Source organism: Trichosurus vulpecula, chromosome 4 (assembly GCF_011100635.1).
Source record: "Trichosurus vulpecula isolate mTriVul1 chromosome 4, mTriVul1.pri, whole genome shotgun sequence".
Lineage (NCBI taxonomy): Eukaryota > Metazoa > Chordata > Mammalia > Diprotodontia > Phalangeridae > Trichosurus > Trichosurus vulpecula.
Window position 1 is genome coordinate 410757112 of NC_050576.1, and position 72089 is coordinate 410829200.

Here is a 72089-nt window from a genome sequence, read left to right on the forward strand (position 1 = left end):
TTTGTAAATATTAAAGCTCCTTATAAATTCTATAATCATACTCATAATCATTATCATATCATCATCATCATCATCATCACTCTGCCATCTCCTTATCACTTGATTTCTCCCAGAATCTCCCTCTAACAATTACCACCAAAATTGGCATTCTGGAGCCTTTCCTATTCTGAGCTAGCTCCTGTCTTGATTCTCCACTAGTTCCTCTTGTAGACATTATACATTATTTGTTTATTAAGAATATATTAAATTCAATTCTCTCTTATAAAAACTCCCTCACTGTAAATGTATCTTCTCTTTGTTTACCTTGTTCTTTACCAAGGCAGCTTCTCTTATTTATGTGCTTGTTTCCTAGGGAATGAGTGATCATCTACGGTTGCCCAGCAATAGAATATGCACAGTCTGTAGTCTATATTTGAATTGCTATTCAAATAAGAATCTGGGGTTACCTTATCATAGGCTAACAGTGCCTATGAAGAAGTCTTGATTGCCTTGTGGTAATCTTTGTGTGTGTTTTCATTTTTATTTTTTCAAACAAAATGCACTGGGGAATGATCATAAGGAAAAAAAAAATCTGTCAGGATGATTCAGCAAGCTGTCGTCCTGGTTAGTTTAAGGGGCTCCCTAAAGTGAAATATAGCAGTTTAATTCCCAGTGGCCCAAATGTTTGGTAAAAAGCTGTAACAACACTAATTTCTAGGAAGATTTTGGCTTTTGAAGCACAATGTTTTCCTACTTTAATAATAATAGCAAGCATTTATATAATGTTCTAATGTGTATAGCATGCCTTATATACATTTCACTTTTAAGCACTTGTGGAAGAAATCATTATATTCCTATACAACTGAAGTGTTCCTGAGTAGAGATTAATTTCTCTGTCACACCTTTTTAAATTGAAAACTAGAAAAGACTTTTATTTTAAATGAAGAAAGCAAAACCCAGAGAAGTTAACTCACTTGCCCAAGGTTGTGCAGGTAAAAAGTATTTGACCTCAAAAGTTCTTTGACCCTCAAAGAACTACTTTGAGATTTTAAAAAACAAAGACATTTTTTCCTCATTCAAAATTAGAAGAGAGCTGTAAAAGTTGAAAAAATAATCAAGCCTTCTGGTATATCTATCTCAATATATATATATATATATATATATATATATATATATATATATATATATATATATATATATATATATATTACATAGAAATATAAATATACATATACATACATATATATTCACATATTCTTTTCATACATAAATAAGCACACACCTATATAGTTTTATATTCAAGAGTTTCATTATGAGTTTTATAAATATATATGTACACAGCAGTGAGTTTAACAATTCAATACCCTTATAGTCACATTCTTTTTCAAATAATTTTACTAATTTGTACGTAACTTCACATTCTAAACATTTCTCACTTATGATGAATTATACATTGTTATCAAAAAAGTAGCATAAAAAACTAGGATAGCACTCTAAGAAAAGCACATAAGCTCTAATACACTAATCAGCCATGGTACCCAGTGAACCTGGGGCATTATGGTAGCCATAAAACCATGCAACAGCAGCATAGGCAAAGTCTGGAATTAGAAAATGAGTCACTGCATCCTAGTTTACACTAATTCATTTACCCTCAGGACAGCCCAAATTTTACCACTATTTAAAGAAAAGAAGCTCTTATCAGCATCCAATAATCTCTATGACTGGGGCCACAAGGAAAAAGATATTTGTTTAGTTCCAGGAGGCTAAGGGTGTCTCGGGTGGTAGGAGTGGAAGTAGTGCACACAACAGCACTCTCTGATTGGAATGGCAGCCACTGCCTCTAGCTATCAATAGCAACCTTAGGTAGGCATAGTGATCATGAGTCTGAGCTTCACATGCTAGATAATAGCCTATCTTTTTATGTACAGAGGGAGATGTATTCCTGCTCCACCAAGCATTAAGCATAGGTTTAGAGGTGGAAAGGACCTTACAGGCCATTGAGGCCAGAATCCTTATTCTATAGATAATGAAACCATGGCTCAGAGAGGATAAGGATCTTAACATGGTCATAGAGCTCATGTCAGAGGCAGCATTGGAACTAAGATTTTCCTAATTCTGAGTCCAACACTCTTACCACTATATCAGTTTGCCTCTAAAAATCATAGAATCATAGAACTGGAGGTCCAAATCCTGCCTTTTTTAGAGATGAGCAAACTAAGCCTCAAAGAAGTTAAAAGGTTTGACCTTGGTTGTAGGGCTAACTGATATCAGATGTGGTATCTGGCTACAGGTCTTCCTAACTCCCAAATCCAGAACTCTCACCAACACATCAGGTTGCATCTAAAGGCACTGATAACCTGTTCAAGGTCACTGTCTATCAATGGCATTCAACCCCAAAGTTTAATTGCCATAGTTCATATATGTCATTTTATAATTGAGATTGTCAAACTAATCTTATCTTTCAACTACTAAGAAATCATTAAACCTGGAAATTCAGTAGTATCATGAAAATTAATTTCCAGGTTTGTTTATGCTTCAATGCTTATAATTTACTGAAACAAGATCTAAAAGCTCTTAGGCAATCAAAAGAAATTTTGAATGCCTATGTTCAAGTTTTTAAAAAGAGCTTTGAATATAACTGATTAAACTTATACTTTCCCTCCATAATTATCAGTTATCTTTAATGATTTTTAAAGGTCATGTGTCTGAGACAGATTTTTTTTCTTCTAAGATATAAAAATATGATAAGTATCCAGTGAAGCCTGCCTTCCCTGCCTGATTGTTTTATAGAGGATGTCCTGAGTTCACATGGACTACATCAGAGGAATACAACCTCTGGGATGTCCTATGAAATTGAAAAAAGCTTGAAGCATAGCCCAGTAAATAGACTATGTATCTGGGCTTAGAAACTGTCTGCTTAAAAACAGAGAGGTTCATAAGCAAAAGGTTGGCTATAACAACTCAAGAAGAATGTCTACTAAGAAATGAGAGTTTTTGCCTCAATAAAATCTTGGATTTTTTTTAAACAACCATCCATAAGACATATGATATCAAAATAAGGTATCATCTTTGAGAATTCCAAGTGTTTCACATCTTTTCTTTTCAAATTCTTCCATGTTCTTTATGTAAACAGTATTGATAATCTGACAAAATTATTTAATTTCATAGTGATACTCTGATGCAGGGGTGGGGAACCTGAGGCATCAAGGCCACATGTAGCCCTCTAGGTCCTCAAGTGAAGTTTGGATTCAGTCAAAAGGCTGCACTTGAGGACCGAGAAAGCCACATTTAGCCTCAAGGTTGCAGAGTCTCCACCCCTGTATGGATCTGCTATTTTATTAATGTGGGGATTCCCCTTTACTCATACAGATCACAATTCATATATGTCTGATCATCCTATAAGACTCCTCTTGTCTGTTGTTATTCATATAAATACCATTCATGTAAAACACTCATTCTTTTTGTAAAGTATCTTTGTTTGAGGGGGAATGACAGGAAATATGTGTGTCTATGTATACATGTACATATACATATACATATATGCATGTATATTAGCTGTTGATAGAATGTTAAATAGTATTTCAGTGCAGTGCAACAAGTCATTAATTAATGTCCATTATATACAAGGTGTGAATATCGGAGTGGGAGGGGGGGCAAAAATGAATAAAACAAGGTCCTTGCCATCAAAGAATAAGAAAGAATAGGGCATGAGTACACAGATTAGTATAATACAGAGTAACACATTAAGGTTCTTAAGACAGAAGAAACAAGCATCTACAGAGCACTTACTATGGGGTAGGTTCTGTGCTAAGCACCTTTTTAAAAATATTATCTCATTTGATCCTCACAACAACCCTCATTTTTCAGTTGTGGGAACTGAGGCAAACAGAGGTTAAATGACTTGCTCAGGACTACACAGCTAGGATGTGCCTGAGGCCAAACTTAGGACTTCCTGACTCAAGGTCCGTGTTCTATCCACTGGGCCACCAGCAACCTCCCTCAGAAGTAAACACAATGTGCTTAGGGTATACCAAAGAAATATGGCTCACTTGATTCTTGGTCAAAAATCAATTGGTTTCATTAAGCCCTTAAGAGAAGTCAACTTAACAGGTCCCTTCAGAAATAAGTAAAATATAGGGAGAGTTCTCTAAAATTTTGGTGGTTAGTTATATCACCAAGTGGGTGTGACAACTTTGAGAAGTCATATATTTACCTGAAATAATCAGGCATAACCATGGGGGCATATGGAATTAAAAGAAGAGCATTTTGATATATCTAGCCCTGGGCAGCAGATAAAATTAGATTCTTTCATCTAGGATTTTCTTTCACTTTCTGACTCTGCAGTCTTCTTTCAAACATGTAAAATCTTCCTACTATATTAAGGGTTAATTTTGGCAGTAGAAAGAGTACTGATGCTGGAGTCAAAGGTTTTTGTTGTTGTTCAGTTGTTTCAGTCATGTCTGACTCTTTGTGACCCCATTTGAGGTTTTCTTGGCAAAGGTACTCAAGTGGTTTGGCATTTTCTTCTTCAGCTCATTTTATAGATGAGGAAACTCAGCCAAACAGGCTTAAGTGACTTGTTCAGAGTCACATATGTAACAACTGTCTGAGACAGGATTTGAACTCATATATTCCTGACTCCAGGTCCAGTACTCTATCTACTGAGCCAGGTAGCTGTCCTGGGGTCAAAGGACTTGCATTAAAATTGCAACTTTAGACAAGTCACTAAATCTTCCTGCCTGCAAAAAGAGCAAGTCTAAGATTCATATGGAAAACTGTTTCCAGGACAGCTATATTGGACCTCTTTTTGAAGATAGTTATTACCCTTAGCAGTATGATTTTGGGATCTTTGCGGTATTTCTCTGTAAAAGATAGTGACCTTAATAGTGACCTTGCATCTGTATGGAAGTATTACCTTAATATTTGTTAATATTTCTATCAATAGCAAGTATTCTGTATAAATTCCAGGATTTATTTCATTATTTTCCATAAGAGCCATCATCATCATCATCATCATCATCCATCTTTATTTCCTTAAGCTACTGGTATTCTCCATGAAACTTCAATTGCGTTTATCTAGGAAATCTATCGTTTTAAGTAGATGACCACTGAGGTCCCTCTTTGAGCTACATCTATTTACTTATGAATGCAAAATTTATAACTATTACCACAAATCTTGAATATAGTTTTCTCTAACTTTTCTCATAGAAAGACATTTAACAAGAGAATAAATCATTAAATTTGAGTTAAAAAACCTTAAAGCTGCTGTATATTTGTCTCTTCTAGTAATATCTGCTATTCCTAAGTTGAAAAAAAAGTGAAGTCTAAAGACTTTATTTTCTTTCCTCATCAACCTTCCGTCTACTTCCCCCTGAACAAAGAAAACAAAACCCTTTAGCTTCTTCTTCTTTATTCTCAACAGATGACCACGTGACCTTCTACTTTACTAAGAAGAATAGGGTCATCTGATAGAAATTTCATCCAAAATCCTTTTTTCAATCTCCTAAACCTCTTAATATCTTCACTTGTTTTCTCTTTCTTTTCTCTAGTTTCAGAGAAGCAATGACATATAGTAACCATTTACTTGTATTCTCGATTCATCCCTTTCCTTATCATCTATTCACTAGTACATCCTTTGTAACCCCATCATTCTACTGAAATTTACCTGATCGGTGCTTCAATTGCCTCCAAATCAATGGTCTTTTCTCTATTTTCATATTTTTGACCTACCTGCAGCATTTGACAGTGTTGATCCTCTCCTTATTCTGGATACTATCTAATCCCTTGGATTCTGAGAGACTAGACTTTTACCATACTCATATTACAGCTTTTACAGTTCCTTTCATGCTTTGTCTTCAGCTAATATCTTAAAAATTAATGTCCCCAAAATTTTTGTCCCTTTGCTCTCTGGTTCTTTTTTCTACCTTTTCTCCCTGGGTGACCTTCCCCATACCTGTGGCTTGTCATTTCCTCTACATAACTGGTTCCCTGATGGATTTACCCCACTTTTCCTGAGAACTATATAACTCCATATATCTGTTATACATCTCCAAATTGATATGAATGAATAATCGTTCAAATTCAACATGTATTCCTTTTTTGCCACTTCCTTCCCCTAATTTCTACTAATGACACCACCAACCTTCTAGCAGCCCAAAGTCATCAGTTTAGAGTGGTTTTCATTTTCCCTCTTCCATCTCTTCAGTGACTAAGTTATCTTATTCTACCTTCAAAATATCTCTTGCATTCACTTTGTCCATACAGAAACTACTATAGTTCAGTTTCTTTCTTTTTTTTTTAACATTTTTTTTTGGAACGGGGAAGGCGGGGCAATTGGGGTAAGTGACTTGCCCAAAGTCACACAGCTAGTAAGTGTGTCAAGCGTCTGAGGTAGGATTTAGAACTCAGGTCCTCCTGACTCTAGGGCCAGTGCTCTACTCACTGTGCCACCTACCTGCCCCTATAGTTCAGTTTCTCTTCCCATCTAGAGTCTTGTGATAGTCTTCCAACTGATTTTATTTTCTTTAGTCTTTTCCCTTTCCTATGGAAGCTTTACACTTTTGCTTGTGAAATATGCCTATTATACAACTCAAATATGCCACATATTTACTCAAAAAATTGTCATTATCAACCCAATAAAATTTCTGGATATTGTAGGACTTTTGACTCAAACCACTATTCTAGTCTTGTTTTCATCATACTCATTTTTATATACCCCATATTCTAACCAAACTGGACTCCTCTTCCCCATAGCCCCAATCCTCTCTTGCCTTGTAACTTTACTTGTACTGTATCCTTCCCTGGAAAAGGGTTATACTGTCATTTCTCTTCCTTCATAGACTAACACAGGGACTACTTTTCATTAAGTCTTCCATTATTTCCCCAGTTGAAAGTGATTTTCCCATTAAAAATAATCCCATATTTCTTGCATTCCCACTTATGTCATAATAATTTTATATTTGCACCATCATACAATCTTTAAAAACCCTTGAAAACTGGATATCTAGCCTACAATATCCACAGAACTTAGTCCAGTGATGCATCTAAAATATTTTTGTGGAATTGAACTAAAGGTTTGCATTAGCTTAATCTATTCTTAAACAGAACCCAGAACACATTAAATATAAATATAGTCATTACACACTGCTTGAGATCAGAGAGCTCTTATATACCTCCCTGTATTAGCAGTACCTAATAGGGTCCCATGCACATAGTAGGCACTTGCAATATTTAATGTCCTTGTTAAATGACATATGACTTTTATTCCATAAAAATTTGCTCAAAAATTGATGATTTTATCTTTTAATTTAAATCACCAAAACTCTTCACAATCTTACTTTGTGAATTTCACAAACATGTTAAAACAGGGAAAGTAATAATATAAATTCACAGATAATAGTGCTATAAAATAAGTGGCCCCATGATAAAAACAAAATGACATAAAAGTTAAACAAACAAATTTGTTAATCTTTATGAAACTTGTGACTTATTTAGGTTATTTCAGGATATTTTAGCGGTTTCTGTAGATAGGATAGATTGAGCATAATAAAAATGATGTTACCTTTTTTTAAAGTATCACTTAGAGCAGGGCTGTCCAACCCTAGGTTATCTTAGGGCCGCATTAAAATAAAATAATTATTCGAGGGCTGCACCCGGAATAAAAAATACAATACACTAATAGAAAGTGGGGGAATGCGTGTCAACAGTATGACAGGTGAAGGTGTGAAGCATGAAAGCAAACACAAAACAAGAAAGTGACAACGTAACAGTATAAAGGTAGGTGCATACTGATTAGTCTGCATCTTACAGACTGAACACATCCCATAGATCGATTGAAAATTCCATGCGATATGTTCCATCTGTAATACTGCTTAAAAACACCAAAAAAAATTAACATCAACGAGATTGTTTATTAGTGATGGAATTAAAAAATCTAATACCCATTCCATGAAAATTATTATTTTATTTTTTCGCTCATGAAGATAAAAACCCACAGGCGGGCCTCATAAAATCACACTGTGGGCTGCATGTGGCCCATGGGCCTGACTTAGAACAGGGCTGTCCAACCTTAGGTTTTTATGGAAATAATAGACAATATATTTTGATTTGCCATTTTAGTGAGAGCTCTGAGGTAGCTCAGCTTCTTTTACTAAAGCACTTATGTAAATTTCTATGCTGGTAGGCGGGCCGCACGAATTGCACTATAGGCTACATGCAGCATTTTGGACAGCCCTGACTTAGACGATACAGCTATGATACTACTGAGAGGTAGCTTTTAGAGTGACATGTTATTTTGGAAAAATGCTATTTATGCAAATGTCTTTAACAAGTTTTGCATTTATTTTTCCCACAACAAATGTAATTTTGTTTCTGAAATATGTGAAATCATGGCAATCAGAAGAGCTAAGTCTGGTAATGAGTAAATTTTCTGAGATTCAGTTGCTATAAAAAAGGTATAAAAATAATATTCTTAAAATAAATAGGAATTTATAGTAGTTACTTTAGCGCTATAACTAATGTTCATATTGAACAAATTCAATTAAATTTATGGAGCACCTATAACTGTTCATCCCTGATACATGTAAAAAGCACTATGCTGGACATTAGGGATAAACAGGTAAAAAAGGAAACTTTGCCTTGCTCAAAGATCTCGCACAATCTACTTGAGGGAAAGGCCATGTACACAGATGAGTATGAACAACAATTGAAGTGTTGCAAGGCAAATAAAAATCTAAAGTTCTTGAGTAGAATTTGAGGATGAACATTTAGATCTTATTAAATATTTTAGGAATGCTTTCAGGAAAATGCCTTTAGAAGAGTAAGTTTGACTGAATGAATGGTACTTTTCCAGTTAGCAGTCCAATCGAGTTCATCCATGCAATTCAATGAAAGCTAAATTCAAGTAGCTGTTTTTTTACTTTCCAGGCTCATATAAAGGCACTGTTAAGAAAATTTAGTTAACTCAGCAATGTAGTTTGGAGGAAAAAGATTTACAAGAAAAAAATACAGAGACATATTAATAATTACATGCTTGAAGGATTGTTCTGCTCTGTTTAATGTAGTTGCCTATAAGTGATCATAGTTATGTAGACAAGTAGCACTTAATTATACATGTAGAACAAATGTGATTTAAAATAGCAACAAAAATCACTTTGGGCCTACTAGTATTTCAAAAGATCCATGGTTCGAAAGTAATAGTATACAGGAAACTATGCAATTATCACAGGGGATTTTTTTTCTCATAGTAGTAGAATGGTAGTCTACATTTTTTAAATGTCCAAAAATCAGCAGAAGTCCAAAATATCTACTGAGAGAAAAGGGTATCTAGTCACTTCAAAAAAACTGGTTCACATTCCTATAATTTGGTCCTTAGAAAATAGAAAGTAGAAAGATGAACTATAAGATAAAACTAATTCCTGAAATATTAAAGATAAGGAATGGTAAATTCTAAATCATCACCTTTAAAATTAAAAACTTTGGATATTCAATCAATCAAATAGCCAACACCTATTAGGTGTATACTAGGGGATTTGTTATTTGTTGAGCATACAAGGACCAAAATGAAACAAGCCATGCCAACTGGTAAAAAACGTAGTCAAATGATGCTTTCATAAAAACAAAACAAAACAAAACTTTTCTTCTTTACTTTCCCCAGAACTGCATGCAGCAAAACATCAAACTGAGGAATAAAACATGCAGGAGGTATTTCTTTAAAAACAAACAAAATGAAGTATTTTTCTTCCACAAGTTAATTTAAAAAGAAAGTTGGAAATAAGCAGCAAAAATCCCTTTCAACAGAAAGAACCCTGAAACCATATAAATTCAAATCTCCAAGATTTCACACATCATTTATCCCTATCATGGCAAATATTAATACATTAGAGAACCATAGTGATTTCTTTTCACAAATTCAACAAAATCTTGCAATTTTGTGGCATTCTGTTAGAATACTGTCTAAGCCATGTGGGTCACTATTTTAGAAGATCCATCTAATTGGATGAGACATAAGATAAGCCTTATTATATCTCTAAAGGAGTATAAAGCATTCTGTACTGTGGTAGGACAAGGTAGAGAAATGTGGTAGGATTGTAGATTTACAACGCATTTAAGAAACACCAACAGAAGTATGAGAAGTATCCATGCTTCAATAATAATAGTTAAGAGGTAATCTTACCAAGAAGTCAGGAAAACCTGTTTTCAAATCTCACCTCAAACATATACTGACTCTGTGACCTTAGAGAAGTCACATAACTTCTCATTGCTATAGGCAACTCTCTAAGACCATGTCACAGAACAATGCCAATTTGTATCAATGTGAAGAGTTTCCTCAACAGCAGTTCCCTATACAGATGCAAGCATAGATTCAGGCGAATAAAAAGAACAAAAAGTATTTGATTAATTACTACATGTCAAAGAGAAAATTTGTCCTTTTAGGTATCAGGCTTCCATAAGTTAGGAGGAAACTAAGAAGAAGAAAAGTGTCAAGGACCACTATCTTCAGACTTGTCTATATAATAATCTTATCAAGGACTTAGATGCTTGAGCTAGAGTTTAAGATAAGTAATGGAATCTTCTGAGGAAGTTGGGAGAAAGGGGTGACTGCTAACTGATTACAAGTTCCTGTTTCACAGTATGCTTTCTGGTTACAAAAAGCACTACCTGTAAGGAAAGGGTTTCTGGGTAGGATTAAGAAAGCCTGGGAGAAGCTAACCAGTCAGGTGACCTGACTTATCTAATTGAATTATATTCATAACAAGGTTGTCATTTCCACACACACCCCTTTTCTGTTATAAAAATCAGCTTTGTTCCAGTTGTAAATCTGAACTATCCGATCATCCTGATTCAGGCCTGGCTTACAACATTGTCTGTGATGGAGAATGTGATAGGACCAATATCCTCATGAATTTTCAACAATTTCTGTTTTGAGGAATGTGATGGGACTAATATCTTGGATCCTCCCCTTTATAACCACAGGAATTAGGAAAAAGTAAAAAAAACAAAACAAACAAACAAAAAAAAAAACTAGGACTTGATTGGCCTGAAGGTATTATAGGATGGGGCAAAGCCTAAACTGTGCCTCCCTTTATGCAACTTCCTGGCCTTCTAGGCCTATGGCTGTGTTGACGTAACTTCTTGATCACCTAGGAGCAAAAAAGGTCCAACTCTTGCAATACCAGGGCCCCTCCTAGCTTGGTGGATGTCAGAAGACCACCTGAGTCACCATACCCTCCCTTGTCAGTTATACTTGTTTCCATATAGAGATGCTGGCTTAGCAAACCTTTAACTGTTCAATGACCAGTGTTGCCTCCTTTTGTCCAAACCCTGAACCCACACTAATAGGATGCTAGAGTCAGGTTCACCCCTATCTTGGAATAATGTGAAATAAATCATATAAATCAAATTGATACAGTCATGGATGACTTTACAAACACAACTATTGAGAAACAAATGAAAGTACTTTCTAAGCAAAAATCACATACTGTATTCTTTACTTAGACATGAGTTTTAAATCAATGAGGTGTCCATGGGTTGTAGCAATTCCTCAGGTCCTATTGTAATTCTGCAATCCACTCTTCACTCAGTACTCATCAGGAATCAATATTGTAAAGTGTTTTTCCAACTATAGGGAACTTTGAAGAAGCAATTTATGAAAAATTGCTTTCATAATGTTATTATGGGAATTGCTCAACATTAAATCAGTGATAGGCATAAAGGAAGCTATTTCATCTATTGAACTGTGTCCCTAAAGTGATAAATGGTCTTACTAAAATTACTATTTTAATAAGACGAATTCACTCTGGAGATATAGTATTTGATTGTAAACTGACACTCTAAAACTTATGTCTATTGAAATCTTAGATCTGTTTTTATGTTTGGAAGTAAGACTTTATTGAGAATTTATGTCATCAAAAATATAAAATAGGACTTATTACTCAACAGGATAAGTTAATATTTAATAAGATAATATAGGGGGTAGAGCCAAGATGGCAGAGTAAAGTCAGGGACTTGCCTGAGCTCTCCCCCAAACCCCTCAAAACACCTTTAAGAATAAATCTAAACAAATTCTAGAGCAGCAGAACCCATAAAAAGACAGACAGAAACAAATTTGTAGCCCAAGACAACTTGGAAGAGAAGGCCAGAAGGAAAGGTCTATTGCACTAGCATGAGTGAAGAGCACAGTTCTGCACAGGCCATTCTATCACAGTCCCAGACCAAGCAAACCAGAAACAGACCTTTGGAACCATTGAATCAGCAGTGGCAGTGGCAGAGGCAGTGGCAGCAGCTGCTTCCACAGCTTTCAGCCCACAGACAGTAAAGGGGTGGTACAACTGGTCAGAAGAAGATTACAGGGGTCTTTTTGTTAGAATAAGATATTACTCTGTTGATTTGCCTATACACAGATCCGGGAGGCAGTCCTGAGTGACAGTCCCAGGGTGAGGAGGAGAACTAGCATAGCAGAGCTTACAGCAAAAGTGGAAGAGGGGATCCTCACAGTTCCAGATAAGACAAGCAGGCTTGTGGTTACTCACAGACCAGAACCAGGCCAGGACAGTAGTAGACACCTTTCTTTAGATTATACCACTTTGGAAGAACTGAAAACTTACAGGTCCCCAGAAGTATCTCTAAAAAGAACTGCAGAAAATCCCTGAAGCTTGAGATAGTACCCCTTCCACCCTGGAAGCAGAGCCCTACTTTAACAGAGAGTTAAGAGTCAAATAATTGCCTGGGAAAGTGAGCAAACAATAGAAAAACAACAAACAAACGAACAAACTTTGGACCATGGAAAGTTACTATAGTGACAAGGAAGATAAAAATATGAATTGGTCTCATGCCATGGAAGAGCTCAAAAAGGATTTTGAAATCCAAGTAAGAGAGGTAGAGGAGACATTGGGAAGAAAAATGAGTGTGATGCAAGAAAATAATGAAAAAATAGCAAACAGCTTGGAAAAGGAGGCACAAAAAATACTGAAGAAAATAACACCTTAAAAAACAGACTAGGCCAAAGATGAGCCAAGATGGCAGCTGGAAAGCAGGGACTAGCGTGAGCTCCCTGCCGAGTCCCTCCAAAAACCTATAAAAAATGGCTCTGAACCAATTCTAGAACTACAGAACCCACAAAACAGCAGAGGGAAGCAGGGCTCCAGCCCAGGACAGCCTGGATGGTCTCTGGGTGAGGTCTATCCCACATAGAGCTGGGAGTTGGGAGTGGACCCTACCAGACCAGGAGTGGGGCAGAGCGGGCCCTAGCACCCTGAATCAATGAGCTGCGGCAGTTACCAGACTTCTCAACCCACAAACACCAATGACAGCAGAGAAAGTTAGTGGGAAAAGCTGTGGGAGTGGAAGGAGTTTGAGGTTCAGCCACCACCCCTGGGGCAGCGGAGGTGGGACAGCTACAGCTGCAGTTGTTTTCAGCCCCAGGACCACCTGGTGGGAGGAATTAAGTGGTGGATCAGAGTGGGCATGCACAGCCTGCTGAAGATCTAAGCCCAGTCTGGGTTGGGTGTCCTTGGGGAAGGAGTGCTGGTGTGGCAGAGCTGGCACATCCCCCCCAAAGTTGGAACATAGAACTCTTTAGTCTACAAGCAGTCATACCTGGCTGAAAAACTGAAGGGTCAAGTTAGTTGGTTGGGAATATGGCAAGGCAGCGAAAATGCACCCAGATTCAGTCTCAGACTTTGGATTCTTTCTTTGGTGACAAAGAAGACCGAAACATACAGCCTAAAGAAGTCAACAAAGTGCAAGAGCCTACACCAAAAGCCTCCAAGAAAAACATGAACTGGTCCCAGGCCATGGAAGAGCTCAAAAAAGATTTGGAAAAGCAAGTTAGAGAAGTAGAGGAAAAATTGAGAAGAGAAATGAGAAGGATGCGAGAATACCATGAAAAATAAGTCAATGACTTGCTAAAGGAGACCCAAAAAATATGGAAAAATAAACTGAAGAAAACAACACCTTAAAAAATAGACTAACTCAAATGGCAAAAGAGCTCCAAAAAGCCAATGAGGAGAAGAATGCCTTGAAAGGCAGAATTAGCCAAATGGAAAAGGAGGTCCAATGGACCACTGAAGAAAATACTACCTTAAAAATTAGATTGGAGCAAGTGGAAGCTAGTGACTTTATGAGAAATCAAGATATTATAAAACAGAACCAAAGGAATGAAAAAATGGAAGACAATGTGAAATAACTCATTGGAAAAACCACTGACCTGGAAAATAGATCCAGAAGAGACCAGAGCTGAATAGAAAATTTGACTTTCAAACACAAGAATCAAGAGAAGCATGAAAAGTAATCAAGAAAAAGAACAAGAAAAAGAAATTGCAAAGGACTTACTAAAGTTGGACTGTTTTGTATACATTCCTCCATGGAAAGATGATGTGTATTGTTCATGAGACCTCAGTATTAGGGTAGCTGAAGGGAATATGCATATATATATATTTATGTATGTGTGTATATATATATGTGAATGTGTATGTATGTATATATGTATGTGTGTATATATATATATATATATATATATATATATATATATATATATAGAGAGAGAGAGAGAGAGAGAGAGAGAGAGAGAGAGCAGACACAGGGTGAGTTGAAGATGAAGGGAAGATATCTAAAAGAAATAAAATCAAATTAAGGGATGCGAGAGGAATATATTGAGAGAGGGAGATAGGGAGAGATTGAATGGGGTGGATTATCTCACATAAAGGTGGCAAGAGGAAGCAGTTCTGTGGGAGGAGAGGAGAGGGCAGGTGAGGTGGGAATGAGTGAATCTTGCTCTCGTCAAATTTGGACTGAGGAGGGAATACCATACATACTCAATTGGGTATCTTACCCCATAGGAAAGAAGAGGGAAGATGATAAAAAAGGGGGGGATGATGGAGGGGAGAGCAGATGGGGGTGGAGGTAATCAAAAACAAACACTTTCGAAAGGGGACAGGGTCAAGGGAGAAAATTCAATAAAGGGGGATGGGTTGGGAAGGAGCAAAACATAGTTAGTCTTTCACAACATGAGTATTGTGGAAGGGTTATACATAATGATACACATGTGGCCTATGTTGAATTGCTTGACTTCTTAGGGAGGGTGGGTGGGAAGGGAAGAGGGGAGAGAATTTGGAACTCAAAGGTTTCAAAGCAGATGTTCAAAAAAAAGTTTTTGCATGCAACTAGAAAATAAGATACACAGGCAATGGGGTATAGAAATTTATCTTGCCCTACAAGAAAGGAAGGGAAAAGGGGATGGGAGGAGAGTGGGGTGACAGAAGGGAGGGCTGACTGGGGAACAGGGCAATCAGAATATACGCCATCTTGGAGTGGGGAGGAGGGTAGAAATGGGGAGAAAATTTGTAATTCAAACTCTTGTGAAAATCAATGATGAAAACTAAATATGTTAAATAAATAAATTTAAAATAAAAAAAAAAAAACAGACTACCCCAACTCATAAAAGAGGCGCAAAAGCCAATGAGTAGAAGAACATCTTAAAAATCAGAATAGGTCAAATGGAAAAAGAGGTACAAAAGATCACAAAAAAAACAATTCCTTAGAAATTGGAATGGCACAAATCAAACCTAATGACTTTATGAGAAAGCAAGAAACAATCAAAGAAACCAAAAGAAGGGAAAAAAAGAAGACAATGTGAAATATCTCAGCGGAAAAAACAACTACCTGGAATTGGACTACCTGAAAGCTATGATCAATAAAAGAGCTTAGACATCATCTTTCAAGAAATTATAAAGGAAAACTGCCCTAATATTCTAGAACCAGAGGATAAAATAGAAATTTAAAGAATCCACTGTTTGTGTCCTGAAAGAGATCCCAAAGTGAAAATTCCTAGGAATATTGTAGCCAAATTCCAGAGTTTCCAAGTTAAGGAGAAAATATTGCAAGCAGCCAGAAAGAAACAATTCAAGTATTGTGGAAACATAATTAGGATAACATAAGATTTAGCAGCTTCTACATTAAAGGATCAGAGGCCTTGGAATACGATATTCCAGAGGGCAAAGAATCACCTACCCAGCAATACTGAGTATCATCCTTCAGGGAAAAAAAATGGATATTCAATGAGACAGAGGACTTTCAAGCATTCTTGATGAATAAAAGAGAGCTAAATAGAATATTTGATTTTCAAAGACTCAAGAGAAGCATAAAAAGATAAATAAGAAAGGGAAATCATAAGGTACTTAATAAGGTTAAACTGTTTACATTGCTACATGGGAAGATGATATTTGTAACTCATAAGACCTTTCTCATTATTAGGGTAGTTAGGAGTATAGACGGCACAAGTGTGAGTTGATTTAAAAACAATGTGGCTAGCAGCTGTTGTGGGTGTGAAAGACCAACACAAGGCCAACGACAAGAAGGCTGCTAGCACAAATTCTTTGATCTGCTTTTCTAAGGAAAGCAACTTTAAGGGGTTAACAATGTCATTTCAATTAAACATGCATATATCATTCACTTAGTTCAGTGGGAAAAGATCAGTCCCCTGATTTTCAGAGCAAATACAAACAGAAATTATGAACGTCAACAGACAGACCTTGTCTGATTCAAATCACAATTCATAGTTACCAGAGAAGCACTAACATCTATCTGTCTGGTTTACAAAGCCAGAGGGGCGGGTTCAACGGCTTGCCCAGAGCCTCATAACCCATATTCTTTCAGTGAGTGTACCCCCAAAGGTCAAATACGAACCTCAGATTCTATATACCTGCCTCAGGGCCCTGGGGCACTTGAGGCTCACCATTTAGAGTGTGAGAAATCAGTGTGAGAAAGCTCCAACCACTAGCACCACATCATACACAGTTCAATGACTCTTGATTGTCTTAGTGCTGAGAAACTTTCCAAGGCAAAAGATCCCACTTTACCTGCCCTATTCTAACAAAGGCCAGAATCATTAAAGGCACTTAAGAGAAGAACAGCAAAAAGCCCCGCCCTGATTAACATTACAGTTGAATATAAGGGGATGATATCTACAAAATAAAAGGGTAAGAGAGAGTGTACTGGGAGAAAGAGAAAGGAAGAGGTATAATAGGGTAAATTATCTCACATAAAAGAGATAAGAAAAAAGTTTTTGCAGTGGAGTGAAAGAGGGGGGAAGCAAGGGGAATGAGTAAACCTCACTCTTATCAGAATTGGCTCAAAGAGCGAATAGCATACACACTCACTTGGGTCTATCTTACCTTATAGGAAAGTAGGGGAAGAAGGGGATAAGAGAAGGGAGAGGGTGATAGAAGGGAGGGCAGATTGGGTGAGGTTGTAAACAGAAACAAAACACTTTTGAGGAGAGACAGGGTGAAAGGAGAGAGAGAATAGAAAAAATGGGGGATAGGATGGAGGGAAATACAGTTAGCAGTAGTAAATGTGAAAAAAAAAATTGAAACAAGTTTCTCTGATAATGGCCTCCTTTCTCAAACGTTTGGAGACTGAGACAAATTTATAAAAATAAAAGCCATTCCTCTATTGATAAATGATGAAAAGATATGATCATTTTTCAGATGAAGTAATCAAAGCTATCTATAGTCATATGAAAAAATACTCTAACTCATTTGATTGGAGAAATGTAAATTAAAACAATTCTGAGGTACTGCCTCATACCTATAGGATTGTCTAATAGGACAGCAAAGGTAAATGACAAATGTTGGAGGGGATTTGGGAAAAATGAGACATTAATGCATTGTTGATAGAGTTGTGAACTGATTCAACCATTCTGTAGAGCAATTTGGAACTCCAGGGCTATAAAACCTACTAAGTCTGTATCCTAGAAGAGATAAAATAAAAAGGAAAAGGATCTATATATACAAAATATTTATAAGCAGCTCATTTCTGGAGGCAAAGAATTAGAAATTGAGGGGATGTTCATCAATTGGGAAATGGCTGAACAAGTTGTGGTATGTGACTATAACTGAATACTATTGTACTATGAGAAAAGAGCAGCACTATGCTCTCAGAGAAACTTGAAAAGACTTGCATGGGCTGAGACAAAGTGAAATGTACTGTGTACAACATAACAGCAATATTGTAAGATGATCAGCTGTGAATGACTTCTCTGTTCTCAGCAATACAACAATCCAAGACAACTCTGAAGGACTTAGGAGAAAAGATGCTATCCATCCCCAGAGAAAGAACTGATGCTGTATGAATACAAATGGAAGCATACTTCTTTAAACTTTGTTTTTCTTGAGTTTTTTTTTCCTGTGTTTACCTTCACAACATGACTATTATGTATATATTTTGCGTGACTATACATGTATAACCTATATCAAACTACTTGCCTTTTTAATGGGAGGGGATGTAAGGGAAGAAAGGAGAGAATTCAATCTCAAAGTTTTAAAAACGAATGTTAAAAATTGTTTTTTACATTTAACTGGGGAAAAATAAAAATAAAATACAAAGAGATATAATAAAAATCTTTAATAATTACATAGAAGTAGATTTGCTTCTGGATTCAGAAATATTTGATAATTTGTCTAAAAAATTTTCAACAATATACTCTGAAATAAAATTTCATTAATATAGTTACTATTTTTTTCTTTCTTAGGTAAAATATTTTCAGCTGAAAGAAGTATTGACTTGTATATCAATGTATACAATTATTATTTTTTAATGAAAAGAGTATGGTGTGTTGCCAAACATATAGACTTGATGACAAAAAGATGAAGGGAGACAGTTGTTTTCTAAAACATTTAAAAGGTGCACCCACCAAAAATTGGCTTGTAGTTCATTATTGCTTTATATTTAGAAGTTGCATGGATCTATTTGAGTTATAAAAATAAATACACGTGCCTTAATAAAATAGTTTTGCCTTCTCACTAGTAATCTGAGTCAGAGCACTTCATTAGGAGGTTGTTACATTGACATTGGATAAGTTTCCTCCTATGGAACTCAAGTATAGGTTTTTTCCAATTGTAGGTGTGTCACCTTAAAGAAAAAGTAATGCATAGAAATCAAAACTTACAAAGCCAATAAATCAGAAAAATGATAATTTGCTTTATAGATTTTGCATGTTACAAATCAGTGTTGCGCAGGGTTCCTTGAGTTAATAAGATCCCTCAATTTATTAAATATGCATGAAATACTTGACAGAGGTACATTCCCAACCGAGACAAAATTTGGCATCACTGCCAGATGAAGATCAATCAGAAATGAAGATTATATAACTCTGTCACTGACAAAATGGTCTAATTTACAGAGAAATATCAATGTAAAGGTTTATAGAGGTGGAATAGATTAATGCATTTAGCACTGGCCTTATCATTAGGAAAAACTGGGTTCAAATCCTATCTTAGATATTTACTAGCTGGGTGAGCCTGGACAGGTTAGTTAATCACTCTCAACCTTAGTTTCCTCATGAAGGCTTTGGACTCAATGACTTCTAAGTTCTTTCCAACTTTAAATTTAAGATCTTATGATCTATTAGACATTAGGGACGTTGTTTATGCTCTATTTATCAAAAGACTCAGGTACTTATTTGAAGATTTTTTTCTTTTTTCTTTTAAATTGTGTGTGTGTTTGTGTGTGTGTGTGTGTTTGTGTGTATATGTGTGTGTTCAAATTGTTCAAAGCCTAGTAGATTCCCATCACTTTTTCTAATCACTTTTGTGTTTAGAAAAACACTGATAGAAAAAATGTGTGATAGGTAATGTTATATTCCTTTGAAATGTCAACTTGCAACCCTGAATGGAATTTCATAGTGTAAATGAAGTTAATTTTTAATGCAAATGAATATAGGACATTATTAATTAATTTATTAATACTTTAATTTTAATAACTAATTCCTTAAGGAAATATGTGTGGACATTATTTGTCTATCTTGATCGACTATAATATTTGTAGATGAAGGCTGAAGGTTTCCTGTGGCATTTTCATATTCATTTTAAATAAAATCTATCTATAATATATCCACATATATTGATAATGTTACAATGACATTTACTTAGTTGAACAGAACTTATAAGTATTATTTGGACAGTACACATAATTTCCATCCTTATTTCCTTTTAGACCCATTCCAATTTCTTTTAGCCTGTGAGAATTTTCTAGATTTATAGGGACTTCTAAAAACTACACTCCTAAAATAGAAAACATGTAGTAATTATTTCCAATGGTATATGACAGTCCTAGAACAGGCAACATGTACTAATTATTTTGATAACATATGATACCATATAATATACATTTTTGGTTATGTGTATGAAGATTTTACATCAAGAATACACAGATAAGTAAATTGCCATCAAACTTATACCTGATCATACTTAGCAAACCAGCAATGAATCTCTCTTACATTAGCTAATCAGGTTTTTAGGCAATAAAAATAGGTCTATGATTCTTCCCATAGTAGAACCCTTTCTAGAATGGTAAGACATGGTATCATCTACGCGTCAATAAAGCATTAGAACAGGAATTTACTAAAGTAGATAATCCTGGTTAAATTATATTTGAATCTAATCTGTGCATTTTACTCTCTTGTGAATATTCTTTTTGTTACTTTAATTAAAAAAAATCAGCCAAGAAGCTCTTTCAAGGTAACAAATTAGGGAGTGACATTCTCACCTTCTCGAAATACTATGTAATATTATCTGAAAACAAAAAGCTACACCTGGACCAAATCATGAAAATAATTTTGTTTAATAAAAAAAAGAAGTCATGGTTTAGGAAACAGGTAAAACATTGAATCCAGATGAAAAGAACCGATTTACAATTCACTATATATTTCTAAGGGCAGTGGAGAAAAGTGAGTTTGAGTGTATTGTAATACATTAGGGGAACCAGAGGAAGAATATCAGCAAAGACAAAAGAATGGGCTGTTTAAATGGCAAGAGTTAGGAATAACTAATAGACAGTCCATATGCTCCACTGGTATGCTTTTGCTGTCAGTAAGGAATATCCCCAGGATATTGGGTGGACCAATTATGGGGAACATATGAGACAATGTGAACAGGGATTAGTACAATTCCTGGTACATAATGGATGCTTAACGAATGTTTATTGAATAGAATTGAAATGAACAGGAGTCTTACCAGATGGACAAGCATGGAAGAGGCACAACCTGCTATGTTGGAAGGAAAATAGCAGTTTTGTTTCATAAGCAAGGTGAGACCAAGTGTTGATTGTGAATTCAATTCATATTAACCATGGAATACTTTGTTAGAGTATCCACTTTCTCTTTTGTTTCTTTTGGAAAGTGATACTTAAATGAATGAAGAGAAACCCACTAAGGTTTTATATCTTTCTTATCACATCATCAACCAATATAACATATTAGCCAAATCACTAATCAGTTTATCAAAGTAAAAGTAATAGCTAAAAATGCCTTCCTTTCAATAACTCCCTGAGGCATATAAAGTGTAGATTAATTTTTCTACAACTATTGGAACAAATAGAATTATCTTTTTTATTTCAGTGATTATGTATCTGTTTTGTGAGTAGTAGATTTATACCTCCCTAAAATCATCACTTTATAAAAACAAATATAGACCAGGGGGTTAGAAAATTTATCTAAAGTGCATAATAAAATGCTAGCTCTTTTCTAATGATTCTAATGATCACATTCTAATGATGTGGATATGAATAATACAATTTAAAGTTTTTCTTCACTCTTAGGCTGCTTTAGAAATACAAGATGTATCCTCTATAGATTAATATGCTGATTACATATTTAGTTGAAGAAATGCCCTAGTGCCACCTCTTTTACTACCTAGACCTATAAATTATCTTGCTTTCACTTCTGTACTTGCCAAGCCAATAGTATTAAAAGACTTAAAAGCTTCCCTCCATCTTTTATCCCTGCTCTAAAACTCTTCTTTCCAAGAGAAAGACAGTAAAATAATCTTTTATGTCTTTCACAAGTTGTATAGATTGTTGGATAAGATGTCAGAACTGCAGTTACTTAAGATCCCAGTTCAAATTCTGCCTCACACACTTAAAAATGTGTTAGTTGTAGTGATGAGACACTTTGGTATATTTATGTCTTTATCATTCTAAGATAAACTGATCAGTTATTTGGCTAATATATTATATTGGTTGATGATGTGATAAGAAAGATATCAAACCTTAGTGGGTTTCTCTTCATTCATTTAAGTATCACTTTCCAAAAGAAGCAAAAGAGAAAGTGGATACTCCAACAAAGTATTCAATGGTTAATGTGAATTAAATTCACAATCAACACTTGGCCTTACCTTGCTTATAATAAAACAAAACTGCTGTAAGGCACAGAATTCATGATTTCCATGAATTCCTAGTGGCTACTTCATAAAGTAGAAAAAGAAACAAAATAATCACAAAAGAATAGAGAAAATAGTTGTGGATTCACTTTAAAAGTTTAAACCATAAACATGGTTTATGGTATTTCTAAAGCATCCTAAGAGTGAAGAAAAACTTTAAATTGTATTACTCATATCAACATCATTAGAATATGATCATTAGAATCATTAGAAAAAAGCTAGCATTTTATTATGTACCTTAGAAGTATTTTCTGACCACCAAGTCTATATTTGTTTTTATAAAGTGATGATTTTATGGAGGCATAAATCTACTATTCACAAAACAGAAACAGAATCACTGAGATAAAAAAATGATAATTTGATTTGCTCAGATACTTGTAGAAAAAAATACAATGTTCCTTTTTCTTCTAGCAATTTTGGTCAAGAGGTGGGGATACTTTCTGGATGTAAAGACTTGAGGATTTTGAAACCTTCATGTTTCAGCATGGTAAGAGGACTACTGATGAGGGGCTGAAGTACATCTGTCTGAGAAGCTAATGATAAAGGTAAGATGTGGTTAAGGGAAGATGCTTAATAACCAGTAAGAACCCTGTATTTGGAATCAGAAGACATGAATTTGAATTCTGGCTTTGCTTCTTAATACCTATGTGATCTTAGGCAAGTTAATTAATCTCTTTCTTTATTGGTTTCTTTATATGAGTTAAAGCCTGACCTCATATACCTACTAGCTGTGTAACCCTGGGCAAGTCACTTAATGTTTGTCTCAGTTTCCTAATCAGTAAAATGAGAATAATAATTGCTTCTATCATTCTGGGTTGTTGGGCTGATGGAACAAGATAATATTTGTTGAGCAATCTGCATAACTTTAAGCTTTATATAAATGCTAGCTGTTGAATTGGTGGTGTCTGAATACAAATTGAAGCATAATTTTTAAAATTTTATTTTTCTTGAGGTTTTTTTTTGTCTATGTTTTCTTTCACAACATGAATACAACGGAAATGTGCATAATCTATATTGAATTGCTTGCCTTCTCAATAGGGGTGGGGAGGATATGGAGGGAGGAAGGGAGAAAATTTGGAACTCAGAGTTTTAAAAACAAATGTTTAAAACTGCTTTTGCATATAACTGGGGAAAATAAAATACTAAACAAAAAAGAATAAAAAAAATGCTAGCTATTAGTAATAACAACCATTATTTTTATCAATAAAATGGGGCAATAGGAGTGGATGATCTCTAAGCCCCCTTTCAGCTCTAAACCTCTGGTCCTATCATGCTAATCAATTTTGACTTTCCAGGCACTTGTAGAATATGTTTTAGGAAGTAATCTAATATAGTTTTAACCATGCTAATTTGCTACATAAAATTAAAAATGCTTAAGAGGACTCATTATAAAAAATTCTAATATACTAATAGTTAAACATAACCAAAATTATAATGCCACATATTAAAAGTAGTAAATAAAATGAATGTGTACAAATACCTAGGCTGAATTTTTAGAAAAGTAAGAATTTTCATTTTCATAGTATTTTTAATATTTGTAGTTCTTACAAACATTTCATGAATCTTTATATCTTTTAGTCTTATTATAATTTTGAGGAGGTACTCCCCTGTCCCCATTTTATATATGGTATTCAGTTTGAAGCTATGTAAACAATTGATGTGATAGTAGCACTAAAGTATAAGTTGGCTTACTAAGGATTATTTTTTCAGGAATAATTTAATTTCCTATTATCCTAGTTTTCATGTATTTTAATAATACCTAGTGTTTATTAAATATCAAATCTTTTTGATGGATTAAAATATGTCTTCATTTATTCCTATTATTAATATACATATAACAGAGATGCTATATGACAAATGTTATCGGGGTGGAGCCAAGATGGCGCCTGGAAAGCAGGGACTTGCATGAGCTCCCTGCCAGGTCCTCCCAGAAACTTATAAAAATGGCTCTGAACAAATTCTAGAACTTCAGAACCCACAAAATAGCAGAGGGAAGCAGGGATCTAGCCCAGGATAGACTGGATGGTCACTGGATGAGGTCTATCACATGGAGTGGAGGGGAGAGGAGCCCAGCACCGGCAGTGGCAGGACCAACCAGACCAGGAGCCGGGGGAGGAACAAGCCCTAGTGCCCTGAATCAGTGACCTGTGGCAGTTACCAGACTTCTCAACCCACAAACACCAAAGACAACAGAGAAGGTTAGTGGGAAAAGCTGGAGGGGACAGAGTGAAAAGAGTTTGCAGTTTGGCCACTGCCCTAGGGGCAGCGGGGGGAGGTGCAGCTACAAAACTAGAGCTGCAGTTGCTTCCAGCCCCAGGCCCACCTGGTGGGAGGAATTAAGTGGTGGATCAGAGTAGGAGTGAAGAGCCTGCTTAAGATTTTCATCAGGTCTGGCTTGGTGGTTCTTGAGGAAGGAGTAGTGCTGGTGTGGCAGAGCTGGCTGTATAGAAATAGCTCTGAAATCAATGGCACATCCCCTCAAACTTGGAACAAAGGACTCTTTACTCTACAAGCAGTCATACCCCACTGAAAAACTCAAGGGTCAAGTAAGTTCGCTGGGAATATGACCAGGCAGTGAAAACACACAGATTCAGTCTCAGACTGTGGAATCTTTCTTTGGCGACAAAGAAGACCAAAACACACAGCAAGAAGTCAACCAAGTCAAAGAGCCTACATCAAAAGCCTCTAGAAAAACATGAACTGGTCTTAGGCCATGGAAGAGCTCAAAAAGGATTTGGAAAAGTAAGTTAGAGAAGTAGAGGAAAAAATGGGAAGAGAAATGAGAAGGATGCAAGAAATCCATGAAAAACTAGTCAATGACTTGCTAAAGGAGACCGAAAAAAATACTGAAAAAAATATTGAAGAAAACAACACCTTAAAAAACGACTAACTCAAATGGCAAAAGAGCTCCAAAAAGCCAATGAGAAGAATGCCTTGGAAGGCAGAATTAGCCAAATGGAAAAGGAGGTCCAAAAGACCACTGAAGAAAATACTACCTTAAAAATTAGATTGGAGCAAGTGGAAGCTAGTGACTTTATGAGAAATCAAGATATTATAAAACAGAACCAAAGAAATGAAAAAATGGAAGACAATGTGAAATATCTCATTGGAAAAACCAGTGACCTGGAAAATAGATGCAGGAGAGAGAATTTAAAAATTATTGGACTACCTGAAATCCATGATAAAAAAAGAGCTTAGATATCATCTTTCAAGAAATGATCAAGGAGAACTGCCCTGATATTCTAGAGCCATAGGGCAAAATAGAAATTGAAAGAATCCACAGATCGCCTCCTCAAATAGATCCCAAAAAGAAAACTCCTAGGAATATTGTTGCCAAATTCCAGAGCTCCCAGGTCAAGGAGAAAATACTGCAAGCAGCCAAAAAAAGAAACAATTTGAGTATTGTGGAAAAACAATCAGGATAACACAGAATCTAGCAGCTTCCACATTAAGGGACCAAAGAGCTTGGAATATGATATTCCGGAGGTCAATGGAGCTAGGATTAAAACCAAGAATCACCTACCCAGCAAAACTGAGTATCATGCTCCAAGGCAAAATATGGATTTTCAACAAAATAGAGGACTTTCAAGCTTTCTCAGTGAAAAGACCGGAGCTGAATAGAAAATTTTACTTTCAAACACAAGAATCAAGAGAAGCATGAAAAGGTAAACAAGAAAGAGAAAACATAAGGGACTTACTAAAGTTGAACTGTTTTGTTTACATTCCTATATGGAAAGATGATGTGTATGATTCATGAGACCTCAGTATCATAGTAGCTGAAAGGAATATGCATATGTATATATGTGTATGTAAATATATACACATATGTGTGTGTCAATGTATATACACACACACACACACAGAGGGCACAGGGTGAGTTAAATATGAAGGGATGATGTCTAAAAAAATAAAATCAAATTAAGGGATAAGGGATAAAAGAGGAATATACTGAGAGAGGGAGAAAGGGAGAGATAGAATGGGGTAAATTATCTCACATAAAAGTGGTTCTGTAGGAAGGGAAGAGGGGGCAGATGAGGGGGAATGAGTAAATCTTGCTCACCTCGGATTTGACCTAAGGAGGGAATACTATACACACTCCATTGGGTATCTTACCCCACAGGAAAGAAGGAGGAAGAAGATAAAAAAGGGAGACAATAGAAGGGAGGGCAGACAGGGGGAGGAGGTAATCAAAAACAAACACTTTTGAAAAGGGACAGGGTCAAGGGAGAAAATTCAATAAAGGGGGATAGGTTAGGAAGGAGCAAAACATAGTTAATCTTTAACAATATGAGTATTGTGGAAGGGCTTTACATAATGATATGCATGTGGCCTATGTTGAATTGCTTGCCTTCTTAGGGAGGGTGGGTGGGGAGGGAAGAGGGGAGAGAATTTGGAACTCAAAGTTTTAAAAACAGGTGTTCAAAAACAACAACAAAAAATTTGCATGCAACTAGGAAATAAGATACACAGGCAATGGGGCATAGAAATTTATCTTGCCCTACAAGAGAAGAAGGGAAAGGGGGATGGGAGGGGAAGTGGTGTGACAGAAGGGAGGGCTGAGTGGGGAATGGGGCAACCAGAATATACACCAGCTTGGAGTGGGTGGTAAGGTAGAAATGGGGAGAAAATTTGTAATTTAAACTCTTGTGTAAATCAATGCTGAAAACTAAATATATTAAATAAATTAAAAAAAACTTATAGAACTAAAAATAAACATTTTTAAAAAAGGGAAAAAAAAAACAAATGGCATCACTGGTCTCTCTTTCCAGTCCTGTAGTGGATAATGAGCATGGGATCCATGTCAGATATAGTTTTCCACTAAATCAAGTGAATAACTTTATAGGCTTCAACTGAGTGTGTAGATACATGCATGTAGATACATGCAATCTGAGCTACTGGAGAGGATCTCTTGAGTTTGGATGTTTTTAGGTTGAGTGGACTAAACTGATCGAGTATCTACACTAACTCTGGCATCAATATGGTGAGACCTGGTGAGCATCAGGGCTACCAGGTTGCCTGAGGAAGGAGGAACCAACTCAGATGAGACACAGAGCATGTCAAAACTCCCATGCCAATCAGTAGTGAGTTTGGGATCATAATTAGCCCCTGTACTTCAAGCCTAGGCAAGATGGGGAGATCCAGAATTATAAACAAAGAAACATACTAAGCAAGGGATTGATGAGTATATTTATGTGAACAGATAGAAAGAGTTAGGTCCTGCTCTCAGTTTTAATTCTATAATGAGAGACAACCTAAATATAATATAAACTACCCTTTAGATCACCAACAAAATACTTGGGCAAGGAGCAAAGGGAAATAGGTGGAACTGACAACAGGTGCTCAGTACTATCCCTAGCATTCCTTAAACTCTAAGTAGATTTAGGACTTGACTTGAGGACAGATCGCCCAATGATCTTGACCTCCATCTGGTGGTCTTATGGGAAGGAGTTGTGAAAAGAAAATGGAGGAGTATTCAAAAGAGAGAGAAAGTAAATGCCACTGTAAGCCAGAGAAATGAGTGAGGAGACATAGAAAGCAGGTGGTAGATGTCACAGGAATATTTGGGGAATACTGAATCTAGGAGCTAAGGAAAATGCAAGATTTCATTGTTCTGGCCAGACTGAACAGCTACCTTTTCCTGAGCTCAACATTCTTTCCCCCCTATCTATGCATTTATAGATATGAGATTTTCATTTATTTTCTTTCTTCAAAGATAAAAATAGCCGGGGGTCAAGACAGTAGAATAAGCAGTAAATCACTGTCATTTTCCCTCACTGACCTCTGAAAAAAAATTAGAAAATAGCACCTTAGGAAAAATCCTGAAACAACAGAGCCAGCGGAAAGATGGGGTGGAGTAGTCATTTGGCCTTGGAAACTTGGAAGATCATCAAGAAAGATCTGTCTTACTGGAGTAAAAGTGGAGAACGTTCCAGGACAGGAAGCATCCAAGCAAGCCAACCACAAGCCCCACCTCAGCAAACTAGCAGAAGATTCTGCTGGTTATAGAGTGATAGAGCAGACAAATGCCAATGCCATGACCCCACATGTGCCTTAGCATAACCACAGGAACCTGTAGACTCCAGGTCATGGAACCTTCATGGACACCAGCACAGACTGGGTGGGCAGCCACCTTCAGCAGCTGGATGTCCACATGCTTCGATGTAGCCCTGGGGAAGTGTAGAAAAAACCCACTTGGCCTCAGCACACACCAGATACCACCACTAGGACCCCAGTTCAGCATCAGGTAAGCTATCAGACCCCAACAGCCTCCAGCTGCCAGCACCTGAGGCCCCAGCACATAAAGCCAGGGACCAGACCCTTAGCCTTCAGCACAAGAAGCTTGAGACAGTGACCCCTGTGCCCCAGAAGCAGAACTTAACTTTATAACTCAGGAAACAGGCAAAGAACATGAGCAAAAAGCAAAAAAGAACACTGACCATAGACAGTTTCCATGAGGACAGAGAAGATAAAAACATAAACTCAGAAGAGGACAACATTGCCAATATACCTACATCCAAAACCCTAAAGGGGAATATGAATTGGTCTCAAGCCCCAAAAGCTGTGTTGGAAGAGGTTGAGAAGGATTTCAAAAGTCAAACAAGAAAAGTAGAAGAACACTGGGAAAAGAAATGAGAGGTATGCAAGATAAAGTCAACGGCTTGGAAAATAAAGGAAAAAAGTGACTGAAGAAAACAATTCCTTAAAAAATACAATTGGCCAAATTTTAAAAAAATCCACTAAAGAAAAAAAATTCCTTAAAAAGCAGAATTGGCCAAATGGAAAAGGAAGTACAAAAGCTAACTGAAGAAAACAGTTAAGTGACTTACAGGAAGAAACAGACCATGAAACTATGCTAGTGGGGGGGGGGGGCGCTCAACCTCCCTCTTTCAGAACTAGATTAATTTAACCTCAAAAAAAAAAAAAAAAAAACAAGAAGTAAGTTGAGGGGATGAATAGAATTTTAGAAAAAATAGATCTGGTAGACCTCTGGAGAAAACTGAATGGGGATAGAATGGAATACAACTTTTTCTCAGCAGTACATGGCACCTACACAAGGGAAGCATAAAGCTGGGAAATAATTTTTACAACCAGCATCTCTGATAAAGGCCTCATTTCTAAACTACATAGAGAACTGAGTCAAATTAATAAGAAGACAAAAAGTTATTCCCCAATTGGTAAATGGTCTAAGGATATGAACAGGCAGTTCTCAGGTGAAGAAATTAAACTATCTATAGTCACATTAAAAATACTCTAAGCCACTATTGATTAGAGAAATGCAAATTACAAAAATTCTGAGGTACCACATCACACCTATCAGATTGGCTAATATGACAAAACAGGAAAATGATAAATGCTGGAGAAGATTTGCAAACATTGGAACACTGATGCATTGGAGTTGTAAACTGATCTGACCATCCTGGAGAACAATTTGGAACTATGCCCAACGGGCTATAAAACTATGCATTCCCTTTGATCCTGCAATCCCACTACAAGGTCTGTATCCCAAAGAGATCATAAACAAGGAAAAAGGGCCTGTACATATAAAAATATTTATATCAAGTCTTTTTGTGGTAGCCAAGAATTGGAAATTGAGGGGATGTCATCAGTTGGAGAATGGCTGAACAAGTTGTGACATATGAATATAATGGAATACTATTGTTCCATAAGAAATGATGAGCAGGGAGATTTCAGAAAACCTACAAAGACATATATGAACTGATGCTGAGTGAAGTGAGCAGAACTAAGAGAACCTTGTAGACAGTAAGAGCAACATTGTGCAATGACCAACTTTGATAGACTTAGACAATGCAATGATCTAAGACAATTTCAAAAGACTCAAGATGGAAAACGCTATCCACATCCAGAGAAAGGACTGTGAAGTCTGAATGCAGATCAAAGCATACTATTTTCTCTTGTTTTTTGTTTCTTTCTCATGGTTTTCCTTTTTATTTTGATTCTTCTTTCACAACATGACTAATGTGGAAATATGTTTAATATTATTGTACATTTATAGCCTATATTAGATTGCATGCCATCTTGGGGGTGAAGAGGGGAGATAGTCAGGGGGAAAATTTAGAACTCAAAATCTTATAAAATAAAAGAAAAATTAAAAACAAAAAGGTAATCGTGGATACCATAAGCCATACTATTGTACTTACTTATCCATGTACATATTCTGAGTAGGTGGAGCAATAGAGAGAGTGTTAGATTTTGAGTCAAAACAGCATGAGCTCGAATCCTCTCTCACTTATTAGCTCTGTGGCCCTGGGCCCGTCACTTAACATCTTAGTCTCAATTTCCTCTCCTACAGAATGGTAACCTTACAAGGCTGTTGTGAAGATCAAATGAAATAACATATTTAAAGCACTTTGCCAAACCTAAAGATCTTAATTCTGGCTTTTATGTTCCTATCCCCTTAATAAAGTGTAAGATCCTTAAGGATAGGGGGTAATTATTATATTTGCATTTCCATCATCAGCACTATATCTCAATTATATTAATTAGCTAATTATTTGTTCCTGAAATTAAACTGAATTTCTATCCATATGTAGACCCATTGTGTCAAATGCTTCAAACAACTTAACCATTGCCAAATCTTTCAAAATATCTATTTTTAATACATTCAATAGGAGGATTGTATGATGTGTGTGAAATTACCCAGGGGAGTTACCTTCAGTATTTCTCTCCCTCTCCTTTTCTCTACCCCTCTTCTTTATTCCTTTAAACATTAATGATTTGAATATTCTGAATACAAAATCAGATTTCTTCAGAGAATTAAATCATAACTCAATTTACCTTTGTAATAAATTATTTTGCAGAGCAAGAAATTTTAAGAACAAATATTAAAGAAATTCAAATTCTTCCGGACATAAGCTTATATACCAGTCTAATGTTATCATTTTTTAACCCGACAAATATAATGGATGCAAAATCCTTTGCTCTTTAAGTTCCATTAAAAAAAATTCAAAGAAGGTTTGGAAGGAAATCAAGAAAAAGTAAAATGGGAATAAGATTTTTAGCTTTTTAGCAATCTTAAGCCAGTTCACAGCACTAAATTGTAACTGGCACTGACAAAAACAGCTACAAGGAAATCCACAGTACCTTCATGCCCTAACCAATGAGAGATGCAGTAGGAAAGAAAAATTCAATTTGTTAAGCACATCAACATTTCAATGCAGAAACTGGAACAGTTTTCGGTATATGAAGATAAACATAGTACAAATAGAAAAGAACTGTGGGCAAGAACAACTCATGCTGTCCTATTTTACTCTGTTTTCCTTGGGGGACTAAAAAGAATTCAGCCCTGAAGCTTGCTTTCAGTTTGGACAGACTGGAAGCCTGAAAGTAAATAAATGTAGCATAATTAAGAACAAAACAAAAATGTTCCAGTAAGATGGTAAAAATGATGTTCAAACCATAAAACTGAAATACCCTCAGCAATGAAAATGCCCTCCATGACCAGTTATAATTCTGAAACTTACATTTAATTACCCCTTAATGAAATCCATTTATGAATCAACAACAGCTCTGTTGATCCTAGACTTTGGGCCAGAATGCTGAATCATTTAAAAAGCCAATGAATAAAAGGTCTCTGAGTGGAGAATTTAAATGGCTTGAGCATGGGGAAGAATGGATCGCCATTTCTAGTAGTTAAATGATTAAACAACAGTAGCAGTTTATATATCTTTACAATGCTTTTGATTTTACAAAGCACTTTGCTCTCTACAACCCGGTGAGATTGGTAGCATAGTGTTTTGCAAATGTCTGATAAATGTTTGTTTGTTTCTCTCCTTCCTTCCTATAAGGAAGGCAACAGATTTTCACCTGAGCAGGAAACTGAGGTTCCAAGAATTTATTACTTGACCAAGGTCACACAGCTAACAAGTGTTGGAACCAGGAATCTAATCTAGGTCAGAAATAATAATATTCTTATAAAATATTCAAGTAAAACTAGTCTAAGCTTTTTCTTAGCCATGGCATTTTTTTTATTTGTATCCCCAGGATCTAGTTTAGTATATTTGATATGGTAGGAAGTTAATAAGAATAAATTTGTTATTTTATTGAACTAAGCCATTTCCTGATCCTTCTTAATGTCAGGGCCTTCCATCTATAAAAATTTATCCTGTATCTCTTGTCTGTAAATATTTTCTTGCATGTTGACTCCCCAATTACATTTGAGTTACTTGAAATCAGGTGCTTTTGTTATGTTTTATTTTGTTTGTTTTGTTTACATTTCTTTGGACCCCCAGAACTTAGCTGAATGCCTACTATATAGAATGCATTTATTGACTTACTGAATTTTGATATCAGACTGTAGAGATCAATGATTTGAATGTTCTGAAAGATGTCCTATATTATTAATTATCAGAGACCAATACTTTACTGTCGAAAAGGTTATATCACCAGGCCCCAAATAATTACAAGTATAAGTGTGCAGTGAATAGCAGTCATATGTGCTGGTCCACTTGCTTTATAGTGTTTACACACCCATGATCTCATGTAAAGAGACAAATCACAGATGAGATTATTTTATTATGGAGAGAGAGAAATACACTTCATGACTTGATGAGAAATGTTCCAGTTTTCAAAAGAGAAACGGGATGCTTCCAAGTAGAAGATTGTGAGCTTGGTTTTCATTCCTGGCAAAACTGTAGACTAAATTGTTCCAAGTATAATTTCTGACCAGTTAGAAAGAGAAGCAATAATTTATATATACTACATATGAACAAGATGAAGACCAAGAGTAGATCATGATTCATTTTCTTTTTTGACAGATTTATGTATAGGATATTGCATATTTTCATTTAATCCTGGCAGATTACAATTAACAAAAATATTCTCATAGCATCCTTATGGACAGAATGGAGCTAGGAGGACCTTAGCAGGCATTGAGTTCAATATTTTCATCTTATGGAGAAGGAAATTGAGACACATTTCCTCTCCTCCCACTTTTTTTCCAATTCTCTATGCCCAGGCTTCTCACTTCATCACTAAACCAAAAATTTCCCTTCCAAAGTGGCCAGTGATACAATTATCAAATCTGATGAGCTCTTTTCAATTATCATCTTTTAAAAATCTCTTTGCAGCACCTGATACTTTGGATCAAACTCTTTTTCCTTCATACTCTCTCCTTTCTGGGTTTCATGATACGTTTTCTCCTGATTCTCCTGTTTGTCTGAATGATTCACCTATGTCTCCTATTTTGTACTTGCAACAGGCTCCCCAACTGATGCTTTACCCCAAGGTTCTGCCCTGAGGGTGAAATGAAATTACCAAAGGAGAGTGAGTAGAAAGAGAAGAGAACCAAGAATATAACCTTAAATAACACTGAGATTAAAGGGTCGAGGATAATCACTTTATACATAAACACATTTATAAAATTGTTCAAAATGTTATTCTTATGAAGGAGAGTTGAGAAAAAGATCCATTTTTCTAATAACTAGAAACACTTTTCAGATAACATATCAATATGCTTAAATACCAATACAAATTGGCTTTTTTCCCTCCAATATTATTTTCATTAAAGAATTTCCATTATGTTTATAGTTTATACTACAAAATTCTAGGATATAGGATTAAAACATTTATTTTCTGCCTCTGAAAAGGCTGATTATAAATTAATTCTATATTTATATTGTGTACCACCACCAAGATTAATTTGGTGAAGCATGGTACAGTAGCAAGTATGCTAATGCATTTTGATAAAAGTTCAAGTACTGGGCCCAGTATTTACTAGTACTTACTAGCTGTTTAATCTTGGGTAAGTCATCTAATGTCTATGAGTTATAGTTCCCTCTTATTATGAGGAAAATGATTTGTAAATTGGTATGAAAATGCATGTTACTATTATTACATGACATAGTCACGTTCAGCCATGTTGCTCATGTGGTATTTAAATTAAATATGATCAGTGCTAAACGAATCTTTTTAGTCTCATGTGTGTTTCAACCCGATATTAGTGCAACATAGATTTGCAACCAGAAAGGAATATTCAAACATCTCTTTTCACAGATGAGGAAACTGAGGTCTGAAGAGGTTTAGTGACTTATCCAGAATAATAAGTAACAGAGGTAGGATATGAACCCTAGTGCTTGACTCTAAATCTAACATTATTTTTATTGTTGCACACCTCTTCATTTGTCTTCAATGACATCTAACCAGTCAACTAATGAGCATTTTCCACCTTCATACCAATCACTGGGAATACAAAGACACAAACTAGTAACATTTAAGTGTCTAATAGTATAGATATAGACAATCATGTACTAACCCAGAGTAATTAAGCTATTTTTACACTTTAAATAAGAATATACTTTAAAAAGTTAGCTTTAAATAGATGTTGTCAAATTAAGTTTAAGCTACTACTTGCAATATGGTAATGATTTATTTAAAGTCAAAATTCTATATTCTATGGATTATGGTAGATTTATAATTTAAGTACCATGGGTGGTCACTGCAGAAAGTAAAGCAAATATTTTTTCTGCTTTTTCTGAAGCTCAATAGTGAAAAACATCTGAATTATCATGTATTGAATCTAGTTAGGTATTAATCTTATTTTATTCACTTGTATAAGTAGTAATGGAAGTATCTTAGGGTAGAGGTATAAGCTCTCTCTCACATTTTTTTTCACATAATGACACATATGCAGATGAAAAGTGAAAAAAATTAGTAAATTATCCAAATGTTTTGCCTATACCATGCTTAATATCTGTATATTTTGAACTATAAGGATGTGCTTATAATCATGTATACATATATAACCCTATAGGAAGTTAGTAAAAATGTTATCTGACTTTTTGTTTACAGAGAGAACTTCTTAGAAACCTGTATCATCTTTTAGAGATTACAAAAATGATTCCTTTTTGCTATCATCAGAAGTTTTTGATCTTTCCATTTTCTCCTGCAGGAATCATAACTAATATTTCAAATCCCCCCATATTTACTTTTTAATCACACAAGAAACAAATCTTAATCCTTTTCTGCCATAATTTGATTTCTTTACTGGAATTAAACCTGTATGACAATATTCTGAGAATATGGGAAGGGAGAGAGGGAAGGAAGGAGACAGGTAGGGCAAGGGAGACGGAGAGGAAGAGGGAGAGGGATTGAAAGGAGGGGGTAGAGAGACAGAGGGAGACAGATAGAGAGACAAAGAGAAAGAGAGAGAGAGAGAGAGAGACAGAGAGAGACAGAGACAGAGACAGAGAGAGAGACAGAGAGAGAGAGAGAATATTAATGAATTTATTGAAATTCCAAAGGTAAAAATTTACTAAAGAAACATAACACATTTAACATACTCAAGAGGCATTCTGATTAATATATAGCACAAACTACTTTTTTTAAAAATGATTTTATTTCTTTGATTTAATGAGTATAGAAAAGTAAATTTACTTGAGAAATAAATTCCACTTGAGGTCTTGTGGCAGCCAAGCAAGGCCCAGTTTCCTTTTACAATCACAGGGGCATTCATGCACATAGCACTTCTCTCCAACTGTGCATTTCTGCTTGTTTTGTGACCCAGTGAGCATTGAAATGTACAAGAGTTTTGTTTGCTGAAGAAAATGAAACTGAGAGGGAAAAAAATTAGCTTTATTTTTTTTCCCCAACTAAGAGATTCTTCTGGGATAGAAACGCCATTCTTTGTCCTCTATAATAACTTAAAAAGAGAGAGAAATAAATGTATCACTCAAATTTAAAGCTAGATACTACAATAAATGTAAGATGACTTTAGGTGGTCTTTTTTAATATTCAGCAAAATGGACAACACACCTGAAAGTGTACTATAAGTACTTGTCAGCTGTTTATATGGATGTTAAAGCAATTATCCTCTGCCTTTTCTTATTTCTCTTATGAACTAGTACTGTAAACTATCCTTTTTGCTTTACTAGAGATACTGAGTTCAGTAGCTTTTGTTCATGATTTTTTGTTGTTGATTAAAAATCCCAAGAGATCACCAATAGCTCTACTCTGAAAAGGGCTTTAATCTCCCTAAACAAACCTCATTCATACTATCCTTTTTGTTCTCTCTTTCGTCTCAGATGTTGGCAGTGCACCACCACCTTGGAGATGTACCTCACCTGGAAATATGAGGGATCTTTTTTTTTTGCCATACTAGCAACTGCTGATTTTAGAAAAAGACTAAGTCAACTCTCTTCAAATAGAAAAAATTTCACTGAATCAAAAAGAAAATGCAATGAGTGGAGGAAACAATAATGGTTTCTAGGAATGTGTATGGCTTCAAGACCGCAGTTTTGGTCCAGAATCTTCTGCATCCTCTGCCATGTGTCTTCAGCATGTAAGAATGGTGTTCTGGTTCAGTGCAAGGTCCTAAAAGTGCAACTTATCTTTCCACAATTCCCTATGATACCTAGTCAAGATATTGATATCATGCCCAGTTGGCAAAGGTAGTATCAGGCACTAAAATAGCTATAATTGTGTTCCTTTTGAGGTATTGAGTAGCACCTTGGTTAGCATCACGGCTTTTATAATACCTTTTGAATGAGAAGGAAAATACCAGAAAGAGCCTTTCAAATGAGATGCTTGAAACATAAACAGAAAATAGCTACAGATTTAAGAAAACCACTCTGAACATCAGAAAAAGAGAAGACCCCTCTGATGCTGTCATATCAAAGCAACTGTTGATTAGGTAATGATATACACATTCTTCCAACTTCAAGATTAAAAGTAATCTTGATTTAGTTCCATCATCTATGCAATCTATGAATTCTTTTTAGTTTGTTAGGGGCAAAGAGTTAAAGAAAACAATATACAGATTTGAGGAAAGTTGTCTATAGTTGAAAGGAAGGACACAATTTGGGGATAATAGGAGAAAAGAAATGAGATCTGTATATTTAAGAAAATATTGGGGTAGTAATAAAGAGCAAAAAAAGGTGTCATATTATAATTTGTTCAAGAGAATACTTCCCCAGAAAGTCTTCTGCTGCTAGTATTGACTTCATAGAAGGATTAGAGCACTCAGTAAAGTACATTGGTTTTACTTATGACATATGACCTTCTTAAACTTTTGTCATTGATCATTGTTCTACTTAAGTCATTTCCTGGCTACAGGTTTAGAAAAGGAAAAAAAAAAGACCAGGGAGTTTGTTTAAAGGATGTACATTCTTTATTTACAGTGATTATTCCTCCTAACAGAAAGTTTTTTTAAAGGAAATATTATAACAAAGAATGAAAAAGACACCTAATCTTGAGAAGGATACAAAAAAATTAGGTCCAGATTAAACTTTCTAAGAGCTGCCTATGCTGTCATACATTTGACATTTTTGAGTATATTGCTCAAAAGAATTTGTTAAATACTAAAACTAAAAAGTAAGTGCCCTTTGTGCATTTTAACTTGAGAAAAGAAAGCTTACTTCTAGTCTTAAAAGGAACAGAGTTTTCTTTTGGATGAAGGCAAGTTTCGGTGCCAGCCTTTTCAGATTTGTGGAGGAAAATAGAAAGAAATAGAAGAGAGCATATATAAGAGCAAATCCTCCAAGAATTCCCCTTTGCAATACAAGTAGTTTTAAAACCATCTGGGTTTATATAGCTGGTTCTATTTGAATTTACATGCAACTGAAGGAAACCAAAGGAAGCCAGTATGCATGTCAGCTCACCCGAACTACTTACAAAAGAGAGATCATTCACATTGTGTGGCTTGTTTCAAATCCAAGGGCTGACAATCTGCCAGAATTGAAAACAGCAGGACATGTAATAATTGAATGCTTCATTGCATGTTAATGATTTCAGCAGTATTATCAGTAAAAATACATTATTTGAAAAAAATTATAGATTAAAAAATCAGAAATAATTTTCCCTCCAATGCAACAGAGTCAATAACAGTGTTTAGCCAAAAATATTAGCGTAGTATCACTATACAATACTGTCAGTGAACTCACTTTAGTCAATGTACTTACTGAATATTTTCTAAAGTAAGTCAACTTCACTCGACACTGGAGCTGCTTCCCCCAAACAAAAGGGACAAGAAGATAAAAACACATGTAAAACAATGTGTCCAGAAATCTATCATCAAGAAAAGTACTATGGATATTTGTATTGGGGGAACTGCCTCCAGCTATATTTTATAGCTGGAACAGACCTCAGAGGTCATCTAAAACCAAGCATTTCATTTTAATGATGGGGAATCAGAGACTCAAAGTTAAATTGCTAGATTAAGGCCACAGGTAGTGTCAAAGGCACGATTTGGACCCAGGTTATTTGACTATAGTGCCATACACTTTCTTCCAGGGGCAATTACCCTTAAGATGGTCTTATATATTATTATGCCAAAGGCAGAGTTTTAACTCTCTCTCTGTGTGTATATCTCCACAAAAAATTGACATGCAATGCATATGTATATGTATATATGTGTATCTATATCCATATCTATCTATCTATCTATCTATCTATCTATCTATCTATCTATCTATCTATCTCAAGTTCTCAAACTGCATTGTATATGAGAAACACCAATGGCCTTAGAATATAGAGGATTAAGTTTTGACTTGTGCAACTACAAGCTATGTAACTTTAGACAAATCACTTAACCTTTCTGAGACTTAGTCTCTCATCTACAAAATTGAGATACCTATCTATCCTCTGGAGCTATCTCATAGGGATGTCACAAAGATTAAGTGAGATGATATGCATGAAATTGCTTCAGAAACCGTAGCAGGCCATTTGTGTGGCTCAGACTGCGAAGAGAGTTCATGGAGGAAGAAGGGGTCATTTTGTGGGGAGTTTATTTCTTTTATAAATAGCCATTTTTTCCTTCTATTCCTCACTCTTAAATTAATATTATCTTTAATACTATTTTCTCTTTTTGCACAAGCCTAGACCACTGAGATGGTGAAAGAATGATGACAAAATACTTTCAAATGTAGAAAGTAGAAACATCTTTTTTTTAAAGTTCTAAAATGTAATAAAGACAGAGGGAGAAAATACCAATAAATGTATTCTTTCCATGCAAGATTATATATGTATTTATGTAGAGAGAGATATCTATATCTATATCTGTCTATTATAATATAGTAGAATTTTGTAAAAATCCCTATTTTAAATTCTCAAAATAAAGTGATGTTGGATTCCACAGAATATCATATTTTTGAGAAAGGACTGCAGAAAGCTTTGTTTTCACTGCCATCATTGCCCTCAGCTTTTCTCTAATCAGATCTACCATTGTTCTTTTAGATTATGCTTTACAGACTAGTATGCCCTCATTCAAGGTTCTACTAGCTAATCAGCAAATGCCCCATGGAACAATTTCCATTGATATGTTTTGAAGTCTGTGTATCTTTTGGATTCAATTTGACAAATATTAGAAACAGCCTACTGTGCACAAAGTGCACAAATACAAAGATAAAAAAGAAACAATCCTGACCTCAAGGGCCATGTATTACACTGGGTTTAAAGAGTATCTAAAGGGTTATTTAAGGTTGTTTACAGTCCCAAGCATCTAGACGTTTGGCTACAGGAACCTAATTTTATATCAGAGTTCAACCAATTCCTTGCATTGCAACAAAAAGTTCAGAGGGTTTTGTCGTTAACAAAGAAGATAAAAAAAAATGTGAATCATAGGTTCTAGATTTTCTTGCTTGGTAATAATTGCACAGATGTAGTGTTATGATTTCAACAAAAGCAAAATGACTGTCTTTCATTAATGATTACATTATGTCTTATTTTATACAGTTGATAAATTATACCCTATTGTGAAAAAGCTAAAAAAAAAAAAAACTTTGTGAGGAATGTATATTATCTACTTTGTTCAAACAGATAAAAATAGGTTAATCTATTCAACAACCATTTATTAATCTCCTACCCATCTAATGGAGCATACATGTCTCACTTTAAGTGACAAAAGAAAACTCAGACATTAGAAAGAAGTCTATTCATAGTGTCTAAGTGAACAAAAAGTGAAAAAAATATGGAGGAAGTTTTGGGACTTTGTATAGAAAATGGTACCTGCACCTGAGTATTTGATTCCCTTTCTTTTGAAGCATTAAATTGATGATGTTATGCAGGCTGAAAGAAGGTTTTACTCTTATTTAATTTACATTTATGCCTATATGAGTATACATATATAACGATAAAGAGAGGCAGGAGACTAAGGAACTCCACTTCTGATACCAACTGGCTATATGACTCTAGGGAAATCAATTAAAGTCTCAGTCACCAAGGAAACTTTCTAAAACTATAAGTTGGAAGAATTGTATGTTTTGGGAGAGGGACTAACTGATGGGAGAATCAGTTATATTAGTGAAATAACAAGTCAGAAATGTATATTATATATACATACATTTGTATATACAAACATATACATAAACATATATACATGCATATATGTATACATACATGCATGTGTAACACACATTAATGGAAATATATTGTATGCAAATAGTATATAAGCTGTTTAAGCTTAAAATGGCACTATTATCTTGGAATACCCTATATAAATACATATACTGAGGGTGCTAGGTAGTGTAATTGGTAGAACACTGAACCCCAAATCAAGTCCTCGAGTTCAGATCTTGACTAATTATATTTTCTAGCTGTGTGACTCTTTGTAAGTCACTTAACTTTTGTTTGCTTCAATTTTCTCATCCATAAAATTGGAATAATAATAGCACCTATTGTCCAGGTTTCTGTGAAAATAAAATGTGACGTTTGTGGAGTGCTTTGCAAACCTTAAAATTCTATACAAATGCTACTTATTATAATAAAACGTATATACTTATGCATACTCAATATACATACATATTTATATACTATATTTGTACACTTGTATATTTATGTATATACAATATATACATGTATATGTGTGTGTGAGAGAGAGAAAAAGAGAGCTATTTTTATTGATTTGAACAGAGTAGATAGTATACATTACTGACAAAGTTTTTTTTAGCTTATGCACAATAAGGTATAATTTATCTACTGAAATAAATAGGCAAAACTCTTCTCAAACCATATAAATTTTAGATACTATTTGTCTATAGCATTAGAATCTGAGTTCCTTGGCAGGGGGAGAAACATTTTTGTTGTTGTTTTCCTTTGCATTTCCACCACTTAGTATAGCACTTGGCATCTTAAAACATGCTGGTTAATGGATTGACTTATATACACAAACACATCCATGGGTACATATGTGTCTACATGTAAATGCACATGGATATTTTATTAGATGTTGGTTTGGCACAAATATGTGGATAAGATGTAGCACACCAATCCAGTGTGTGTCAGCACAAAATAGGGCAGCATATCTTCAACAGCTTCTTGCTCCCAAGATATCTTTCCATCAAACTCCTCACCTATTCTCAGAATCCTAAGCATAACCATTATTAATAGTTTTATTTTCCGCTAAGAACTTAGGTTTACAAAAGATAATTTTCAACTGACTAGGGTAGTTATTAAAGTAAATGGATGATTCTGAGCAAGGACAATTGGACTCAGCTCTCTTAAGTACAGTTTTGGCAATCCTATTAAAATAGGCTGAATGGTGTCCTTAGAACCTACTAGGGGCAAAACACTATGCTTTGCATTATTAGATTCATCTAATGGAAAATATTTCACAGAGGAGGAAACTATTTACAAACTTTTAAATTCACTTATCATGGTTGATATATAACTGCCTCTTCCTCTTATCCATGCATCAACTCAGAATATTTTAATTTAAATCAACATTGAATTTTAAAATGGGACATCCTACTTTGGTATGCATCAACTAATTTCAGGACTCTTTCATAGATTTGTTCTACCTTCCAGAAGTCAGGCAACCAAAACTAAATGTAATTTCAAGCATGGGAATTTTATTTTTATTTACTATGCATTTGCTGTTACATTTTGTTTGTTTCGTTTGTGTGTGTGTGTGTGAAATATACAGAAATGATCTTGATGTACAAATGCAGATAAATATAGATAGATACACATGCATTTGTGTGTGAGTGTGTATATATAGATGTATCTATATGTATATACAGTATATATAACTAAATTAGTATACATAATATGTAATTATATAATATATAATGACATACATATTATATATTGTATATGTAATACTTTGTGGATTTTTAATAGCAGTTAGAGAAATGTACAAAGCATTTCATGTACTCTATCTCATTTGATATTCACAATGATCATATGAAATAAATAATGTAGGAATTATCATACCATTTTAGATGAGTAAATAGAATTTGATAGAGCTCAAATGACTTCTTTAAGATCACACATTTGCAAAGTGAGGACCTAAATTGAATTCTTCCAAATCCAAATTTAGTGCTGTTTGTAGCACACCAACACTGCCTCACACTCTGAAAATCAGTATGGGGTGTTTAAGGGTAAGGGGAGGTATATCCCTTACTCATCTTTCTGAGGAAAAGATATTCAAATGAGAATTAGGAAATCTGGAGAGGTTCAGAAGGAGATTCTTCTCTACCTTCTGTCAGAAATGGAACATTCCTACCTGTCCCAAGGATCACTGAATAAGAGCTGGAAGGGATCTTTGAGGTTGTCTAGTCAAAACCCTCATTTTGCAGATAAAGATACTGAGGTTCAGAGAAGTTAAATGACTTGTCTAAAAGTTACACAAATATTACCTGTTGAGTTGATCAAATATAGAATTATGTAATTTAGAGTAAGAAAAAAAATATGCAAAAGAGAAGCCAGAAGCATTCAATGAAAAATCTAAAGAAAAAAGATTGAAGGATCAACTTTCAAAAAAAATTACCTTGGCAAGCACTTAAAAGCTTAATATATATATTAATATATACATATATACATACATATATATATATATATATATATGTATATATGACCCTTGTGTCCTAGATGTGATTAAGATGCATTTCATTTTTCAGATTAATTTTTTAGGTATTGATATGTATGGAGTATTAATATTTCCCAATTGAACTTTAAGATAAAACATTTTAAAAGAACAAACAAACAAGAATTTCAGAATATATGTTGGAGTGGCCAGAATTATAATGATACATAGTTAATGGATGTAAAATGATGTGTCGGTTGTGACTCAGCCTTTTTAGGCTCAGACACTCTCAACTATTCCTCATTATCAGGGAACATTTCTAATTTCTCTGCCCTACATAGATCAGATGCAGTCCCAGATTCTGTTCCTATAATTACGTTCAATATAAGAGGGTGAATGTGAAGCATAAGTTTTATAAAATCAAGTGCTATTTTTAAATCATTATATGACTTTAAAAAATCATTTGGTAGCCATAATTTTGTGAATATTGTCTTTTTCATTTCTGATTCTTAAGACAAAAAGACAAGAGAAAGAATATCATTTATAACATGCAAGGCTAAATACCTGAAGGAAAAAAAAATGAAGAAAACTCAAGAGTCATGTCGATGTTTCTCAATATTTAGAGTTCATCAACACATAGATAAATAAAAATCCAAATAATTGGCTCTAATTGGCTGAACTTTTCATGCATTGACCCAGTGTTTTGATTTTGTGACTCTTTCTGAAGCATTCATTTATTACTAGGTGTTGATATTTTGATACTTGACTGCTGCCAACTCTGATTTGAAGGACTGTTAATTTATATCATGTGGTATGAAAACTAAAGCAATATTCTTAGCACTGACTGGTCTGGAAAATACCATTTGGTTTGTGTTCCATTTCTACTGTTCACTGTCAGCACTCAAATCACTCTGTCAGATCATCCTAAACAGAAGGGATATGTGTTTGCAAGGGTTTTGACCAAGCATGAATTCATGGTCGGCTAAGATGAATCTAAGATTCTACAGAAGAATACCCACATAGAATAAGATTTAAGATGCATGTAAATGGATTTCTAAAAATGGATTCTAAAATAAATGAAAAGAAATGTTCTTCTTATCCATGGATAGGATTGTTATCTCCAGGCTGCCAAGCAACTGGAGAGGCAAGTGTGGCTGGTTTGGTTATGGGGTCAGAGATAGAGAGGTCTCTAGCAATAAATCTGACTTGTGACTATATTCCCAGATACCTTTAAAAAAACCAGCTTTCTGGAATTTTTTCCCACTATTGCATTGAGTCTAACAAAGAAAATCTGATAAACTCATTTCCCTTTCCCTTCTATTACTTTATTCCTTTCTTAAACAGCTTGTACAATTACTAGTTTTTTTAAATATTATTCTATTAATTTTCACTTTGAAAACTTCAACTCTTTATCTCAAAATTGTTCATAAAAAGTGGATATGTTTTAAATAAAGCTGGTAGATATTATTATTACTTCTGTGTCTATTGTATCATATTTTATATAAGTGTACAGGAACTACAAACTGTGATGGGAATGGATATGCATTATGGTTTGCTGACAACAATTTCCCTAAGATTAGATTAGGGTGGGGAACCTGTGTCCTTGAGGCCACATGTAGCCCTCTAGGTCCTCAAGTGGGGCTCTTTGACTGAATTCAAACCTCACAAAATAAATCCCCTTAATAAAAGGATTTTTTTCTCTAAAACTTGGATTTAGTCAAAAGGCCTCACCCAAGGGCCTAGAAGGCAGCATATAGCCTTGAGGCCACAGGTTCCTCACCCCTAGATCAGAAGAATTTTGCCTATCCAAGGAGCTAAAGGGTCCCAGAACTACATTTGGTGCTAACTCCACCCCTATTCCTCTCTTCTCATTTTCAGTCTGCAGTTAATATGGCAGGAATGATTTAAAGGTCTAGGGATCCTCAGGACACAATTGGAAGGGGGGAATCTTGGGTGGACAAGTCTGAGGGTGGGACCATTATGTTGGCCCACCTTCAAAAGTTACCTTAATCCATTTTTAAGTGAGCTTTGAGGGTGTTAGAAGACAAGATGTGCATTTTGATAATACCATAACCCGGTAGAATTATTCAATAGAAATTCTGCATATGGAAATCATACCTTATTATTATTATATTATAGGGCTTCATTTTTATATAGCTCTTGATTATGGTACACAGGCTAAAATACAGTGAATTTTGCAGAGTTTTATTAGTCTCTCCAACAGTTTCCTAGTTAAAAGTGGAAAACATTAGATTTTGAAAAAAAAAAAAACATTTCTAGAGAGGGAATAAATACGGAAATGAAAATAATTTGAAGCTAAAGAAAACCATTGTAATGCAAATAGCATTAAATGTGTCTCAAAGTAAGCATAAATATAGCCAATCACAGTTTAAGAAGATTAAAAAGATATTTGAAACAAATCTGTCCATGTGGCGCTAATAAATGAAATGATATGAATATGAAATTTGGAGACAATTTTAGGGCTCCATTAAGATATGGCTCCTGCATGTAAATGTTCTATTTCAACACTTGTGAAACATGGCATACACAATATGGTTCAATGCACAAAAATGAAATAAAATTAGACTCGATCTTTACTTGCATGTATTTACATATATGCATTCATTTTATCAGGTACTGTGCTAATACAAAATACAATACAAAAATACAAAAACTACTTTTGAAATGCTAGTTGTTCATCAGTAGTTATGAACTCCTTAAACTCTAGCTATTGCAAGAATGTCCATTTCCTATGTATTAACAGTGCCATCCAATATGATTTGTTTAAAAAAAATAGAAAAGAAAAAAGCACCAACCACAGTCATTTCATTGACTACCAAATGCAAATTTTTAATTCTCTTTCATACTGCAAGAAGACTTTTAAGACTTTCAAGATGACTTTGGTTTGTAATATTAAAAATATGTTCAACTGTCCCTCCCCACACAAAAACAAAACCCCCTAAAATTTAGAGGAGAAATTCTAGACACAAGTTCTCCTTTAAATATCTTTTCCTTGTTGAAAGCATCAGTATTCTTTATTTTATTCCACATTTCAGATGTATTCCATATGAATTTTAATAGAAACAAATAAGCATTTCAAACTGAAATCTTACAAAATGTTAATTGAGAAAAAACTTTAAAGGCAAGATTATTTTATTCCATGATTACCAATTATCTCTGAATTAAATGTGAAATTATTTCTTTCATAGAACAAAGGGAGTGGTTACACAAAAGTAAATGTATTGTTTTGATATGCTCAGGTAAATTTTTTGTAGGTAATATTGCTATATCTTATTTCACTGCACATTGCTTTGTGTCATTTCATTAGAAAAACAGCAATAGAACTAAGAAAATAAGAATAATTCATGGTTTTTGGTCTGCCCCTGAGATTTCATTGGCATAGGGAATGCTTGATGTGCAAATCCCCTTGACCAATGCAGATCAGCACCTGCTCAGCAATTTATAGTCTGTAGAGAGTTGCTCAGGGTCTTACAACCAATATTTGTCAAATGAAAGACTTAAATTCATATCTTCCTGTCTCTGAGGCTATTTATCTATATACTAATGCCTTGTTTACTTTTATAATAATCTCATTGAAAACATTTTAAAATTGCATTAAAATAGAATTAAATTATATTAAATGATAGGTGCTTGTATGTGATAAATTACATTAGAGTATGTTTACATTATGGGTAGGGATCAAGATATTTTAAGGACATAGAAAAATGAATTCATAGAATGCAGACCTGAGATTGATGAGCTCTGTTCAAGTCAGATGTGCTTAGGACAGAATCCAGCCTATTTCATCAGGATTGCCAAGAGTGTATACTTAAGAGACCTGGGTCCACAGTGCTTGCCCAGATTCATCCATTTCCAATAACAACTACCTCAGCCAGCTGAAAATTGGCTATTATAGACAGAGATACACAGTGAAAAATAAAATCCCAACAACTCTTATTGGCTAGGGTTGTTTAGCACTCTGAGAGGAGAGAATGGGAAACACAAGAAAAGGAGCAGTGGAGAGAGGGACATTTTGGAAGTCTCCTCTTGACTACAGTATCTTGTGTTTATTTTCCTAATCTACATGCCTTGTCAAACAACATTCAAAGTGTGTTTATCAAACCAAGGTGGCAAACAATTGTAAAATAGAACATAGATCTATTTTTATACTTTGAGTGGTATTTTTTTTCCTGTAAGAGAGGAAAGAAAAAGAAGGAAAAATGAATAGATTAAGGATGAAATGAGAAAGCAGAGGAAGAAACAATATTCTCTCTCTCTCTCTCTCTCTCTCTCTCTCCCCCCCCCCTCCCTAATAGAGGGGAGGTATTAGAATTAAGAGGGTTTTGGAAGGGCTTCTTGTATCAGAAGGGGAAAAGAAAAAAAGCAGGGATATTGTAATTTATAGAATTCTATAATTATAACTAAAAGTTAATGGAAACTGTAGTTTCAGAAAAGTAGCAGTTTATCAAAATAACTTCCCTAGGTTTTGATGCTTGCACTTGCTTAGTGATTTGATGTTCTAGAATAGCTTTTACTCTAGAGTCCATGAACGTATAATTGGTTTCCTTTGTAATGCAATGTATTTTATGCACTTAAAATATTATTTGAGGAAAGGCCTCATGAAGTAATTTTTTATTGCATATAATACTTTCTTTAATTCTGTTTTTTTTCTGGCACTTCACTTTGGTCCTAAGAGTGAATATATAACTATTCAACCTTGTACAATAAGATATGACCGGAATCTGTTATTTTATTGGGATAGCAAACTCCCTGGTAAAGAAAATCCATTTATCAATGCAGATCAGAATCTTCTTTGAAACATAGTTTTAGAGAGTTGCCCACCATAATAAAAGGTTAAATGACTTGCTCAGAGTCATGGAGCCAGTATATGTTAGAGAAGGAATACCCAGGTCATTGTCCAGACTTCAAGGTCAGCCTTCAATCCACTATGACACACTATGTTTTTAAAGTGTATATTTGAGGTTTCTTACTTGCTGGCACTGCTCAGTGGTACATCATGACAGAGAAAGACTTTAAGGCTTAATTGTTATTAATCATTACTATTATTATAATTATTAAGAAGGAAGAAGTTTTGAGCCTACTAAAACAATTTGCTATATCCTTCTTCCTATGAGTAAAATGTGATTTTAGGCCTTCAGAAACACCTCTTGATTTTTCTTTTTCCTCTATTTAATGTAATATCAAGGTCAAAATTGTCTGGATATAAATGAAATCTCCTTTACATGTAATCAAAAAGAATACTTTAAAATAAATGTACAAATATTTAAGCAACTATTCTCTTTGTTTTCTTAACTAAGAAAAATTAAATGGCAACCCTCATCATTTACATCAAATATATAATATTTTGGTAATATAAAAAATGTAAGAATTCAAAAGTGAATAGATCAGTTTCCACTATCAGATTTTAAAAGTAAATATTTCTAGAGAATTGCAAGAATTTAATTCCCATGAGTCTTGCTTTATATACATTATATAAATAGCTAATTTAATGGAATAAATGAAAACACATCTTTAATATCTATTTCCACATCATTACTGGACTTCTTATGTTGTAAGTTTCTAGAAAATGAAAACTGTTTCTGTTAAACTCTTTTTGTTCAACCCTTAGAATTGTGGAGACAGATTTTTTTTAAAGAAGATACCTATCTATATGTAAAGTCGTGCTGCTAAAACTCCCCAAAGATGGGAAATTTAAAAAGCACTAAAAGCCCTGTCCTCCACATCATCTCCTCCACATCACTACAAAATCTTCTCCACATCAACTACCCTACCTTCTTCCCCTCCTACTAAGTCAATTCAAGAAATATTTATTACCTATTTTCCAGGAACTGTGCTGAATGTTGGAATATAAATACAAACAGAAAGATAGTCCCTATCCTCAAGGAGCCTATATTCTAATGGATAAATATGGCACATAAGAGGAAGCTGAAAATCAGACTGAGAGGTTGAGAGTGATGGTACGGAGCACAAGGAGGTAGATTAATCCTGAAATAACAAAGGGGAGCCGGGAGAGGAATGAAAACATGTCTGACATAGGCATTTTCCCATAAATGGAGACAGTGCGATGATCCAGCCATTCAGAAAAATGGCAGGCCTACCTTCCTAGCATGGATCAATACAGTTCATAGAAAAGTCATAGGATGGGCTTATTCTCCTGGGGGTCTCTCCCTCATGGAATTTCTTTCACTCAATTCACCTCAGCCCCTCAAACTTTCAGTTAACAGTTTTGCTTCAGAACAATAATAAAGATTATAATAATATCACACAAAAATGTATAAAACACCAATTTGAAAAAGGAAATGGGTAGATGAATTGGTAAGTTGATGTCATGATAGTTTTTTTAATTCAGTATCTTTTCTGAATTAAAATAATTTTGTGTGTGAATATAACTATGAGCTTTGCTCAATAATTCTCTCTCTCTTTCTTTCTCTCTCTCTCTCTCTCTCTCTCTCTCTCTCTCTCTCTCTCTCTCTCTCTCACACACACACACACACACACACACATCAGCAGGAAAACCATTGAACTGTCCCTTCATACTGGATGTTCCACCAGTTGAACATACTACTCAATTTTTTATAAGAATACAATTTAGTCTGAGAACAGCTGCAACAGCCCGGATCATATCTTTCCTAGCACTTAACTTTAAGTCTACTGTAGCCATAAGCTGCTTTGGAGTTTCTTAATATTAAGCAAACACCAATTCTACTTATGTCTTGAGCAATCCTTCTCTGAATTGGAAAAAAATGCCACTTTTTTAAAAAAAAACACAGCTAGCTTTCTGAATAAGGTAAGGACCATAGTTGCAAATGATTTTTGAAATCAGAGTTTCCTCTAGATTTTTAATTTCCTTTCTGTTTAAATTTGCTTTAGCTATTATTGAAAATAAATTCTTCAAAAAATAACAAACTCATTTTGTTCCATGAATAACAATCAATCATAGGAAATAACAAAACTCTTAGCAAAAAATATGTTAGAGACAATAAGCTCAATAAAAAAGTGTGTATAGATGTAAGCATTTACTTGGCTCTCTATCCATTTCATTTCTAAGTTTAAAAAAATAGAGATTTTTTATTGCATGACAAATATTGGGAGCAAGTTGTATTATTTCTATTTTTTTAAATGAGGAAAACAAATCAGAAAGATGTTAAGTGACTGATTAAAAGTCACATATAGATGAAGCTAATTCCAAGCCTACACTTTATCAAGTGTTACCTATTTGGTTTACTTACTGCTGTCAGTAATTAGTTTGTTGTCCTTATCTCACATGTGGTCTGAGACAGAAGGAGTTCTGTAATCAGTGGCAGTATTATAACCAGAAGCTGTGGTATCAGAAAAAAATATTGCTAGAATTTTTGGAATTAATAGTGTCCTAAAGCAGCTTTAATCAGCTTGCAAAAGTGAAGTCAATTGCTAAACTTTCAATGTGAGCATGTTCAACTTGAAAATCAGGAAAAGCTACAAATCAGGTTTTTATTTTATTGTTAATTATTCAGATTTAAGAAAGTGGATAAAATATTAATACATTAAATTTATGGGTCCTGAGTATAATCTCTTCCCCCCCACCCTTTCCCAAGAGCCAATTGTTAAACATTTACCAGCACACTCCTGACTGGAAGGCTTGATGATTGTTTCAGTAATGTCATGGTCATTCTGGCTGGCACACATAAATTTAGTGGAAAAAAAATTCCAGTAATAAGCATTAAGTTTGAGGACTGTCAGGGACATTTGAGATTCAACCAACTTCCTTATTGGTGAATAAACTTCTTTTTTCATTAGGTATTTTTGTGACAGAGCTAGAATTGGAAACCACTTTTCCTTTTTCTCAGTCCTGGATTCTTTCAACTCTATGAAGTATCCTTGAATATCTTTCTCTGTATCAGATATTACAATCAATGCCCATTTATAAAGAAGGAGGAAGCAAGGAAAAATATTTATCCAGGCACTGTGTATTTTATAAATATTAGGTCACTTTATTCTGATAACAACCCAGGGAGGTAGGTGTTTTTATTGTCCCCATTTTACAGTTGAAGAAACTGAGTTAGATGAGTTACACAACTTGCCCAGGGTCATACAGCTAATAAATATCTGAGGACCAAATTGAACTGGGTCAGGTCTTCCCGATTCCAAGACCAGCTCTCTGTCTACTACACAATCTATCTGCTTCTATAAAGAAGAAATATGCATCTTCTGAGTTCTTTTAAAGAATTACTGCATTTGGGGGCCTCTTTTCTGCCCTAATGTTTGTTTGTTGCATTTGTTATATCCTATATCCCCAAATTTTATTACATTTCCATATTGGGAAAAAAAAAGTTGATCCTGGAAAAAAGAGATCTATTTTCTTGTCTTTTATTGGGAAATAGGATTGCTTGAACTCCAGGTATCTTTTACATTGTTAAATTTCTATCCTTTGTTTGTTTTTTTTTTCTAAATTGCTTTACACCTTCTCAACTTTTTTGTTATTGTGATTTCTGCCTGTATGACATGGGATTCAAACCAACTTTGTTCCAATTCCACCTGTAGCTAGAGAGGACCTGACCTGTTTGTACCATCCTCCCTGACTGACCTTCATTTGGTAAGTTTTATCACCTAAACGAAGATGACCTGCTATGCTCTCCTGTTATGTTCTCCATGTTTCCTTGTATTAGACTTTGGTATTCCAAACCTTTGTAAATGGCAAAACACAATAATAAATAAGTAGACAAAATGGATCTCAGAAAAATAAACTACCAGAGCAAAAACTGATCTCAATTATATAACTATTCTCATTTGAAAAAGAAATAATATCAAATATTTGAAAAGGAAATATTTTGAATTAAACCTATCATCTGTTTCAATGTTCCTTTCATTTCACATTATATACCTGCTGAAATTCATAGTTTTCAAATCACTCCAGAAAGTGAAGTGGATTTAATAGTAAAGAGACAGAGAGATCTCTCTTCAGTGTGTTTCTGTTTCATTCAGAACACATCATTAATGTTAATGAAATTTAAATACATAAATTCATTGTGAATCAAAAGAATAGAATTTTCACTCTAAAATTGTATTAAACTGTTATGACTAATATTTACCATGCAATCTCAATCAAATTCTATCATGTATACAGTCTTACTTTCAGAAATGGTACTTCAAAGGTTTTAAGCCTTAACTGAACAGCTATTCACTGGTCTTATATTCCACTTAGATATCTTGTAGGAGAAATAGGACATTTTGAATAGCTGACTAGATGGCAAAAGTAGTAATTTCTCATCAAGGAATATTTAGTAAATGGAATCTGCTATCTAAAGGACAAAAAGTAAATTAATAATTCAAAGATGGTATCTTTTTTAGGGTTACAAATGTATCAGATTTTAGGGGGGAAAGCTCCCTGACAACTGAGGATGGATTTACATTCTGTTCCATTTCACAGTTCACTATGATAAATGAAACAGGAAATGAAAATTTTATTTTTTATTTTTAAACTGTTAATAATGCTTATTTAAAAATAAAATTCAAAAGGAAAAATGAAAATTCATTTAAGGATTAACCAATTTTGCCATTAAAATAAATTCTTTCTGAGAAACATTTCCTTTGTTTTATGCTAGAAGTGTCAATAGTTAATAATCATTTATTAGGCATTTACTATGTTCCAAGCACTGTCCTAAATTCTGGGGATGTAAAGAAAGGCAAAAATATAATGGGACCTTTGTAGAATAGAATAGCAAGCTTTACTCTTTACATCAAATTATCTAATGGCTAGGTCTGCATGAAATAACCAAGATAGAATCAACATATAACTAAAAAAATTCAGTTGGTTTGATTTGCCATGACTAAGACATAGATTACATCTACAAAAAGAAAGGGTTTACTCAGAACGAGAAATATGATAAAGTTTTGGTTAAAGAAGGTTAAAAATTCTATTAACATTTTCCACCTTCCCTGTATGCCAGTCTCTCATTATCCTCAATATAATCCACATATGCCATAACTTGATGTCCTAACTCACTTCTCTTTTGTCCCAAACACCAGCATTTTTCATGGGAACAGAAGCCTAATTTTTTAAAAAATATCTATTCATCCCAGTGAACTCAAGGAGTAAAACAGAGCAATTGCATCACATTTTTTTGAAGTCATGGTTAACGCAGTAGTGCTTTGCCTAACAGCCAAATTTATAGTCACTGCTAGCAATCTAACAATGCCATTTTTCAAGTTATTATGAAAAAAAATGAACGTTATAAGAAAAAAAACTTTATAAAAAAATTCCCCCCAAAGCTAATAAAATGCAGCCAATTGAGCCAGTAACTTTATTCTCTGAAACAAATATCCCTGCTTTCTTGATTCTTTTTTTTTCTTTTTAATAAGGGCAGGGGACTGTAGTGTGTAATATATCTGAATTAATACATTTTTCTGAGAAATCATTTTTATCATGTTATAATAAAAAGAAAGTAAAATTCATCATGTACTAAAAATGTTATTTTCCCAACATCATGAAAACATGTTCAAATTACATTTGCTATTAAGAACATGTGAATTGCCAAAAATACATCTTAAGCCCATGATCCATCCAACTTAATTTTGTATTGTCAAAACAGTAGGCCCATGGAAGGGCATTATTGCTCTCTTTGGCAATAACGTACATGTTACAGCCTTGGTGTATCATCAGTAAATGGCTACTGATTCACAAGCCTGACCAAAATATTTTTTAAAAGATCCCAACATCATTGCCTCCACCCTTCATAAAACACAAGTTCCTCTAGGGCAGGAACAGTTTAATTTTTGTCTTCATACCACTGTGGACTAGCTCGGTGCTTTGCAAACACTATGTTTTTAATAAATGTTTGTGGAATTAAACTGACTCTTAATATTGTGGGCATGTAACACTTCTTATGATAGCAAGCTTCATTAATATATTATATGCTGTATAAAGTAACATTTCCTTGTACTTGTGCTAAATTTATCTCATTAAAATTCCAAGGGGTGCTCCCTGGTCCTAATATTTCAGAAGTTGATGAAAAAGTTCCTATTCTATTATGGCTATAATTAGTTTTATTTGAAAATTCAAATCTTCATAAAACGAAGTTAACCTAAAATTTGACTTCTACAAGTGAGATTTGTTCAACAGATAATATATTTCAATTTTATCTGTAATTCTTAGAGTATCCTTATATATGAAAAGAATAAAGTGGAGTATTTCAGTAAGAATGAATAAACATGAAGTGAACAATTCGCTATATTACAGGAGGGAGAAGATATTAGAGAATAATAGAATGATTTCACATTGATTTTCCCATAATTTCTTCTTATATATTGTATATGGATACACACATTTACACATATATGTATGCATTCATAATGCATATTGGATATATGTAAATAAGAAGAATATATACACACATCTTATTACTTAAATATATTAAAAATACATCACTTTCACTAACACTAGTACCATCTTTATCTGTCTAATAGATATCCAGAATGTCTAGTCACTTTTTAAGTGGAGAGACTTGTCCAAGTCACCAATCATTTCTCTAAGGTGAAAATGGACTCATTTTGATACCATGAATAGTAATCAATCTTAGCAAATTGTAATAGAAAGCCCTACTTACTAGAGTCAAGAGGAAACAAGCGCAAGTTAACATTATATAAAAAGATGGTGCATTTAAATGTCAGCATTTGTTTGACTCTCTGTACTTTTGTGTTTATTTTGATGGATATTTGATATCATTGATATGGGTACCCCACCTGATGGTTTCGTATCATAACTCAGCGATGATTTTTCATAGATTTTGATTCTTCTTCACATTGTCCCACAAATTCTCTGATGTGTATATAATGAAAATTATTATTTCATTGCCACTAACAGAACACAGGAGCTATCCATGGTTCCTGTGAGAAACAGATTATTCATAGCTTTCACTACATGGTTAACCAGTCATTTTTTTGAACAAGTCATATATTTCTCTGATATCTATTATACTACTTACTCAATTTATTGGTAAAATGCTCACCATGTCTCCCTCCATTGCCCTTTCAGTAACCTGAAACTTTAATTCCTCGGAGGCTTTGGCATTACAAGCTTCATGGTCATATAGCACCACTAGAGGAATATAGCTGTTAGAAAGATGGTTTTTTTTGATAGGGAAGAAGAGGGAAACCATGGTTTCACTGTTGAATTTTTTTAAAAAAATGAAACAATAACCACATTTTTGTTATTGCTGCAGCTGTCAATAGTAATAATAACCACAGAACATTTTGCTCCAGTCTAGTATAATCAGAGGGAGGGTAGATTATTATATTTGAGAGAAAGAAAAGATCATGCTGAATATGAAATTCAGTTGTGGCCATAAATAATGATAGGCCCTATAGATAGGAGCAGTTCTCACAATTCAAAGTGGCATATTTTATATACAGCTAGTATGGAAGTAATGTATCAGGTTCTCTAGCTGCATTCACACACAGATGAAATAGAACCACCAGCAGTGTAATATTTGGACACTGTGAATGATGATATTTGGGTCATACGTACATACATGTTCTTTCTCCTTGCTTTAACATGACTACAATGTTAAAAAACACTACAATTTTATTCCTTTCTTTGGAATTCAGCAGTGGCTACTATTTAAAAATCATAAACAAGTTCAGTAGAAATTAAAAATAAAAATTATTTTTATCAAAAACATATATCAAAAAAGGATTCTGATTGAGACTTTTCTAATCTCTGCTTTAATAACCAAATGCCATGAGTTTAATAAAAAGCAGCAAAAAATGATCATTTCTAGGGAGCTAGTAGTTTAAAATATAATTTAAAATAATAGCAATGCAACCAATAGCATATAAAATAAGCTTTACCTTAAGCTGTACATTCCTTGAAATATAATGACTAATATATGCTCACAGAATTGATAATCTAGCTTTAACTTTATGAGCAATTTGCTCTCCTTTGATTTTAAAAAAAAGAACTTAAATGTAGTTCTACTATTATACTAATAAGTAATTCACAAGTGATTTTTGAAAGAAATGGAAGGAGAAACTGACTGACTGACTGACAGACTTAGAGATCTATATAAATGTGTATAATATACTATCTTCATTCCTGTAGCTAAGAAAATAAGACTCCAGTAAATACACACACACACACACACACACATACACACACCCCAAATCCTTCATCTATGATGTCAAAACATCCACAGTGTTTTGCTTCCATTTTTCTCCTCCACGGGGAGCATTCTAGTTTTGCCCACAGTATTTCAAAAGTACTGGTCCTAAAACAGTGGGAAAAGTCATCAAAAGCCATAATTGAACCTTACACTCAGCTTTCCTTTAGAGAGCATACTTGATTGGCATAATATAAAAATAGAATGCATATTTAGAAATGGATTTAAAACTGTTCTTGAAACAGGAACTACATGGTTCATGAGATTGATGAGATAAAGATCTTATTATCTCCAAACCATTGACTTGAGTCCAGCTTACATAAGTAGTAACTAATTCATTGCCATAGGACAACCTTTACAAAATTATTTGGAGTACTCAACTAATATACTTGTAGAAAAATGTCATTAGCCAAGTGCTATTGTAAAAACACACACAACAATGACAAAATCCTATTCAAATGAGTACCAACTAATTTATTCAAAGACATTTAAATATTTGTGAATGGAAAATTATCAGCCTGCATCATTAATGTTGGATTTCTTTTCCATTTTTTTTCACAGTAAGATTAGGGTCTATGCCTACATAGTCTGTTAATTAGGGCATCCCTCTCTGTCAACTCAGAAATGTCTGGGACCTTATTCAGAGAGGTTTGACCATGGTTGGTACAGAAAACCAGTGCATGATTAGCTATTTATGATTTTTAAATTGATATCTTTGGGATGCTTTTAATACATGTTACTTTAAGCAAATGGTTTATACCACATCTCTTATTTGCTGTTACTGTTTGTCCCTACCTCATTTAGAATTGGCCCCATTTTAAAATTTAGAACCCAGAAGTGGTCTTTGGCTTCACTTTGGGAAGCAGGGATAGCTTATATTATTTCAGGTTTGACCTATCATGTTTCATGATGGAATGCTTGCACGGGTTCTGGATAATGAATGATTCTCTTACACTTTCCCAGTCAACAATGGAGTGAAGCAGAGCTGTATTCTTGCTTCCATGCTTTTTAGCATTATATTTTCAGCAATGTTGTCTGACGCCTTCATTGAGGACAAAAATGGCATCAAGGTCAACTACAAGCCAAGACTAAAGTGGAGGAATAGTTGGTGCATGTCTTTTTGTTCACAGATGATTATGCACTCAAGGAAACCTCTGAGGCTGAGATGTAACAGTATGGATTAATGTTCTGCCATTTGTGCTAATCTTGGCTTGACAATTAACACCAAAAAATACAGGTTCTCTACCAGCCAGCACCACACCATCCATATCTGGAACTACTGGTTACAACAAACAGAGAAATTCTGAATACTTTGGATAAGTTCACTTATCTTGACAGTATGCTTTTTAGGGATGTACACCTATATGATAAGATTCTTGCATGCATATGTCAGCATTTGGGAGGCACCAAAGGAAAGCGTGGGAAAGAAGAGGTGTTAGATTGCCTACCAAACTGAAGGTCTATAGAGATGTTGTGCTGACCTCACTGTTGTATTCCTCTGAAATCTGCACAGTATGCCAGTGCCATGCCAGGAAAGTGAATCACTTTCATTTGAATTGCCTGAAGATCAAGTGACAAGATAACATACCACACACTGAGGTCTTTTTTAAAGTTCAATTGCCAAACATTCAAACCCTGAGGCAGAGAATGCCACTTAAATGGGCTGGCCCCATTGTTTGAATGTCAAGCATATGTTTGCCTAAAAGAGAACTCACATATGTCAAGTGCTTAGAGGTCATAAGGAGGGATACAAGGACATTCTTAAGGTTTATCTGAATGACTTTGGAATAGATTGTGAGACATGGGAGACCATGGGACAGGACAGCCCAGAATGCCTGCATCATAAAAGGTGCTGCACTCTGTGACCAAGGCAGAATTGTGATAGCTCAAAAGAAAAATGAAATGAACAAATTTATAGACATCTTCATTACAGATGTTTTTATGGACTCTCTTGAGCTTGGATTGGTCTGATCAGCAACAGTCCGATACCTTGTACATTTACCCCAACATAACAATGTCTTTTTAATTATCTTTGAGTATAATGAACAACAACTATTCCATCAGAAGCATTTGCATGAAAGAACACCATGTATGATTTCTCTATCTGTGCAATGGAGGACTACATAGTTTTATTCAAGGAGGGAGGTAATGCTCACCACATTTGACCTATTCTCTCTGGCGGAGATTAAGTATTTAAAAGTCCTAATTAAGTTACACTGTGCTCTGTATACTGCAGAATGATGACCAAGGTGTTTTTCATTAACTTTACAAATAAACTGGGACTTTAAAAAATGAAATTTCTATTTAAAGGGAAACTGCTACAGAGGGAGGAAAACAGCAAGTATTCCCATTTTTTTTTAAAGCTTAAACCAATTCTACTCAAAAACTAACCTCCCTACATGGGAGATAATTAGACACAAACACCTGAAGGAGAAGGTGAATGAAAATGGAGATCTATTGACATGCTTGCAGAAGAAAAACAAAAGAGACTAGTCTCTCCTGTGATTGTGTATTAATAATTCTTCTATTGAGAGAACAATAGTTACCTAAAATAAAGTTAAGTGGTCCACTGTACTGCTAGATGTTATACTGATCCCACTTCTCTTAGTAAAGCTCTCAAGGGGGGTTTTAACAATATATAGTTTTTTCATAAATGTAGAAGACTTATGATTATATTGTCATAAATTTAGGAGAGTAGATGAATTAAATATTCCAATTAAAACTTCAATTATAAGAATATATTAGCAAATCAACACTCTACATTACAGTGAAGATATAAAATTTCCTTGTTACTTCTCTGAGAACTGTTTCCAGAAATCTCATTCCCTAAAGATATAAAAACCCCAAATAAATTTATTAGTTAAATGTGCACCTACTGTCCACTGTAGGAACAATCAATAATATTATTCACTTTTCTAACGACAATGATACTTTAATCATTCTCTTGGTGTCAGGAAAATTTATATAGTACTTGTTATAAGGGGAAAAGAAACATTACTATGGGAGATACATGAGAAATATAGATTTAGCCAAATGAATTTATAATTGTGTTTCTACATATATAATGTAGTGCATTCATGAACTTAAGGTAAATACAGACACACACATACTCCTCTCTATGATACGTACAAATAAGTTTAAACTACAAATGTATAGTGCAGTGTAAATCTCTGTGTGTATATGTGTGCGAATACATAATTCCTACAGTAGATATATAGTTATCTTGAGCTTATTTGTATGTTGTCTTAATTTAAACCTCAATATATTATTTGAAATATCAAAAATACACAATGAATTGAAAGCAGATATATCTTCATGTAGTATTTAAAGCTTTATAGGGAATAACCAGAGTTTCAAAATAAGTGAGGGTATATGACATAAAAAGACAAGTATGTAATGACATAAGAATGAAAAAAAAAAACTACTCTTTGTAAGAGAATTCAAGGTGAATCAGGACTAAGTAATTTTATTGACTATGGGTAAAGGGATTTACCTTGAAAGAAGTAAATAATTGTCAATGAAAAGTAACTGAAATCAATAAACCAACATAGCCAATAAAACTTAGATGGATTGGGGTGAAAACCTGACCTACACCATTCTATATCAGATGGAACTGGTTTTAAAGCAGAACTACAGGGGATAAACAAAACATTGTAGCAAACTAATCAGTACGATCTACCTATATGAATTATTAGACTGTTAGTTTTGAGGGGAAAAAAATCATATGAAGCTAGATTTTTTAGTCAGGTAGAAAAACACTCAAATTTTCAATATATGGTCATTGTTTGACAGCAGTGAAAGCAATTGAACATCTAAAACTTTCACATTTCAAAAAGATATAGCAAAAATAAGAGCATATTATAAATAGATAATGCATTAAATTAAACTATTGGATTTATCTTTTTAAATTACTTTTATTTAGTGTCAGTGTAATAATATATTGTGAAAAGAGGGGAAGAGAGACAGACAGACTAGATACTCAGACATACTCAAGGTTTAGCCACCGTCCATTTTCCTGTGAGAAATTTCAAATATTCTCCCAACAAATGGACCTTGTTAAGTTCTTTGCCTTCAGAAATTCCTAATTGTGAGCCAGACCAGGAGAACTCTTTCTTAGCAACTACCTTTTTCTTTAATTCTTACAGGTTTAGTTAGATTAAAGAAAAGCTTGTCCTTGATAGTAATTTTATAAATTTTCAGTAAAGAGATAGAGATTAGACTAGGTCATATAGAGAAGTGTCGTATAATGGGGAGAAATGGGTTTAAATCCAGGTGATCTGCCTTTCTATTTTAGCTTCAAAAATAACTAGCTTGTAACCTTCAGCAAGTCATTTACCCTCTCAAAACTCCAGTTTCCTCAAATGGAAATAATAATGTTTTGTGATCATTCCCCTTGATACTATATTTATATTCCTTCTCTCATGAGGGAATTACTTCAAAAGTACTATAAAAAATATGGCTATACATACCCAGAAGAACAGATAAAGTATCTCCTCTTTTAGAATCATAAATTATTTAAACCATAATTAGTTTTATTAAATGCATGATTATGTCATGTATTATAATCAGAATTAAAGGTATTTTACAAGCTAAAAGGATGGCATTCCCTTCTTTGACAAAAAGTACCTAGGTGATCCTGAGTGAATGTAATAACCTCTCAGTGTTTAAGTAATAATCCAAGACTTTAAGTTGTAAAGAAGGTGCTGATTTGAAATTAAAGGCAGAGGCATATCAATGATCTCAGTATTTAAGATAATTTTAAGATCCATATTCATCATTTAATGTAAAACTAGTATATTTCTATTTACACCAGTCAACTGTGTTCCCTGAAAAGACTGGAGAGAAAACATATTCTCTTTCCATTGTTTGATTCAGCTAACTAAACACTTCAATGGACTCTGAGGAAGAAATGTTTACTTTGGAATTTGGTTGAAAAAACATGCATCAATATGAGGTCATTGAATTTTAGATTTAGATTTAGATTACTATTTTAGATCAGATCAATGAATAATTACAAGGACTTTAACAATAATGTAGTCCAGAAATACCCACAAAGTGTTCCACAGAAAGTAGGAATTTGATAAATTTTAGGATTTACATTATAAAATTTGAATGTTGGAAATGATTTTCCTTTTAAATATCAAATCATATCAATTTTTAGTGTGGAATCAAGCTCAGTGTCTTCTATTTTACTTCCAAATTACCCCAATCCTCAAATATAGGGCATGGGGTAATCCTCAATTACCCGAATCTTGGAATTATGCTATGTCCCTCACATGATCTCCATCATCATATTAAGCACACTTATATGTCTCATGGCCAAGTTCATTCAGAAAAGACCAATCTTTCAAAAACATTAATTTTACATGAAGTAAAATATGCCTAGAGGAATGTGACTTGCAACATGGCTGGTTCATGAACTACAAATAACCTAGTAAATGCATATTGTAAAAAATGCTGTTTAATTCTAAACTAGATTCCTCCCTCAACTCACTTCTAGAATTCTCTACAGAGTTATTATTTGGTATTATCTTAATCGAATATAAAATAAAGTTAATAGAACTTTAATACATCAAGGTTTTTTTTTTTTGATTTGGTTTCTCTTCATCTCAGTAGATAGTCATCCTGTGTTACTGTGAATAAAAAACAATTAATCATGGAAAGCCTTCCGTTTATCAGAATATTGATATTAACTCAAGAAAGGAAAAAAAAATCCATACTGAAAATAAGCAGAAAATTTTACAATTATTTATCCCTTTGTTACTTTTTATTTTTACAGGTTATTAGGAGATAGAAATAGTTTTATTTTAAAGGACAACTGGCTACATCATTGACAATATCAATGAGGGACAAAATTTGGTCAGATAAAATACTTTTCATTCAGAATGTTTTTAAGGTTTGGCTGTCTGTAACTCATGTACTTTGGTACATATATTTGTCAAAAGGTTTAAATTTATTCCTAGAAATGATGAAGCAACTTTAAAGAAGTTATATCCAATTTTTACAATAGCAAAACAGAAAATTTTATCAACTCCTAGTAAGATTTGCATTTAGTACAGAAACAACAATATTTTTACTATTTAATTATTAAAGTAGTAACCACAGGTTATGTAATATTTTAAACAGGTTTTGAAGGGAAGAAAAAGACTGAATTTCTACTAGTTTACTTGTTTGTTTTCCAAAAAAAACTTATTTCTCTAAACTTTCATCAGGTAGACAAATTCTCCTCTTAAAGGATAGCCATTCTTTTCTTTTTATGACCAAAGTAGTATGAAAGGAAAGCAAGATTAAGAAAAAGTGGCATAATTCTAGCCCCTATGAAGAAATATTATCTATATTTAGCAACTATAAAACATGGTTCAGTGTGAGGAGTCTGAAACTTTCTTTTCCTATTTTTTTTTAAACAGAAGATACCATTTATCTCTGCTAAGACAGTAATCAGAAGATAATTTCTACCAACACATTGAGATGCCAAGGACAAGAATAGATGATAATCACACACACACACACACACACACACACACACACACACACACACAGGTTGTTGTTGTTGTATTTGTCCTTTGTTTTTGAGGAGGACTATGATATCAAGGAAATGATGAGATGATTTGCACTTGATTTTGATTTGAGTGACGAGGGCTGTACAAAGTCACCAGCCTCACTTTCTCCTCCAGAGCCATCTGGGTCCAGTACAGGCACACACAAAGGAGACTATTTGGTTCATCTTGAGCTCTAGCAAATCCAACAGTCGAAAAATTCCACATCAGAAATATTAGAATTGATCTTCTTATAAGCACATGTTCATCCCATTTCACTTTTTAAATAATATCTCAAAAATCTTGATTCTTCATACCATAGAATAAATTTGTCTTTGGAGGATGAGTGACAATGGCAATATTAGTCCAACTTTATTTCACACTGTTAACAGAATGCATAACAATGGACAAACATTTGTTGTCAGCAGGAAGGTTATCAATAGGAAAAAAAGTCTAGGTTGTTTTTATTTTTGGTTGTTTTTTGGAGGTGATGGTGTTTTTAAAGTTGAGAAAAGAAGCATCCTAATTCAAAACAATTGAACAGAATTATTTCTGCTATCCCAAGTAATCAGTTATCCTTCAATATCTTATTTTTCTACACAGCATGACATACAGAAAAGCAGCAATAATTTGAAGAATGAAGAGCAGAAACCTACTTGGGAGGGAACCTGAAACACACTAAATATATTTGTGGCAGAATTAATTCCAACACCCAGGAGGAAGCTGCTAATGCGTTAGAGTGAGCTGTCAAGTGAAACAGGAAATCTTTTCCATGCAATTTCTAATGAGTTTTAATACACCCCCACTATTTATTTTAAGACATTCTGCTTGTCAAGGTAGAACTCTTGTTCCCATTTTCAGATAATTGACTAGTTTAAAAAAAATTACTCCATTTCAAAATATTAATAAAATAGTCCACTTCAAATACAATTCCCTTGGTCCCCAAAGGCACTCAATTAATTTCTTTTCTAAAGTCAACTAAAATAAGTAAGAGTTTCAATGATACTCCCAATATTTCATCTCTTGAATTGAATTCTTGGTCTTGCCTTGAAACTCTCATTTTATCTGGTCTCATAGAAATTTTAAAAAATACCTAGAATTTAGTTAATGGGATTTATACCCTTTAATATATTGTTGATAGTTACATTTGATATAGGATAGTAACACTGTATTGCTAAAAATCTGTTCTCTTCTTGATCATAACAACCAAATATTTTCCTTATTAAAAAATATTCTTTGGATTATTAAAAAATCTGGCTCCAATATACGTTTTAACGTTTGTCTCAAACCATTGCCTTTTGCATACTGTGTGCTCCAATTGAATTGTACTATTTACTGAACACTTCTTTCATTTTGACACAATAAATTAGTTAAGGTTGTTGTATATGTTGGAGTACCCTACCCAATGGAGTACTATCTTTTCTTCAAGAAACAGAATGATATCTCCCTTAAGCATGATACCAAATTCCCCAGTCAGAAGTGATCCCTCTTCTTTTGAATTCTCCTGACACTTTATTTCTATTATGCACTTAAAAATTATGTTTTACATTAGAATTCTTTGCAAATATATCCTAGTTCCACTAGGATGCTATTTTGCTAAATGTGACTTTGACCCTAGGTTCTCAAAAGGTTAGTCCAGATGTTCATTCCTCTCATTAAACTCATGAGACATCTACTAAAGATATTTTATAAGTGAGGAAACAGAGGTTCAGAGAGGTTAAATGACTTGCTCAAAACTACACAAATAGTGGCCTAAACTGAGATTTGAACTTAGGTTTCCAGATTCACAGTAAGAAACCATGTTGACCATCTCACACACCATCTTCCCTTTTCTGTCAGTCTCTGTCTATGGACCAAGAATTGGGTGTTCAAGGTGAGAGAGAGAGAGAGAGAGAGAGAGAGAGAGAGAGAGAGAGAGAGAAAGCAATTATACAGTGCCTAATATGTGCCAGGTACTATGCTAAGCCCTATTTACAAACATCATCTCATTTGATCCTCGCAACAACCCTGTGAGGTAGGTGCTATTATTGTCCTCATTTTATATTTGTGGAAACTGAGGCAAACAGAGGTTAAATGAATTGCCTGCATCATGCCACTGGTAAGTCTGAGGCCAGACTTAAATTCGGGTCTTGCTGACTCCAGGTTTACCAATCTATCCACTGTGGCACCAGAATGCCCCATGAAGAATATAGCCTGGGTTCCATTTAGCAATTCAAGAGGTTCTGTCCCTGATCCCCATCTATGCTATTATACTAAGCCCCATATTTTTCTTGCCAGTAAAGTTATTCTATAGAACAGCTAGGTGACACAGCAGATAAGAGTGACAGGCCAGGAGTCAGGAAGACCTGAGTTCAAATCCAGCCTTAGAGACTTACTAGCTATATGATTCTGGGCAAGCCACTTAACCCTGTTTGCCTTAGTTTCCTCATTTGAAAATGAGTTGGAGAAGGAAATGGCAAACCACTGCAGAATCTTTGCCAAGAAAGCATCAAAGAGTCAGACACAACTGAAATGACTAAACAGCAACAAAGTTATACTATATGGCTACATATCATGGAACACCACAAGAATTAACTTTCCAGGGACCCAAAGAGTAACAGATATATACATGGGGGTAAAATTAACCTTCAATATGTTACCAAAAATGACTTAGATAGAAAAAGTAGCAATAAAAATATTATCCAAGAAATATATAAGTAGAGAAGTAGGTAGACTGCTCATATAGCAAAAATAAGAGATAACAGAGATGAAAAGTCCAAGTGCTACATACATTGGCATTCATGGAATGCTAAAACACCCAGAAAAAAGACTTCAGCACACTGAGATGTCCCCATATGGAGAAATATTTATGGGGATACATGGGCATAAATTGAACAGGGAAAAAAGAAAGATGTGGTTAGGTTCTGACCTGTAACTTTGGAATGGGACACCTAACTTATGAGACTATACTTTCCTTAAAATATAAAATTATAGACTATTTTGTAGTGTCATCAAGAGAAATGTAAAGGGTGTATTGTGTATGGCCTTAGGTAAGATACTTAACCTTTCCAGCCCTCAGTTTCCTCATATATAACATGAGAGACTTGGACTAGATGGCTTCTGTCCTTTCCTACTTCAGATCTATGACTCTGCATTTGCATTTCTCTAATCAATAGGGATCCAGAGTACTTTTTAAAGATACTATAGTTAACTTTGATTTCTTTTTCTGAAAACTCTTTGTTCATATACTTTGACCATTTATCAATTAGGAAATGACTTAATTTCTTATGAATTTAGCTCAGAGAAACTTGCTGTAAATCCCTCTTCTCCCTCTCCGCTCACAATTTTCTGCTTTGGTTCTAGTCTTGGCTCATTGGTTTCATTTGTGTAAGAATTATGTGCACAAATTTTGCAAAAAAACCCAATTTAATATAATCAATATTACCTACTTATATCCCATAATACTGTCTCTCATTTGGTAAATTCTTCACTTATCCATAGATCTGACAGGTAAACTATTCCATGCTCCTCTTATTTCCTTATGGTATCAACCTTTATGCCTAAATCATGTAATAATTTCTGCTATCTGTTTGAATTTTATGGGTGAGTTCATCACATTCATATTCACAGCTATGATTCCTGTGTATTCCCTCCATCCTGCTTTTCCCCCTGTTTATCCTTCTCTCTCTCTCTCCCTCCCCACATTTTTCCCTCACTCCCCCTTTCTCTCTCCCTCTCCCCCTCCATCTTTGCCTTCCTCCCCCCCCCTTTCCTGTCTCTCCTTCAAAGACTTTTGCTTCTGGTCACCACCTCCTGCAATCCACCTGCCATTTCATCAGCCCTCACCCCTCCAGCCCTTCTCTTATCCCCCTCACATCCTACTTCCCTGTAGGGTAAGATAGATTTCTATACCTAAATGAGTTTGTATGTCATTCCCTTTTGGAGATAATTTTGATGAGAATAAAGTTCAAGTGTTGTCTGCCACCCACCCATCTTTCCCTCCACTATAAAAGCCCTTTTGAACCTCTTTTTTGTGAAATAATTTACCCCATTCTATCTCTCCATTTCCCCTTCTCCCAATGCATTCCTCTTTCTCCCCACTTCATTTTTTTTGGATAACATTACATCATAATTAACTCCTGTCCATGCCATCTGTCTATGTATACTCCTTCTAAATTGGAAATTAAACAATTAAATCAGACTGCATCAAAATTTAAGGAGAACCTAAAGGACATCATAAAAATAAACAAGTGAAAAAATTTGGCCTATGAGAGTCTACAATTCTCCACTGGTATCCCTGTAACATCAATAAAAGCAAAGAAGGATCCCAACACATTGGATGGACCCTTTGTGGTAAACTTAGTGGAGGTTAAGGGCAAAAGTCATAGAATGAATAAACTTAAATCTTTCACAGGATGGAATACTTAAATCAATAAGATTACAAATCCACTTAAGTGCTAAATATGGCTATATTTGCAAGACACGCAAATGGGGGAAGAATACCCAATACTATTTTTAAAATGTTAGTCTATTCATGTACACCTTTTGATCATGTTCTCCTAAATTAGTCACAGAGGATCCACCTATTGTGCGCTAGAAACTTGTATAGTTAACAGTAATGAATAGGTTATCTATTGATTTTGTTCTCTATGTGATCAGTCCATCCTTTTAATTTCCTGGTCATATATCAAGGACATCCTTTAAACCACTTCTCCATAATTTGTTTGTAATATGATACAACATCATGAGCTTCTCCACTGTCCCCTGGGATGATCCTCAATTTTGATCCTTTGTACCTACATGGTACAGTGTATAAAGAGCCTGCAGTGAGGAAGATCTGAATTCAAATTCCACCTCAGATACATATTAGTTGTGTGACCTTGGGCAAGTCACTTAACCCATTCACTTCTGTTTCCTCAACTGTAAAACAGGGATATTAGCACCTACCTCCTAAGGTTGTTGTGAATGAATGAATGAATACTTTTAAAGTGCTTAGTATAGTGCTTATCACATAGTAGGTGCTGTAAAGATGATAGCTGCTATAATTATTTTTCTTATTCTTTGTGGGAGAAGCTTGGGGTAACTAAAGCCAGATCAGCAGTAGCCTTAGAAAAGTCTCTGTGGGAAACTAAATAGATATCTGTTTCATTTATAGAGAGGGTTGGCATCCCACGCCTTTCCACATTCATTATTTTCATAAGGTTTCTCTCCACTACGAATTCTCTGTTGTAGAGTAAGGTGTGCATTAAGCCCACCCTAGAGCCAAGAAAGGTTTTTACAATTTAAAATGAAGTTTCCTAGTCCATACAAGAACAGCCAGTGTTCCAGGCTTGTGTCAACCAGATCTTTAGAATTTCCTTTTAACTGAACTGCTTAAATTTCAGTGTGTGCACTGAATGGAATCCTTCTCACATTTGTTATTCTCATAAAGCTTGCCATTCAAGAAGTTACGCATGAGTACAATTTTTCTAATGTTGAATAAGATGTGCACAGTCAGAAAGCCATTCTACATTCATTATATCCATAGTTTCTCTTTGGTATTAATTATCTGACACTGATTAAATTGTTTGCTCTCATGTAGTCTTCCTACATTGATTATATTCACGAGGTTTCTCACTACAATGAATTTTCTGATGCTGTTTGCTCTAGGAAGGCCTTGCCACATTCTTAAGGTTTCTCATAAGCATGAATTATTTTTATATTCCCTAAATGGTGAGCTCTTATGAAAGGCCTTTTTATATTCATAAAAGTTTCCCTCCACTTATGAATTCTCTAGTGTTGACTAAGTGTAGCCATAATGGCTTTTGTTTTCTTTGAATGGCTCAGCTTGCCTCATTGAGCCTCTGGACACTGTGGCTTGCTCTTCCGGGGCAGACGGCTTCCTGTGTGGGGAGTCATGGGGCTGGCTGAGGGGAGGTGTTAGCTCCAGAACCTGGTCTACCCTAGGGGGAGGAGCCAACTCAGGAACCAATCGGCCCTGGTCATTTGGGCGGAGCTTGATGATGTCAGAAACCCTATAAGAGGGGAGAGGACAGCTTGAAGATTCTTTCTCTCTTTCCTTTTCCGGTTGGAGCCAGAGGCAGTTACGACAGTTACATCGTCAGTTTCAGTTGCAGCTTCAGTTTCAGAAACAGACACAGCTGAGGCAGGAGCTGCCAGCAGCAGAGCTGATCTACGGGAGGAAGCTGAACAAAGACTTCAGTCCAGTGGGTAATCTTATTACCATCAAGGGGGAAACATGATTTTGCTTTACGCAATCATGTTTCTCTGTAGCCTCCTGGTTACTCTTTCAAGGCGTACCTATTGGGCCTGGAAGATTATGACCAACATATCAAAATGGGGTTGCTGGTTCATGGGTTGGTTACTGTTGAGCCTAAATAAATGTTTTGATTCTTCTGCCTTCTACTATGAGAGTTTCTTCTATCCGGCGATTCCGAACCTTTCAGACATGTTTATGATCCTCTTTGAGATTATAAACTCTGCCCTCCTGATACACTAAGTTGCTTCCTTGCTAGGAAAGCCTTCCCATATTCATAACATTCATAAGGTTTCTCTACACTTATGAAGTTTCTGATGCTGAGTAAGTTGTTTCCACTCTAGGAAGGTCTTCCCACATTTGCTACAATAAGGTGGTAATTCCTCCTCTATGAATCCTCTGTTGGCAAATAAGTAGTTTCCTGTCCAGGAAGGTCTTTCCACATTCACTACATTGATAAGGCTTCACTACAATACAAACTCTCTGATGCTGAATAAGGTACAAAAAGAAAACCTTCCCATACTTATTACATTCATAAGATTCATCTCCCGTATGAATTGTTTGGTGTACAGTATGATTTAGAGCTGAAGGCCTTCCCACACCGATTACATGTATAAGATTGCTCTTCACCATTAACTCTCTGATGCCAACTAAGATGTTTCCTCTCTAAGAAGCCCTTCCCATATTCATTACATTCACAAACCTTTCTTATTGTATGATTTTTTTAAAGTTAAATTGTGAGCTCTGAGGAAAGGTTTTCCTACATCTGTTACATTTATAAAGTTTATCTCCAGGAAGAACTCTCTGATGTTGGGTAAGTTGTTTCCTCTCTAGGAAGGCCTTCCCACTTTAATTACATTTATGAGATTTTTCTCCAGTATGAATTTTATGATGTTGGGCAAGCTGTTTCTTCTCTAAAAAGACCTTCCCACATTCATTACATTTATAAGTCTTCTCCCCAATGTGAATTTTTTTATGCTGACTAAATTGTGAGCTCTGACAAAATACTTTCTTCCTATATTCTTTACATTAATAAGTTTTCTCTCAGGTATGAATTTTCTGGTGTCGAATAAATTGTTCATTCCAACAAAAGGCCTCACATTCATAACATTTATAAGGTTTCTCTCCAGTATGAATGCTTTTGATGTCTATTAAATTGTGAACACCCACATTCATTTCTTTCATAAGGTTTCTCCCTACTTTGAATTCTCTGATGTAGAGTAAGGTTCACATTAAACTAGAGGGCCTTCCAACATTCATTGCATATATAGGGTTTCTCTCCACTATGAATTTTCTGATATACATTAAGTCTTTTGCATCAGCAAAAGGCCTTCCTACATTAATTGCATTTATCAGGTTTCATTCCATTATGAAATCTAGAAGATCTGTCCTTTTTGTTCTGCTTTCTCTCCCACATGGCTTCACATTCTAAACTTCTCCCAACTTGTAACATGGGGTTTATGATGCCTTGATAATCTTTCCTCACAGAATCCTTTCAAAGTAATGCCAAGCTTTGGAATGGGCTCTTTGCCTTCAACTATCACTCCTCAATCTACACAGTGGCTCTTGGAGACATCCTGCTCAAAATGGCAGGTCACATGTGATTTGGAAATGGCTAGGTTCAAGCAGATCAGGTTCCTGTAGTTCTCCAACATCACATCGCTGTACAAGTTCTTTTGAGAAGGGTCTAAGTGCTACCACTTTTCTAGAGTAAAGTCTACAGCCATATTCTTGAACTTCACAGATTCTCTGGAGGGGGTGGCAGGAGCCCTGGGTTAAGACTTGGTGGCCATAGCTCCTCCCCTCTCAGCCACAGTTAGGAGTCCTGGCCCAGAGTCCACGAATACATGACTCCAACAGCAGCTGAGGATGAATGGAGCCAAAGTGGCCAGGAAAAGGAAGGGTGTATACTCCTTCTAATTGCTCTAATAATGAGAAAATTCTTAAGAGTTACAAGTGTCATTTTCCTATTAGGAATGTAAACAGTTTAACCTTACTGGATCTCTTATGATTTCTCTTTCTTGTTTATATTTTTTATGCTTTCTCTTAAGCCTTGTACTTGAAAGTTAAAATTTAAGGGTAGAGCCAAGACAGCAAAGTGAAAGCAGGGACACAAATGAACTCTCCCACAATTTCTTTCAGATACTTTTAAAAAAGTGAATCTGAACAAATGTGAGAGTAGCAGAATCCACTAGGAGATAGAGTGTCACAGATTCCCAACCCAAGAGAGTCTAGAAGGTCGATGGGAAGGATCTGTTGCACCAGGCTGGGAGACAGCAGAGCACTCCAGGTGGTCTGAATCACTGTCAGCAGTGGTGGTTACCGAACTTCCCGGCTCAGAACTCTGTTGGAGCTGGGTCAGAGAATCGCAGGGCCTGGGGGACCAGCAGCAGCTACTCCTAGGGCTATCAGCCCATTGACTAAATGTTTGGAACACACCTACTTCAATTTCTGGGAGCCATGATGGTGGAGTAAACTGTAAGTGCTCTCATTCCGCCTTTGTTGACTTGAAAAAAATTCAGAGAATATTGCTACAGAAAAAAAACCGGGAATAGTGGAGCCAGAAGAAGGGGTATAGTAGTCTTTTAGCTCAGGAAGCTAAGGAGATGGTCCTTCTTGCGGTGGCTGAAGGGGACCAGTGCAGGATGGGCGGTATCCCAGAAAGCCCCATGTAAAAGGCTGGAGTAGAATATATTATGCTTCAGCTGAAGTAAAAAAAAAAAAGCATGGGTAGCAATACTAATCTCAGACAAAGCAAAAGCAAAGATAGATGTAATTAAGAGAGCTAAGTACGGAAAGTATATCCTGCTAAAAGGTACCACAGACAACGAAGTAATATCATGCACCTAGTGGTATAGCATCCAGATTCTTAGAGGAGAAGTTAAGAGAGTTAGAGGAAGAAATAGACAGCAAAACTATGCTAGTGGGGGATCTCAACCTACCCCTAACTAAACCTGATAAATCTAACCTCAAAATAAACAAGAAAGAAGTTAAAGAAGTGAATAGAATTTTAGAAAAGGTAGATATGATAGACCTCTGGAGAAAACTGAATGGGGACAGAAAGGAGTATACCTTTTTCTCAGTAGTACATGGCAAATACACACAAAAAATTAACCATGTACTGGGGCATAAAAACCTCACAATCCAGTGCAGAAAAGTAGAAATAGTCAATGCATCCTTTTCAGATCATGATGCAATTAAACTTATTTGTAATAA